Below are 72,089 nucleotides of genomic sequence, written 5' to 3'. Positions count from 1 at the left end.
CTGGTCGAATTGTTGGGATCCTCAAACAAGTGCAATTGGGAGATACTCGCATTTGAGAGTAGGGGGCGTGACCAGTTTTGTGGGCAGAGATTCATTCGGCCGGAAGGTTTGATGGACGGCATAAAAGAACCAGGAGACTTGGGCATACTGTGGTTATACACGTAACTCACTTGCCCCCAAAAATTCCGCAATCTTTTAAGCCGCGTAATTGGTTTGCGCCCAAGTTGTACAGGTGTCTCTGGGTGCGAATGCAGAGGAGCCTCCAGGTGTGGTCAAGGTTGGAGTTATACTGCCCGGTGTGAGAGCAGCCTCCTGGAAAGGAGTCTCTCATCTCATGGCTTCAGTGCGCTCACTGGTCTCCTAAGTTACATGGCTGCTTTCACATCAGATGCACTGGGCACTTACACAACCACTTTACATTGACATGAAAGTGGCACCCTAAGAAAGACTTTCATTTCTATAGCGCCGTTCACGACCTCAGGACGTCCCAAAGCGCTTTACAGCCAACAAAGTACTTTTGAAGTGTAGTCACTGTTGTGATATAGGAAACGCAGCAGCTAATTTGCGCAAAGCAAGCTCCCACAAACACCATAGTGATCATGACCAGATAATCTGTTTTTGTGATGTTGATTGAGGGATAAATATTGGCCAGGACACCGGGGATAACTCCCCTGCTCTTCTTCGAAATAGTGCTATGGGATCTTTCACGTCCACCTGAGAGGGCAGATGAGGCCTCGGTTTAACGTCTCATCCAAAAGACGGCGTCTCTGACAGTGCAGCGCTCCCTCAGCACTGCACTGGGAGTGTCAGCCTAGATTTTTCTGCTCAAGTAAGAGGTTACATTAGGAAATTAGCAGGGCCCACATGCAACATATCAAAATTATAACCCTCGCAAGCACTTCCAAACACAGCAATAGTGCAGTTTTGATTTAATATTTCAAACATTTGGAGGGCCTGAATATTTTCAGTGGGGCTGTTTGAACAGCACTTTCCCCCCTCCCCCCAAAAAAGTAAAACTATGAGAAAATCAACATCATGAGATAGCTGCAGTGGAATTGTTTTGCAATGCTCTGTAGCTGACTGGGTCGGGACTGTGCAGGATCCGGGTTGTCAGTGTGTGTGCAGGGACCTGGCCCTCCAGCTGCTTCCTGCCCCATTGCTCTCACTGTCACAATGTAACATCGGTTCACGCCTTGTGACTTCACCCAACCTGTGGGGGGGATGGGGTTGCACAAACTTTCTTACAAATGACATTAGCAATTGCAATAACTTAAACATTCATAGTTTAAAAAAATGTTTTTTTTTACCTTGTTCCTTGAAACGGTGTGATTGAAAGCGAATATATTCTGGACGTTGTTATTGACAACCACGAGATACACATCGTCGAATGCACCTTTCACTTGGATAATATCTTGGCCCGAAGCTCCCTTTCCATTATCCAAAGGCACGAAGGAGCCCAGGAGAAAGACATTCATTAAAAACGTCCAGTGTGACCAGATCCGCCGCACGGTCCTGCCTTCCGATGTCGAAGGCATTGCAAACAGAGCACTTGGATTTGTGTTGTGTTTGCTGCAGTTTCACCCCTCTCCCCAGTCTGCACGCAAGAGAGCGATTTCCTAACCTTCCGGGCTGTCATCAAACATCAGGAGTGGTAAAAATCCTGGGTTAAGTGAAACAAATTGCATTGATGTTGCCAGCGGGTGCCTTTGAAGTCTGCTACACCGGCTGAAGAATGTAACATTTTATCCTGCTCCAATCGCGGCCAGGCTCTGATCAGAGACAATGGTGCTCGCGTTCTAACCAGGAAGTGAATCAATCCTATTCAGTTTCATCTTTTGCCTTGTCAATTGCAGCCTTGCTCGCTTCTTTTCTTATCTCCCCCTCTCTCTCTCTCTCTCTCCTTCTCTCCTCACTGCAGCTTCTTCACTGGCGGTCTCTCTCCCTCTCTGTACAAATGGAGTCTTGTTGATCACAAGCCGGATCTCTGAGCTGCAGCAACAAGCGGCTCTCTGTAAATAAATACCGACTGGGATGGCTTGACGTCACCCCTCAGCCAGCCTGCCCTCCTTGCTCAGTTCCAACCATCAGTAGAAATGGGCCTTTCCCCCCTCCTTCTTCTCTTCATTGATTCATTTGCAGCAAGGCAACTTTTTTGCAGGAGTTTATGGGCAATTTTAATTTTTTGCACCCAGCTTACTCCCAGGGCAGACATTCAGGTGGGGTTTTATTTTTTGTGATAAAAGGAGGATGTTCCCCTGGAAAAATGTTCGAATTTTTACATCAGAAAAGTTGCTATATGGTTAATTTTACACACTTAGATTTTTAATCTAAAAAGAATTCTAGAATAATTATCAATTATGAAGTAAAAACAAAGTGGGATATGTGGGTTTCTCCATGTACAATAGATCAATCCCTTCCTCAAACCTATTTTAACATTCACTCGCCCCTTTTTACGAATGGGGATCGGGCGGGAAAGTGGAGTTGAGGTCGAAGATCAGCCATGATCTTATTGAATGGCGGAGCAGGCTCGAGGGGTCGTACGTCCTACTCCTGCTCCTAATTCTTATGTTCTTACGATTTGCAGTCTTTCAGAATATAAAGTCGACACTGGTGTTGCCAGTCATCTGTGGAAAGCAATAGCCACAGGATTGAATCACAGAGATTTAATTGACTATCTATGTGGGCCAGAGGGCAATTTTTCAAAACATTCTCTCAGGAGATTAAATAAGTGGGGTAGAGTCCATAATAGAGTAGATGTTACATGGTTATTCAGAGAATATTTTGCACCTTGGTATTGGAAACCTTTTGATCTCAATGGAGGCTGTAAGAAAGGCTTTAAAAATCAGAACACAGATACCAAGAGGCAGAGGAACAGCAGAAGGCCCGACTCCACCCCTGCCTCAGCTCATCTGCTGCTGAAACCCTCACCCATGCCTTTGTTACCTGTAGACTTGTCTGTCCCAACGCACTCCTGGCTGGCCGCCCATCTTCCACCCTCCATAAACTTGAGCCCATCCAAAACTCTGCTGTCCGTGTCCTAACTCGCACTGTCCCGTTCACCCATCACCCCTGTGCTCACTGACCTACATTGGCTCCCGGTTAAGCAACACCTCAATTTTAAAATTCTCAACCTTGTTTTCAAATCCCTCAATGGCTTTGCTGCTCCCTATCTCTCTAACCACCTCCAGCCCCTCAACCCTCCGAGATATCTGCACTCCTTTAATTCTGGCTTCTTGAGCATCCCCGATTTTAAACGCTCCACCAGTAGAGGCCGTGCCTTCAGCTGCCCGGGCCCTAAGCTCTGAAATTCCCTCCCTAAACCTCTCCGCCTCTCTCCCTCTCGGGCCCCACCACAAGCGGAGTTTGCAGCGGGGCACGAAGACAGTGGCTTCGGTCTTCCCAATACTTAATTGGAGAAAAATTCTGCTTATCCAGGACTGGATGTCGGACAAGCAGTGTGTCAACCTAGAGACCGTGGAGGGGTCGAGAGAAGGGGTGGTGAGGTAGAAACAACAGCAACTAGCATAAAACCTGTCAAACGAGTCATCCAGCTCAGCAGCGAAACAGTTACAGTGGGGAAGATAATTTTTTAACAGCAAATTTTTGACACAGCAAATGAGTTTTACGGTGTAATCCAGTGTAGTCCGATGCAGAAACGTAGTGGTGTAATCTGTAGTGTATGTACCTTTAAGAAAGAACTACTTTTACAGCTCCTGTATACTGTAGTACCGGCAGTGACCACACCTGTATATAAGCCTTGAGCATGCCTCTGTACCCCAGTCTTGAGACTACCCTACTCCAGTAAATACCTGTTGATTGTTAAGTTACAGCATCCGTGTGGTTATTGAAAAACATCATACTCTCAGAATCACGGATCTAACAGTGGCAACGAGTGTCGATTCGAATCTACCTGCAACTCTGCATTTCCCTTCGAGGATTCGCTCCGGGAGGGCGGTGGAAGATAGTCGAGACCAGAAACACAGGCGTCGACCACGAGCAACCGCCCAGTCGTCCGGCAGAGAGTGAACATCGCAGGGGAGGCTGTGGAGAGCCGGGCTTGGTTCCCCAGCCACGACGATCAGCAATAGACTGACGACAGGTACAGCGCAGACCCTTCCCAGACAGCGGCGGCTGGAGCCGACCGACGGCGGAGAGCAAGCCGAGCAGCGTTGATGGGGTAAGACAGAGGGTGAAGCGCACAGGGCGCAGCCGGGGGTTGAAAACTGAGCGGCGTCGAGGAAAAACAAAATGGAGAGAGAGAGGGTAAAGCAACAGCCGGGTTCAGGACCAAGCGGCGGAAACGGGAAAGGCGCACAAAAAAAAGAAGAACGCGCAGAGCACAGCCAGGGCTCAAGGGCTGAACAGTGTCCGCGGGGAGAAGAAGGGAGAGCGCGGGAGACGCCATTGAGCCGCGGAGAAGAAGGAAGAGCGCAGGAGACGCTATTTTTAGAAGCCGCAGCGGCGAAGAAGGGCGAGCGCGGGAAGGAAGGAAAGCGCGGGAGACGCCATTTTGTGCCGGGGAGAAGAAGGGGAAGCGCGGGAGACGCCATTTTTGACAGTTAAATCACACCCAGGGATGCCGAAGAGTGGCAGTATCTCTACGTTCGACAATGAAGTCGAAGATTGGGCGACATATGTGGAACGTATTGAGGTGTACTGCAGGGCGAATGAAGTGCCAGATGCTAGGAAAGCACTGGTTTTGTTAAATTCCATGGGTGCAAAAACTTATGGGTTACTGCGAAACCTAATAACCCCAGAGAAGCCTGTGAACAAGAATTTCGAAAGCATAGTAGAAATCCTTCAGGACCACTTAAACCCCACACCGCTGCTGATATCAGAACGATTTAAGTTCCATAAAAGGACCCAACACAAAGATGAAAGCAATGCTGAGTACCTAACGGAACTGCGTAAGCTATCAAAACACTGCCAGTTTGGAGCGGGACTGGCAGATATGTTAAGGGACAAGTTTGTGTGTGGGCTGCAAAGTGAAGGAACCCAGAAACGGCTTCTATCAGAAAAGGATCTTACGCTGGACAAGGCTTTCAGTATGGCAGTATCACACAAAGCAGCCGCAAGGGGCGCTGCAGAGATACAACGGAGACCGCAAGAATATGGCACCAATGAAATGTCCTATGGAACAGGGAAGTGCTATCGCTGCGGCAGAACAACACATGACCAGAAGGATTGTTGGTTCAAGGACCAAGTGTGCAGACAGTGTGGAAAAGCAGGACACATAGCAAGAGTCTGCAGGTCTGGGAAGAAAACCAACAGTAAGAAATCTCCACAGGAGAAGTACAAAAAGGTACACCAGGTGATGGACAGTAGTTCAGACGAACAGAAAAGTGACACAGACTCCGGAAGCAAGGAGCTGGGTTGTCTGAAACTACATAAGGTAACCAAAATGGAGGATCACCAGACTATCTGGGTTACACTCAAGATAGACGGAGTCCAAGTGAAAATGGAATTGGACACAGGATCAGCCCTAACAGTCATAAACCAAAGGGACTACAAGCGGCTATTTTCACACATACCCTTGAAAGCTACAGAGATTGTCTTGAAGACGTACGCGGGGCAAAAAGTCTACCCCAAAGGAAAAATAAGAGTGAAAGTGATATATGAAGGCCAGGAAATACCTAAAATGGATATATATGTATTGCCAGATGGAGGACCACCACTGCTAGGACGTGAATGGATCCGGAAGATACAATTAGATTGGCATTCCATACAGGCACTGAAGGTTGAGGCCAAAAAGGATGACGACGTCACACCTGGACGACTGTCAAAAATGCTAACTGACGCAAAAGAAGTGTTCCAGGAGGGACTCGGAACACTAAAAGGCATAACAGCAATGATTAAAAGAGAGGAAAAGGCAAGCCCAAAGTTTCTTACGGCCAGACCAGTGCCTTATGCGATCAGACCAGCTGTCGAAGCAGAGCTGGAAGGGTTGGAACGTTCAGGAGTACAGTCCAAAGTGGACTGGAGCGAGTGGGCTACACCCATCGTTCCTGTAATGAAGAGGTCATTGAGTAATATGCCTGGGGAACCAAAGAAGGTCCGCATCTGTGGGGATTTTAAGGTGACGGTGAACCCAGTCCTTCACATGGTACAATATCTGCTTCCACGAATTGAGGATATTTTCGCCTTGCTATCTGGAGGTAAACGCTTCACCAAAATTGATCTAGCCCAGGCGTACTTGCAAATGGAGGTAGAAGAAGCCTCGAAACAATACCTTACGATTAACACTCATAAAGGTCTTTATCAATACAACCGGCTGGTGTTCGGGGTAGCATCGGCTCCGGCTATTTGGCAAAGGGTGATGGATCAAGTCCTGCAAGGGATTCCAGGGACCCAGTGTTATTTGGACGACATCCTGGTCACAGGCAAAAATGACAGTGATCACCTCGCCAACTTGGAGAAGGTGCTCACCAGATTAAAGGAATATGGGCTACGAGCTAATCGCCACAAGTGCGAGTTTTTCCAGAAGCAGATCTCGTATTGTGGCCACGTCATCGATGAAGAGGGGTTACATAAGTCCCCTGAAAAGATTGAGGCAGTAGTCAAGGCTCCAGCACCGGAAAATGTGTCACAACTGAGGTCGTTCCTCGGGCTGGTAAACTACTACCATAAGTTCTTACCAAATTTGTCCACGGTATTACACCCACTGAACACCCTACTGCAAACAGGGGTACCATGGAAGTGGAATGACGAACGTAGACGAGCTTTCCAGAAGTGTAAAGAATTGATCACATCAAAAGAGGCGTTGGCCCATTTCAACCCAGCACTACCAATTCGTTTGGCATGTGATGCACCACCCTATGGTATTGGAGCGGTGCTGTCACACAAATTCCCAGACGGGTTGGAGAGGCCAGTAGCCTTTGCGTCTCGGTCACTAGCCTCAGCTGAGCGCAACTACGCCCAGATTGACAGGGAGGCCCTCAGCCTAGTATGGGGAGTAAAAAAATTCAACCACTATCTGCATGGGCAGAAGTTCACCTTGCTGACTGACCACCAACCACTTGTCTCCATCTTTAATCCTAAGAAGGGCGTTCCAGTGATGACGGCACAACGGTTACAAAGATGGTCCCTGTTTCTAGGGGCGAATCAATATGAAATAGAATATAAAGGCACGAAACAGCATGGAAACGCTGATGGGCTATCGCGCCTGCCACTGCCTACTGTGGAGGAAGCACCAGCAGTGGACCCTATCGAGATATTTGATTCGTCAATAATTGAACGATTGCCAGTAGCGAACGCGGATATAGAGAAGGAGACCCGCAATGATCCGACGCTGTCTCGGGTATATGATTTGACGGTGAGGGGATGGCCAACACATGGCGACTCACTGTTGCCAGCATTCTCATCCAGAAGAGAACAGCTGTCAGTATGCCAGGGGACAGTGATGTGTGGATCCAGAGTGGTGATTCCACCCAAGTTAAGGGAGAGAGTGCTAAATGAGCTTCATGAAGGTCATCTGGGGGGAGTGAAAATGAAAAGCCTTGCTAGGGCTTATGTGTGGTGGCCGGGAATCGATCAACAAATCGAAGACCTAACCAAGAGCTGCTCAGGATGCCAGAAGGTCCAAAATGCACCACCACATGCCCCTCTACACCCATGGGAGTGGCCCTCCTCTCCATGGCAACGGGTGCATATTGATTTCGCTGGTCCATTCATGGACTCCATGTTCTTAATAGCAGTGGATGCTCATTCGAAATGGCCTGAGGTAATAAAAATGTCCTCAACCACTACCGAGAAAATGATTGCAGTCCTACGGACCATATTTGCCAGGAACGGCTTGCCAGAGCAGATTTGCTCTGATAATGGACCACAGTTTGTGTCCAAAGAGTTTCGAAAATTTATGAGAAGGAATGGGGTAAGGCATTACACATCCGCCCCATATCATCCAGCCACAAATGGATTGGCTGAGAGGTTCGTACAAACCTTTAAGAAGGTGATAAAGGCCATGTGCGATGATGAAATTCCACTACAGCATAAGGTGGACAATTTCTTATTAGCCTACCGAAACGCGACACATGCAGTTACCATCCAGACCCCGGCCATGATGTTCTTTAACCGAAGGTTGAGATCTCGTTTGGACTTGCTCAGACCAAATGTGCGAAGAAATGTTGAGGATAAACAATTCCAGCACATCAACGAGAAGCCGACAAGGAGCTTCAACGTAGGACAACCAGTCTTGGCCCGTGACTACCGAACAGAGAAATGGCAACCCGGAACGATATGCACAAGGCAGGGGCCATTAATGTACACAGTGGATGTCGGGGGGAACATTGTGAGACGCCACGTCAATCAGATCTTAGCGTCACAGGAACGAGTCAACCCCATGTCTCGCGTACCTGGGGATGAACCCGACATACCGGTAGCATCTACCTCCGAACCAGTAGCAGTGGAAACCGATGAACTAACCGACGAAAAGGGGCCAGAATCGCCTCCGCACCAAGAACAAGAACCTCAGGAAAGGCGCTATCCTGAAAGGATCAGGAAGCCGCCCCAAAGACTGAATCTATAAATGGACTATTGTTGTTTAATGTACATGTTAAAGTGTTAATTGTTATTTGAATATGGGTACTACTAATCTAAAAGGGGAGGAATTGTAGTGTATGTACCTTTAAGAGAGAACTACTTTTACAGCTCCTGTATACTGTAGTACCGGCAGTGACCACACCTGTATATAAGCCTTGAGCATGCCTCTGTACCCCAGTCTTGAGACTACCCTACTCCAGTAAATACCTGTTGATTGTTAAGTTGCAGCATCTGTGTGGTTATTGAAAAACATCATACTCTCAGAATCACGGATCTAACATAATCCAGTGTAGTCCAATGCAGAAACGTAGTGGTGTAATCCAGTGTAGTCCGATGCAGAAATGTAGTGTTGATGTCCTGAGAAGTCCAGGAATTTGGAAACCAAATTTGAGCAGCAGAGAGCAGGGGTGGGGGATGGGTATTTGGCAGTTTTGCTGCTGAGCTGGGTATTTGGAGGTTTAAAGCAGATAACTTATAGTTAAACTTGTTGTTAGGGCTAAAATGCACCAACTGATGGAGCCAGGGGAACTAGAACAGTGGAAGCGAGGAGATTTGGGAAAGAAAGGGCAAAGGATGGCAGGAGATTGCCATGGATAGAAGTGACGAGCGCCAGAGCTCCTTATGAATCTGCCAGCCTAGCGGCAGCCATCATGCATTACAAAATGACCGTACCTCATGATTTTTAACATGTCAAGCACTTTTGAGATTGAGATGTGGTTAGGTGATGGCTAAATGGCCTCCTGATAATCCACATGGTTCCTTCTGGTTGAGTATGTATTGATGTGCTAAACCATGGAGCATAGCTTCTCAACTGCAAATCCTCACGCTAAGCTCCCAGTTTCAGATAGGCTGTCTACAGAGATGAAAGTTCCTTGATACATATTGTAGTCACTGTTGTAATGTAGGAAACGCGGCAGCCAATTTGCGCACAGCAAGCTCCCACAAACAGCAATGTTATAATAACCAGATAATCTGTTTTTGTGATGTTGGTTGAGGAATAAATATTGGCCCCAGGACACCGGGGATAAGTCCCCTGCTCTTCTTCGTGCCGGGGGATCTTTTACGTCCACCCGAGAGGGCAGACGGGGCCTCGGTTTAACGTCTCATCCGAAAGACGGCACCTCCGACAGTGCAGCACTCCCTCAGCACTGCACTGCATTTGCTTCATTTTGAAATGCTTATCATTTATGTAACCTGAATGTATGTCAGCTGTAATTTGGTGCAGTTTGGTGGCGTGACTCCGTGCCACAATTTTCTATCATTAAATGCTCCTGTACCTCAGCTCTCCCTGTCACATGATCTGCTGTTGTCAGAATGGCTGTGGTGGAAAGTCGCACTGTAACTACTTTGGAGTAGCAAAACAATCCAATTATATAAAGCAACAGCTGAGTTACAGGCTGTACTGCAATCTCATGTTTATACCGTCTGAATCCCTCAGGTGTTACAGCTCCAATTCAGCTCCTCAAATTTTCTTTACCATTAGGCATTAATGAATTCTAAACAGAAAATGCTGGAACTACTCAGCAGGCCAGGGCAGCATCTGTAGAGAGAGAGAAACAGAGTCAACGTTTCAGGCCGATAACCCTTCGTCAGAACTGGGTCACCGACCTGAAACCAGTTCTGGCGAAAGGTCATCGACCTGAAATGTTAACTCTGTTTCTCTCTCCACAGATGCTGCCTGACCTGTTGCGTATTTTCAGCGTTTTCTGTTTTTATTTCCGATTTCCAGCATCCGCAGTATTTTGCTTTTGTATTAATGAAATCTGTACTGGTTCCCATTCTGCAGTGTAAGCAGGAACAGCTAGTGTAGTGGTTATGTTACTGGACTAGTAATCCAGAGGCCTGGACTAATGATCTAGCAAGATGTGAGTTCAAATTCCACTACAGCAGCTTGAGAATTTAAATTCAGTTTAAACAAAAAACTGGTTTCAGTAAAAGTGACAATGAAGCTGTCGGATTGTTGTAAAACCCAACTGCATGAAAACCTGCAGTCCTTACCTGGACTGGCCTTTATGTGACTCTAGACCCACAGCAATATGGTTGATGCTTAATTGCCTTATGAAATGGTTTTGCAAGCTTCTAAGTTGTATTCGATTGCTACAATGTGCTATGTAGACGGCACTGGTTCACCACCTTCTCCGGGCAATGAATGCCGGCCTTGCCAACGATGCCCAGATCCGGAGAATGAATAAAAAAACACACACAAATGCTAGTGACAAAACTCAGTTTTCCAGTCCAAAGAAAGTGTATGCCGATCATTATGGGGAAACGAGCCAGGTGAATAGGATAAGAGTAGATAGCTCTGCTAGCAGCAACACAGAACAGGCACGATGCAAAGAATGTCCCTCGTCAGGGAATCTAGAATGAAGGGGCATAGCCTCAGAATAAGGGGTCGCCCATTTAAAACGGAGATGGGGAGGAATTTCTTCTCTCAGAGGGTCAGGAATCTTTGGAATTCTTTACCCGAGAGAGGTGTGGAGGCGGAGTCATTGAATATATTCAAGGCTGAGATAGACAGATTTTTGAGCAACAGGGGAGTCGAGGGTTATGGGGAGCAGGCAGGAAAGTGGAGTTGAGGCCAAAATCGGATCAGCCATGATCTTATTGAATGGCGGAGCAGGTGCGATGGACCGAATGGCCTGCTCCTGCTCCTATTCCTTATGTCCGTCTCCTGCGCTGAAAGGTCTACGATTAATTTTTTACCATTTACTCCTGTCTTCCCCAGAGGTTAGTAGCCCTCGGTGTAACTTGGCTGCCAGCTGCTCTCTGGTGCTGCACCAAACACCAAGACCTCAAGTGTGAGCGTGGGTGATCAGTGTGGACGTCTGTATAACCATGTACAGGAGCAATCACAACCAGGTCCCTTCCTATCCACGCGTGTATTCTTTCCCCTCAAGGTCACTGAATAGCGCCAGCATCAGGAACTCTGGCCCATTTTCCTCTGATCAACATCAAGGACACTGCGGCCATGTGTAGCATCTTTCTATCTTTACGTTGGCTGAGAGTAACTAACTCGGACTTGGGATCGTCCTGATCTTCATGCCTCAGTAGCACTCTGTGTCGTGCAGTCACTCATGAAGCCACGAAGAAGCCGCACTTTTGTTTTAAAAGTTTCATGCAATTAAGGCGTCTTTTTTTTAAAAGTATTTTGTAGCGATGGGCTGGGGGAAAAGTGTAAGTTTCATTTATTTTTAGTCCCTTGGCTATTCGCCAGGTTAAAATGTCCGGAGACCTGCTCCTAGTTCTCCACCTTTCATCACAGCTCAAATGTTCCTCGCCCCACAGATGCTGTCTGATCTACTGAGTGTTTCCAGCACTTCCTGTTTTTATTTCTAGTGAACAAGTTGCCTGTTATTCTGAGACTAGTCATGTGATACCAGGGAGGGATGGGGGAACCAGGGCAAGGGTTGGGGTTGTAGAATCATTGAATAGTAATGCACAGAAGGAGGCCATTCGGCCCATCGAGTCTGCGCTGGCTCTTTCGAAGAGCAATCCAGTCCGTCCCACTCCCCCGCTCTTTCCCCATATCCCTGCAATTTTTGCTCCTTCAAGTATTTATCCAATTCCCTTTTGAAGGCTACTATTGGATCTGTATTCACCACCCTAACGGGCAGCACATTCCCAATCCCGACAGCAGGACTGGGTACGACCTTTTCTAGTTCCATGTTGGAAAGGGTTTGGCCTCCACCCACCCCTTCCTCACAGCAGTGTGGCTAACATCAGCAACTGAGGCTGTGGAGCCTCATGAGACAGCACATTGACAGCATTACCAAAACTTTAGATTTCAGGGAACTTTAAAAAAAAAGTTGTTACACTTCATGCAAGGCTTTGGCCAATTTCCCTTTTTTTTTTACTCCAAACTTTTAACTCGAGTCTCCTGCTATTTGAACCCTTCATTCTGGCGAACAAAAGCGAATTTCTGCAGATACTGGAAATCTGAAATAAAAACAGAAAATGCTGTAAATGCTCAGCAGGTCAGGCAGCATCTGTGGAAAGAGGAGATAATGTTTCAGGTCGATGACCCTTATCAGAACACAAACGTTAACTCTGTTCCTCGCTCCACAGATGTTATCTGGCCTAATATAAAATAAAAGCAGAAAATGCTGGAGAAACTCAGCGGGTCAGGTCAGTTCTGACGAAAGGTCATCGACCTGAAATGTTAACTCGGTTTCTCTCGTCACAGATGCTGCCCGACCAGCTGAGTTTCTCCAGCATTTTGTTTTTATTTCAGATTTCCAGCATCTGTAGTATTTTATTTTTGTATTGTTGTCTGACCTGCTGTTTCCAGCATTTTCTGTTTTTATTTCTAGTGAACGAGCTGCCTGAATTAATTTTGTCAGTTCCCTTTATTACCTTGGAACACTTCAATTAGGTGACCTTAAAGTCTCAAAACAGAAGCTCCTTTAACAAGGCTCAGCACTTGCATACATTTTAACGGTGTATGTTAATGAAGCATTGTGGTTCTCCCGGCAATTGTACGGTATTGAACGTAGATGGTGTTGAGCTCAATACAACATTATTCAGCATCACTGCATAAATGCGGAGAAGGAAGAAAGTATCAGCTGTGGCTCAGTGAGTAGCACTCTCACTTCGGAGTCAGAAGGTTGTGAGTTCAAGTTCCACTCCTGAGACTTGAGTGCAAAAATCTAGGCTGACACTCCCAGTGGAGTGCTGAGGGAGTGCTGCAGTGTTGGAGGTGCCGTCTTTCGGATGAGATGTTAAACCGAGGCCCCGTCTGCTCTCTCAGGCGGCCATAAAAGATCCCATGGCACTAAAAAAGAGCAGGGGGGAGTTATCCCCAGTGTCCTGGCCACTATTTATCCCTCAATCAACATCACTAAAAACAGATTATCTGGTCATTATCACGTTGAGGTTTGTGGGAGCTTGCTCAAGTTGCGCAACTTGGCTGCCGCGTTTCCTACATTAAAACAGTGACTACACTGCAAAAGTACTTCATTGGTTGTAAAGCGCTTTGGGACGTCCTGAGGTCATGAAAGGCGCTATATAAATGCAAGTCTTTCTTTACTGCAAACTGAAGTTTTGTACCAAAAAAAATGCAAAGTTTTAACCTTTCTTATTTTTAATATTACAGTACATTAAAGCATAAATTACAGTACATTTAAGCACGACACACCACTGCTGTCAGTTGTCTGATAACAGTTACACAGTCTTGTTTTTTTTTAAATAGCATATATACTACCAATGAGTTATCGAAACAAGTAAATAGTACTGTATGCTTTCTTCAATCTTACATGTAACAGACAAGTGTTTGGCTACTGCACAGAGTTTTATCAAGCATTACTATACAATGTGTTTTTGGAAGCATAATCTTACACAGAGATCATACATGCCAATATCTGAATAGCAAAATACGAGAATGGAGGAAACATTTTCATAAAAGCCTTTTGGTGATTTCCCCCCCCGCCCCAGTACATGTAGTGTGTCTACAGTGAACACATCATGGTCCCATGTTCCAGAAACCCCTCTATAACCATATATATTTTTTTAAATGTATAAAATGAAACTTTGATAGGGGGAGGGGCAGGGAGGAGGATAACTTTTGGAATCCAGCACTGCTTAATGTAACGAGCAGAGTGGAAACTATTTACACAATAGTTTTAAAAAAAATGGAGAATCATATTTCTATCTGTATCTTGAACGGAGGGTTATAATTCCACATCATCTTAACCTGGCAGACATTTCACTCGCCCTATCTAGGGCACTGTTCCACTGTGCTAAATTGAAGACAGGCGGCTGAATCAGCCACGTGGGGCTTGAAGCACAGGTAATAATCTGATTGGAGAATTGAAATATCCAATAAGGTAGGTCCGAAAACAGAATTTCAGCTGTGACTGTAAAGTGAAGGTTTCCCATTGCTAGTTTAACCTGTTACAGGGCAAGCAAAGTGTATATTATATATATAATTTCAGGTACATTCAATGCAGAAGCAGATGTGCAGTACAGGAAACTTTTTTTTTATCCGTCACCGCCGGGGTGCCGGTTCATCAAAAATTCCAGATAACCGAAAGCTATAGTAAAAGATACGGAGAGCTGAGAGCTCCGTATAAGGCAACAAACCCTGTTGCTTAGCAACAGGTTCAGAACAATGGCCACAAGTTCCGAGCGTCTCTGTAGCTTAGCAACAGCTGCAGCCACACCCTTGCACAGCAACAGATCGATGAAGGCAAGTACAATATGAAGTAAAACTTACCTGAACCTACTCCTGAATTTTGCCGGTTAACCGAGATTTCCGGTTATTTAGGTGCCGGTAAATCGAAAGTTTCCTGTAATAAGATACAGGCAGCCACTGCATTAAACCCCTCCTGAATGCTCAACCTTCACACACACAAATTGATTCAATGCGTACATCAGTCCTTCAGAAAATCTGGGACCTCGCATCTATTAGCCATTCAGGAAAATAAATTTTAAGCGGGAACATAACTCCTTTCATTGAAATAACCCTCTCCTCGGTTCAGTTGGAATACTCTGAGCTTATTTATTTAGGTTAAGCAAGTTGCTGCAGAATTTATCTCCTTCGAATTCTGGGTAAATGTCACTGCAGACCACAATTCTTCTGTAAAGCTCTCTCCGCGACACCAGGCCTGCTCTTAAATAATAGAAGACAGGATTTTAAGTTGCAGTGCGTAGATTTTATACACCAAAGGAGAAAAAAAAGCTGACAATGACATAATTTACCAGAATAAAGTTAAAAGATGTCCCAGCAATTCAGGCCATCTAAACATGGAGCATAATTATTTAGCCCAAGGAATTCATAGGGCTTATTCCCAGTCACAGCAGAAGGGTCATTTACTGAAAGGAATTGTTTATTGAATGAGGTCTACTCTCCTGTTTTAAGTAGAGGACTAATTTCACCTCTCCGTTATGGAACTAGTGTTTTTTTTTTTTTTTAAATATAGGCTGTGCATCGGTCTGCGTGTAGGTCTCTTACCATACTTATCCCAACCCCAGAATCTGAATGTATTGTTCCCATCCAATCCCATTCTGTATAAATCCTGATCCACCCTAAAACACCTTGGGCAAATTGTGTTGGGTCTCGACTGGTGTGACGCAGATGTCCACTAGTTGTAAAGGAAACAGCACGGCCCTTTCGACCGTCCGCGGGCACGTGGCCCAGTCTGCACTTTAGCCAGCTACCAGCCTGTCATCGCTGCGTTGGGCTCAGTGCTGTACATTCTCCTTCTGCCAGTCTGTAAACATCTCTAGTGGTGTGGAACATAGGCGCAAGATTAACTCCACAGTGACGACCCACTGGCAGGTGATGGCACCCACCTGCTAATTGCACCACATTCATTATTGTAACTCGCACAATTACGCCAAACAAGCCAACCTGCGAACTGAAAAGGGGGCTGGAAATTCCAAAAATAAAGTATAAAGGCTCCGGTGCAATGCATCAGGTCCAGGTGGCAGGGTTAACAGATCACATCAGCATATCTCCACTGCAGGCATTTCAGAATGCAGACAGGTATCTATTTGCACAGCATTAATGGAGTAAACAGCCAGTGCCAATACTTGATGATGTGTACACTTCAAAATGGAATGATTTAGCTAGATCTCTGTTGAGTTGCGTCACTGCAGCACCATATAGAATCCTGCAATTCACTCCACGCAGCATACTGGGGTCAGGGTTCCTCAGTCCAGTTCAGAACAGCTGTTGTTTTTGTTGAAAGGATAAAATCCAAAATCGGGATTTAAATGGAGAATTCAAGATTTGTTTTTTTTAAATCTTGTTAAGCAACAAAGAAATAACTGGAGTGAAACTTTTTTTTTCAGCCAGCATGAAGGTCACTAGTCTGACGATGTATTTACACAGGGAAAGCTCCGCTACACTTTGCTGAATAGTTATCCCTCCCCCAACTTATGTTCTCTCAAAGACAGAGTTGCATTTGAGGCTCCCCGGGTGTCGATCCCAATTCTGGTGCCTTAATCATCCTGAATGTGGGTGTTGTTGTGTTTCGTTGTGCTTTGACAAGATATCTTCCAAGGGCAACCACTGAGCCAATACGGCTAGAGGGACTGGTCTAAATCACTCGTGAGCCAAGTAATTAAATGGTACCGAATTCATGTTTGCAGCTGATGGCAAACCGGTGGCTAATAGGTTAATGAAGGTGCCGCGCAGTGAACAGCCATAGACCAGCGACTTCAGAGCCTGCTGGGTTCGTATTTTACTTTTCAGCTATCTGTGAATGACACGATGTGGCTGTAAGTGTGTGTGTGTGCATGTATGTGTGTGTCCGGTCCAATGTTCACTAAAGGCACGATCGAGGGCACAAGGAGAGAGTTCAAACAGGAGAACGTCAGACGTACAGCGCGATGAAGTTCTTGCAAAGTAAAACTCGGGGCAAAGCGACAATCCTATGCGTTGAGGGCATCGCCATGGAAACCCCCCCCAACCAATGTTCCCTGTAATTTTGTCTGGCACTGCATCAGCCCCTTCAAAAATTTGCACTGAAACGCTGGCAAGCCAGCAGCGTGGGGTCCCTGGAGTGCTGTGCAGCCGCACAGCTTACAGGGAACATCGTCTCCAACCCAACTTTACTCTACTCAATTGCCGATCTGTGCAGGGACTCCTCTCTCTCTCTCTTAGTCCCTCCCGTCCCCTCTCCTACTGCCATTACTTGCCCTTTGGCCAATGCTTAAAAGTATGGCGCAGGTGGTGATCTGGGAACAAGGCACCCACTTTAATAGCTTGTTCCCTGGTGGGAGAGGCAATGGAGATAAATGGGGTTAAATTACAAATGAAAAAAACCTTCAAAATTGGTACAAATAAAAGATTAGGTGCTCCTGACAAGTAAGCTAGTGCTAGAAGCAGGTTTTACATATTTATTAAACCAGACTATAATGCAAAGTCCTCACACAGAATCTTCCCCTCAATGACTCCGAAACTTCCCTCAGTGGCGAAAGTTCCACAAATAATCCCACACATGCTGGGTGGTAATTGATATCCAGCAGGGTGTCACGTAAACTATGTCCCCCCCCCCTCCTCTTGTCACTGGCTTCACCGCGAACCTAATACAAAGCCAGCGAAGCCAGTCAGCCTGGGGCGGGCCCTATTCAGCATCAGGTGCCATGACACTCAGCCCAGGTTCAGGAGGACACAACACAAATGTTTCCGCTCTGAGCCGCCAGGGAACGCAAACTCCAATGGCCAAGTCCTGCCTTTCACTGCGCTACTCAAACCGCTTTCCCTTTTAATTACTGGGAATGTTTCTCATTTCTTTGGCGTAGTGCGCAGTCACTTATTTATCGAGTTGCCGTAACAACCACTTTACTACTCTGAAGGGTAGGTGGGTGTTATCAGGAACCTTTACACTGTGCAAAGCCTGGCTTCCATGATGTGGCAGTTAAAAAGTCACAGGAGGGGAGTGGCAAGTTTTACATAAGTAATGGGAGCCCCTTAACTGCATCACTGCACCCACAATTCTGGTTCTGTGGTCAATGACTTTGTGAAGGTTTAGCCATGTCACAAAGACTTCAAGACAAGGACAGCTCACTCACTCCAAACAGTACAAGTTCAGAGAAACAAAAACATAGAAAACAGTGGGAAGAGAGCAACTAAAACAATACTTAAAACTGAATAAAGATTCCCTTTGTGTTCCATTCTAGAAGCACTCGCTGAGCTGGGTTACTGACTCTTGTCAAAGAAAACTGTCACAAAACAGGATTTGCTGTTACATGGTGATGGGCAACCATGGAAACGTTTTTGTCTTTCCGGTTCAAATAGGACAAGCGATATTAAAAATTTTGAATCGAAATCATAAAGAAACCCAGCGTCATGTAACGTTATATGTTGTAGGCAACATCGTCAACCATATTCACCAGTGGTGAACCCAAAATAGTGAAAAGACACCACATCCTACACTCTCACTACCACTAGAGGTCTCCACAGCTCTCTAATGCCATATTTACAAAGTACTTTTATTAACACCTAGTGGTGGAAAACAAACTGTACATGGGTCATTTTTTTTGTAACAAGAATATCCGTACCATACAACTAGCAATACTCTAACTTCTGTGGCCGCTATATCTATGTTTAAAAGAGAGTTGGCTGGAAATAGGGATTCTATGCCCATTACTTCAAATCAGCTATAAAATCAATGGGAGCCGAGACCACTGGCTAATTACCGCAGACACACACTACTATGTTTAATATGAATGACCTTATTATGCCCAATGACAGCAAAAGAACAACGTATATGTTAGCCGCACTGTGTATTTCGGGTATTGCCTAATGCTCGGACTGCTTTGCTATGGAACATACAGGATCCACTTCATAGGTAACCCTGTACTTCAAATATTGAAACAAATCAAGGTGCCTTTACTCAAACTCTCCAGGCAGGAGTGTTGCAGGATTCTATACGTAGCGCTGGTCAGATCCCAGTTTAAAGAGGTGGCGATGAGATGTTAAGGAGTTGGATCCAATCACGCCAGGGTGGCTTGCTTCTCCTCGGGTGTTTCCTCCAGCAGCTGAATGAGCAGTTCGTAGACAGGCTTGCAGACTTTGGCGTAGCCGATTTGGGTGAGGTGCAAGTAATCGAACAGGTCATGGTGGGAGATTGTGCCATCAGAATGCACAAACTCGGCGTCGACATTCAGGAACTGCATGTTGGGGAACTTCAGGAGGGACCTCTTCAAGAGCAGGTTTACCTGCGCATTCTTCTCACGCAAAGGATTGGGCTTCTCGCCACGAGGCAGCAGGCCCTGAGAGAGAGAGAGAAGCATCACAAGTAAAGCACAAGATGATCAACAGGAATTTTCCCCCATTTTAAGAAACATAGAAGATCGGAGCAGGAGTAGGCCATTCGGCCCCTCGAGCCTGCTCCGCCATTTAATGAGATCATGGCTGATCATCCAAATTCAGTACCCTGTCCCTGCTTTCTCCCCATATCCCTTGATCCCTTTAGCCTTAAGAAATATATCCAACTCCTTCTTGAATATATTTAATGAATTGCACTCAACTGCCTTCTGTGGCAGAGAATTCCACAGGTTCACCACTCTCTGGGTGAAGAAATTCCTCCTCATCTCTGTCCTAAATGGCTTACCCCTTATCCTTAGACTGTGACCCCTGGTTCTGGACTCCCCCGCCATCGGGAACATCCTTCCTGCATCTAGTCTGTCTAGTCCTGTTAGAATTTTATAAGTTTCAATGAGATCCCCTCTCATTCTTCTAAACTCCAGCGAGTATACGCCCAATCGACCCAATCTCTCCTGATACGTCATTCTTGCCATCCCAGGTATCAGCCTGGTGAATCTTCACTGCACTCCCTCCATGGCAAGAACATCCTTCCTCAGACAAGGCGACCAAAACTGCACACAATACTCAAGATGTGGTCTCACCAAGGCCCTGTACAACTGCAGCAAGGCATCCTTGCTCCTGTACTCGAATCCTCGCTATGAAGGCCAACATACCATTTGCCTTCTTAACCGCCTGCTGCACCTGCATGCTTACCTTCAGCGACTGGTGCACAAGGTCACCCAGGTCTCGTTGCACTTCCCCTTCTCCCAATCTATTGCCATTCAGATAATAATCCAGACAGACAATAAGACCAAGGCTCCCTCCTATATTTTTTACAAATTTTGTGCTGATCGAGGGTTGGGACGTTCATGCTAGGGAATGGCCCACCGAGTGCTGCCAGGTCAGAATTAGAGTAAAGCTCAGTCAATTCTACCTACGAGGAGGCTGAATTAATTCCCTGCTATGGGTTCATGGCTGCTAGGAACGGGATGGAGACGGCCCTCATTTTAGTGGTTTAAATCTCCGGTTTCTCTTTTTTGGATCTCTGTGTGCCACACAGCATCTCAGTCAAGAGAGCAGGCAACAAATTGCTCTCGGGCCTCAGCTGATGCTGTTCTGGAGCCAGCATGGCCCAGCCAAGATCGCATAAATGACTGTGGAGGACCCATACCCTTCAAGAGGCAATACACCGGCAGTCCTACAACATGTCACCACCCCATGTTTCTTATTTGATTCTCTGGACACTACAAGCCATTACCAAGCAGAGAGAACCGAAGATTAAACAGCTCCCGAGACACCTGCTCTATAACCAGCTGCCAGGAGATATATGACACTGATCCAAGGTGACTTACCTGCCTAGTTTCTCCAAGGCAGAAGTAGTCACTTTTTGCTCAGTGCCGTCCCCAGGTGATCAGGGAATTCACTTAATGAGGAAATACTATAGACACAAACTCAAGTCCTACCATTCTATTGGTTGGTTAACCAACAATTGTCCTGCCACCCTGTGGAGCAACCCCTTGATGGACCAACCCACTGTGGACCAACCCACTGTCCCATCACCCTGTGGAGCAACCCACTGATGGCCCAACCCCATGATGGACCAACCCACTGTCCCATCACCCTGTGGAGCAACCCCATGATGGACCAACCCACTGTCCCATCACCCTCTGGAGCAACCCCTTGATGGACCAACCCACTGTCCCATCACCCTGTGGACCAACCCATTGATGGACCAACCCACTGTCCCATCACCCTGTGGACCAACCCATTGATGGACCAACCCACTGTCCTATCACCCTGTGGACCAACCCATTGATGGACCAACCCACTGTCCCATCACCCTGTGGACCAACCCATTGATGGACCAACCCACTGTCCCATCACCCTGTGGACCAACCCATTGATGGACCAACCCACTGTCCCATCACCCTGTGGACCAACCCCTTGATGGACCAACCCACTGTCCTACCACCTTATGGAGCAAGACGGTATTATACCATCCCACTCTCGGAGAGGAAACTAGAAAATAAAAGACCGAGTTATTTACAGAAACAAAATAAGTAATGCACTCTTACCAGAACCACCACTTTGGCCTGAGGCTGTCGTGTGTTCACGAGCTGTACAATGGCCTCGATCCCACCGACTACTTCCTCAGCCGTGTGTTCATGATTATTGGTCCCCACCCAGAGAACAATTACCTGAAAGCAGTTTGGAATTTTACTAAATCCTCACATTCAATTTTGTTATTTTTAATGTATATTAAAATAATCTCACTAACCAAAAAGTCAAAGTTAATATCTATTAATTATTTCAATCTGATAGTTTAGCAGAGGAACAGCTCGAGTAATATAATTTGCATGGATAAATACATCTCAAAGGGATCTAAACTCGTCAATACAATTCCATGGCCATGTAGATGGTTTTGAATTGGTAGGAACCATTTCTCTCCCTCTACCTTGGGTTTGATGTTTTCCAGTTCTCCATTCTCGAGCCTCCATAAGACATGTCTTGTGGTATCTCCTCCAATCCCAAAGTTAAGTGCATGCAGTGGTGAGAACAGGTCCCTCCAGATCTGTCCAAACAAACAAACGAGATCGCACAGTTACTCTGCTAGCCTTCTGATCAACCCAGATCTACATCAGATTACACAAGATCACTCCAGAATAGGATTAAGCTCGACTTGATATGGTCTTCTATGAAATGAATGGGGTTGGATAGTTACAGATAAAAATAGGTGTTCAATGTTAAAATGATACCGATAGTAATCATTAGGGGTCTCCTTTGCTCATTGGACGAGAGGAAAGTAAGTTACTCCCAATGTTTTAACTTTGATGCTACATGTACATGCAAATGGAAATTTTGGAGTTAGTTTGGGAAAGGGTAAAATATACAAATACCCCACTGCCAGATCATTCTTCAGTAACTATGGAGAGAAATATTTCCTCTTGTTTAAAAATATAGCTTAATTCTCCCCCGTCCCCTGGTTCCACTTCACTCAGATCATGGTCACCATTTTCTACCAATCTCCATCTGTTGGATGGTGCATGAGAGAGTGGCCCAATGGAGGGATGTCAATGCAGAGAGAAGGAAACACTTTTTTTTTTGTACCTGGCATCAGCAGCAAACAATGCTGTTCAGGCACACCACAGGCAAAGAAAGATCCCTCTGCACCATCCAATAACTAAAGAACTTCTGGAAGTCTTAACCGCAAGGCCAGAACATCACTCCTGCTGCACCCATGTGGCACTTTATTTCTCATTCCTATGGTCTCTGAGCGAGTCTCTCAATCTAGTGGAAAAACTATTGGCAGCTCTGATCGGTGGTTAAGGAAATGGATTAAGATTGCCGAAACTCGAGGCACTTACAACTATCAAAGAAGATAGATTTTCATCCAATTAATTGGGGTTGGATTTCAGCCCAGGTCCCAGAAGTTAAAGAACAGTGTTCTAACCCTCTGAGTCACTCAGTCCCATAGGGATTTAAAAAAAAAATCTTTGGATTTGTGCCCAGCTGTTATGCCGGTCTAGTATATTAAGGATTAACATTTGCTTGAATGAGCAAACCTCTCCAGGCCCCTTTGAACAAGTACTCCTCCTTTTCGATAATTTCTAATGTATGGTCTAATCTATGGTCCGTTCCAATACAGTATATAGCCCCTTCTACTTACTTTGCTTAGACCTATCAAATTCGAAAAAGAAGCTTTTCCAAACAATATCATTTGTTTTTAGACTCATATCAAATTTCCAGCCTGAACATCTAGAATCCCTTGTCGAAGTAATGAGCATCTCCCCCCCCCAGATATCTGGCAATCTCTCTGATGAAATCACATTTCCAAGATAAAGTTACAACAACATGCCTGTGACACCGATGGACAGTAAGAAAGAGATGGAAGTGCACATCAACGCTGGCTTTGAACGCCGCATGGAATGGAGGTCACGATGGTCGTTGTGTGCAGCAGCACTTGTACAAGGGTTAGTCAGGAGCTCTATTCACATGTTGAGGACAGGCAAGTTCATCCTAGACCCTGATCATAACGGGAACGGTGGTGGTTATGTGGGGAGCAGCAAGGAGTGGTTATGTTACTGGACTAGTAATCCAGAGAACGCAAGTTCAATTCCCACCATGGTAGTTTGAGAATTTGAATTCAGTTTAAAAAAAATAAATAAATCTGGAAATAAAAAGCTGGCACCAGTAAAAATGCCCATGAATCTGTCGGATTGTTGTAAAAACCCAACTGGGTCACCAATGCCCTTTAGGAAATGTCCCGCCGCCGATACCCAGTCGTGACTCCAGTCCCACACCAAGGTGGTTGACTCTTAACTGCCCTCTGAAGTAGCCGAGCGAGGCACTCTATTGTACAACCCCCTTCTCAGGGGAACTCGGGATGGGCAACCAACGACGGCCTTGCCAGCGATGCCCACATCCCGAGAATTAAATGGAAGCAAAAAGACAGCGTCGCTGCCATTTGACCGGTAAAGGACATTGGAGAGCTCACTTACCTCATACTGCTGCAGAAGCTGCACCATGGAGTCCCCTACGAAAAGGACATCAGGCTCTTTGTCCTTGCAGTCCAAGACAAAGCGGCTGTGCTGCAAGTGTAAAAATCTCATTGAAACCTGTACTCTTCTGCTCAACATAGCATCAAAAAGATTTCGGATAAATGTACTGGACACTATAGGGCCACCTGCTTTTACTTCTTCAAAAATCGACAGTCATTCAACCTATCTGAGATCAGTTTTGGGAGATGTCATTTATATGGAGTGGGGTGGGGGTGGAAGGACACCTGCGCGCTCCAGAGAATCACTGGCTTTTGGAGAAAGGTATATTTTTTCCCTGTGTGTTGATTATTGACAAAAAAACCTCCTGGGCTTGGTCGAATCAATGCAGACATCACAAGATAGGTTAAGATGAAGAAGTCCCTTTATCCTGTCTGACCTCATCCTTCATATTACAACATCCAGCTGTTTCGTAAATTGATCGTGCTTCATTGAAACACATAAGTTTCTGAGGGGGATTGACAGGGTAGATGCCGAGAGGTTGTTTTCCCTGGCTGGGGAGTCCAGAACTAGAGGTCATCATCTCAGGATAAGGGGTCGGCCATTTATGACTGAGAGGAGGAGAAATTTCTTCACTCAAAGGGTTGGGAATCTTTGTAATTCTCTACCCCAATGGGCTGTGGATGCGGAGTCGTCGAGTATATTCAAGGCAGAGAGCGATAGATTTTTGGAATCTAGGGGAACCAAGGGATATGGGGATCGGGCAGGAAAGTGGAGTGGAGGTCGAAGATCAGCCATGTCCGCACCTTGAATAAAAATCATTTTATAGATTTATTAAAAAGCACCAAAGAGCGGCTCCTTGAACTTTAACCATGGAAAATCTTAAAAAGAAAACACCCCTTTTAGGATAGACGAGGATCAGTGGTGAAATAAATGGCCACAACAGGATGCAAAGGATTAGGGAGAGAACAGAGAAGGAATAATTGGTGGGACAGATAATTACAGATGTTACAAGTAAGCGAACATTATTTTGCATTTCAACACCATGAAGTTATGCATCTCAGATTATTCAAGGAGAGGAATTTTTCGTACCGTTAAAGTCTATGGTTTCAGACTAGCTTCTCAAACTCCCACACACTATGTCTTTATAAATCTCTGGATTACGGTTGGCGTTGAGGACATTTTTACCCTACATTTGTGTCCAAAGAAAACTGAATCAAGGCGAGCCACATTCATCTCACCTTAAACCCTCCGAGCTCAAGGGTGAAGGTATATTGTCCCGACTCACTGCAACACCCACTGCCAGGCAATGTTCCCGCTAAGCCCGGCCACGCAGTCACCTGCAGGGTCCCGTGCATTAGCCGCTCACCGGCTTTTCCATTGTAGATACCACGCACGTGCAAACATTTGAATGGGCCGCGCAGGAGGCAGCCTGGCTTACGGGGGACACTGATGTCAGGATAGAGGGTGGGTTTAAGCATCAACGCTCAATGGTGTCGGTGGTGCTGTGCCAAATCAGTAGAGTGCTATAATTTCTCACTTGGTGGGAAGGTTGGAGGGCGCAGCTTTGGCTTTTGCTCCTATATCTTTGGCTTTTCAACAAAAAAAAAATCTAAATTACTTTATTTTAAACATCTGCTGTGGTGTTCTGCTGCGTGTTGCTACTTGGGAGAGATTGACGAGGCTCAAAGTTCAAACCACCAGTGACGCACCTCCTGACCCCCCAAAGCCTTTCCACCATCTACAAGGCACAAGTCAGGAGTGTGATGGAATACTCTCCACTTGCCTGGATGAGTGCAGCTCCAACAACACTCAAGAAGCTCGACACCATCCAGGACAAAGCAGCCCGCTTGATTGACACCCCGTCCACCGCCTTAAACATTCACTCCCTCCACCACCGGCGCACCGTGGCTGCAGTGTGGACCATCTACAAGATGCACTGCAGCAACTCGCCGAGGCTTCTTCGACAGCACCTCCCAAATCCACAACCTCTTCCACCTAGAAGGACAAGGGGAGCAGGCGCATAGGAGCACCACCACCTCCAAGTCACACACCATCCTGACTTGGAAATATATCGCCGATCCTTCATCGTCGCTGGGTCAAAATCCTGTAACTCCCTCCCTAACAGCACTGTGGGAGCACCTTCACCACACGGACTGCAGCGGTTCAAAAAGGCGGCTCACCACCACCTTCTCGAGGGCAATAAATGCTGGCCTTAACGACGCCCACATCCCGCGAATGAACAAAAAAAAAAGCTTAGTTTGCAGATCTCAACTGTGCAAAGGTACTGAGCAGAGACTAGGCATGGTGGCATAGTGGTTAGCACTGTTGCCTCACAGCGCCAGGGACCCGGGTTCGAATCCGGCCTCGGGTGACTGTCTGTGTGGAGTTTGCACATTCTCCCCGTGTTTGCGTGGGTTTTCTCCGGGTGCTCCGGTTTCCTCCCACAGTCCAAAGATGTGCGGGTTAGGTTGATTGGCTGTGATAAATTGACCCTTAGTGTTAGGGGGGATTAAATACATGGGGTTACGGGGATCGGGTGGGATATGTGTCGGTGCAGGCTCGATGGGCCGAAATGGCCTCTATCTGCACTGTGGGGTTTCTGTGATCTCTCACCATAGGGAGGAGGGGGAAAAATGGAAGAGAGTCAAAACAGGCGACTGTTACTCACCTCCGAGTGGATGGAGGCCTGGAAACAGAACAGTTGCAAGCGGTGCCTTACCCAGTGTTTTTTAAATTAGTCACGGTTTCTGTTTTGGATGCTGGGGGGGCGGGGATGAATTTAATACTACCAGAAATCCGGCAGTCCGAAGCATCTGAAAGGCTTCTTACTACTCATGCGTGGTGGGCAGTCCTGGCTTTGTCCAGGTACCAGCTGGTCATTCTTACCTGTGATTTCCAGCGATTGTCTCCCTGGACATCCTCTGCGCAGAGTGGGACCGCGGCGGAGTTGAAGTCCTCTTGGCTCATCGTTTCCCCCAGAGGTGGTTTCCAAAGATGAACGCCGGGAATAAAGTCGGGAGCAGCGGCTTGGGCCTGGAACCAGCACTCGAAGCCGGCCTGGTCTGCGATCCTCGGGTTAAAAACAGGTCTTGAAAAGGGACAAGAAATAAAATGACAAAAAAGCAACTTCCCGGCTTCAACATCGAATTCAACAACTTCAGATTGTAACCACCGCTCTCATTTTTCTCGGACAGCAGCCACTGGCAATGGTTCGGCTGTTGCCATTTATATAGAAACATAGAAGATAGGAGCAGGAGTAGGCCATTCAGCCCCTCGAGCCTGCTCCGCCATTCAATGCGATCATGGCTGATCATCCAAATTCAGTACCCTGTCCCTGCTTTCTCCCCATACCCCTTGATCCCTTTAGCCTTAAGAAATATATCCAACTCCTTCTTGAATATATTTAATGAATACTGCCTTCTGTGGTAGAGAATTCCACAGGTTCACCACACTCGGTGAAGAAATTCCTCCTCATTTCTGTCCTAAATGGCTTACCCCTTATCCTTAGACTGTGACCCCTGGTTCTGTCAAATTACACCTCCTCTGGACCATAGAAACATAGAAATATGGGAGCAGGCCCTTCGAGCCTGCTCCGCCATTCAATATGATCATGGCTGATCCTCTATCTCAATACCATATTCCCGCTCTCTCCCCATACCCCTTGATGCCTTTTGTGTCTAGAAATCTATCTATCTCCTTCTTAAATATATTCAGTGACTTGGCCTCCACAGCCTTCTGTGGTAGAGAATTCCACAGGTTCACCACCCTCTGAGTGAAGAGATTTCTCCTCATCTCAGTCCTAAATGTCCTACCCCGTATCCCGAGACCAATCTTTAGTTTCTTTGGTGTCTCATTACCATTCCCCCCCCCTTTTGTCTCGCACCATCATCCCTTTTGTCATTTAATCCCACCTGCCCTCCACCCTATCACAGATCTTCTCCCTTTGTTCTTTCATTCCCCCCCTCCCCTTTTTCCTGCCTCTGTACTTGCTTATAAACTGTTAAATCTCTAACTTCTTCCAGTTCTGACGAAAGCTCATCGACCTGAAACGTTAACTCAGTTTTTCTCTCTCAACGGATGCTGCCTGACCTGCTGAGTATTTCCAGCATTTTCTGTTTTCATTTCAGATTCCCAGCATCCGCAGTATTTTGATTTTGTATGTGCCATCTTGTTAAACGCTTGGGATCATCAGCAAATTCCAAAATTGTGCTTTACCGAAGTGCAGGTCATTTATATATACACCGGAGAGGAAAAGCACTGACCCCCTGGGCTGCGACACTTCCAGCCCTTCAGTCAGAGCAGTGCCCGTTTGCCCTAACTCTTGGTCAACTAACTTTCTAACCACCCTGCTACACTTCCGCTAGATACCACATTCCAGAAATGTTCTAACAAGCCTTTTGTGAAAGACCTCATCAATTGCCTTCTAAAAATCATTAAAAAATAAAATCACATTTCCAAAAGGCCATCATTAGAGAAGTTCAACTTAGCAGGGAGATCCTCTCTGGTACCTTGCAGTTGACACCTGCAACACGGCTACCAATTATCACGCCTCCTTGTACTTTTATTGAACAGCATCGGACACTAGGACCCCGGGGAAGCTCCGGCAGATTTACTGTCATTGGCAGTCGGCCTCAGTCAAAGCCTCAGATTTTCCTGCCGGAACGAGCAATAAATTCCGGCCAGAAGTCAAGGTGCAGCAAAGAGGGAAAAATGAAAACGAGGGATACAGGAGGTGGAGGATATTTGGGGGGGGGGGGGGGGGGGGGGGAGAAATGACAAAGAATAATTGAAGAGAATATATGGAGTGGTGGGAGGAGAAAAAAAAACCCAAAAAAGGTGAAACCAGTCAAAAGAAAGGCACTCACAGTCCCTCCTCCACCCCTCCACCATGATGCACATTATTTGTGCGTTATTTGTACACACTGGTTGACCTGACTGATCAGTCAAATTCAGGTACTCTCTGCCAGCCTAATGCACTGCCTGGAAAAGCCAGAACTCCAGCACTGGGGAAAAACAGCGGCCATAAATCACCGAGGTGGGTGTGCGCTCGCTGCTGCACTGCAGTGCTGAAAGGTGTCAAGAGGCAGAGCACAAAAATACAACCAGCCGCCGAGCTGTTTAAGTGTCTCGGTCAGCGGGTCAGGGTGGCAGCATTTGCACAAGTGCGCTGGCACATCTCCGAGGGACAGACAACCGATGAGAGACAGCGGGGCAGGTCAAACCGCGGCTTGGAGAGACACACCAATGACTGCGAACATCACAACACGACGGCCGCATCCTTCAGCAAGCCTGCTGTCGAGACTTTAAAGCAGGAATTCTTACGCTTCCCCTGTCCGTCAACAAATCAGTCCTTAAGTTTTTTTTAAAAATCCTTGTTAAACAGCTAGCTGCCATTTTGCACATTCCTCAATTTTAACAAATCTAAATACTGTTTGAGAGAAGCAGCACACAAACCGCGACCAAAAATATATATTATGCCATGTTAAATCCTGCACTCGAAACAAGGATTAGAGGGGAGTTGAGGAGAACTGCTTTCACCCAGAGGGTGGTGGGGGTCTGGAACTCACTGCCTGAAAGGGTGTTAGAGGCAGAAACCCTCATCGCATTTAAAAAGTACTTGGATGTGCACTTGAAGTGCCGTAACCTACAGGGCTACGGACCAAGAGCTAGAAAGTGGGATTAGGCTGGAGAGCTCTTTTTCGGCCGGCACAGACACGATGGGCCGAATGGCCTCCTTCTGTGCCGTAAATTTCTATGAAATGTCTGCCTTCATTACAGATTGTAACTTCTATTGCAGCGATTGACAAGCCGCCACAATGTTCTGTGTTGACACTAAGCTTATTTAAAGTTTTGGTACCAATTGACTATTCGCACTTACGCTAATGAACTTTAATAATGATGATGTTGGTGCGAATGTTGTTGCTGGGAAATAAGATACGCCCATTTTAGGTACCTGGGGGGGGGGGGGGGGGGGGGGGTGTCAGCGTCATAGATTCCCTGGTCAGCTACATGAATAAACACGGAGTAAAATTCTACTCTGCCCCAACAATGTGTCCGGCTCAGCACAGAGCTTACTGCACCCGGGGTTGTGACCTCTGGAGTGAGATTGCCAAATTAGGGGCGGTTTTGTTCTGTGGGCTCGTGGTCACCAGAACTGGCCGCCTGAAAAAGAAAAAGAGAGAGGCTTGCATTTCTGTAGCGCCTTTCATGACCACTGGATGTCCCAAAGCGCTTTACAGCCAATGAAGTACTTTTAAAATGTAGTCACTGTTGTAATGTAGGAAAGGCAGCAGCCAATTTGCGCACAGCAAGCTCCCACAAACAGCAATGTGAATGACCAGATAATCTGTTTTAGTGACGTTCCTTCAGGGATAAATATTGGCCCCAGGACACCGGGGAGAACTCCCCTGCTTTTCTTTGACTAGTGCCACGGGATCTTTTACGTTCACCCGAGAGGGCAGACGGGACCTCGGTTTAACGTCTCATCCGAAAGACGGCACCTCCGACAGGGCAGCGCTCCCTCAGCACTGACTCAGAGGCGAGAGTGCTACCCACTGAGCCACGGCTGGACAGCCATGAGACTGCCTAAACCCATTTCACACGGGGCCCTTACAGCCAGAAGGCGAAGGGAACCTCCATCCCACCAGTCCCGGCTAGATTGGACCCCAGATCGCCGCTAGATTGGAACCCAGATCGCTGCTAGATTGGAACCCAGATCGCCGAGGTGAAAGACCAGCGCCAGACCCATTGCAGCATAGAGACCAGTCTGTTTCTTGTGCGCTACCCTGAATTCATCGCCTGAAATTGCTCTTCCCACCACTAGGGACAGTGCTGCAGCCACCAGTATTTCACCCACACCTCAAAATGCCCAAGTTTAGAAAGACAAAAATCTGTCTTGTTGTGTTCATCACAAGTTCAAGTGGACAATTTCACACATCCACCAATGTGTTTTTAGCAAAGTCCTAGTGCCAACTGTGCAGCTGATGCCTTATCAACACACTGAAAGCTGCATTGAAGCACCCCACGAAGAAGGTAGTTTATGGCTGAACGACATTCTGCACTGAATTTAAAGCTCTCCTAATAAAAGCTTCATTTTATACAGATATCAGCAGGGTGCTCAGTCTTGTAACCGCATCTTGCTTTCGTCTGACAATTGACATACTGTTGAAACAATACACTCATTCTTGGGCTACTTAACCCACAGGAATGACTGAAACATTACACCAGACAGGCGGGCGAATTGCAACAGAGCGATAGGACGAGGGAAGCAAGTCAGCACAAGTAGCTCCCTCAGTGAGTTTACACCGTGGCACAGCTACCTGGAGACGTCACCTCCTTACAAACAGAAGAGGAAAAAAAGAGATTAAAAGAAAAGGGAGGCGCATGGCTCTCGGACACCTCCTAGTGGGCAGTTCCAGCACAGCATGCGTCTCCCCCACCACCCGCCCCAACCCATGGCTTCCCTGGCAGCAACATGAAAAATTGGGAACTGGACGACAGCGGGTGACACAGACTGTACTACTGCACGAGAGAAAACGGGGAAAAATAGTTACATTAAAAAAGACTCAGGTTAGGGGGTCGTGAACGAGCTGCTAGGAGGTGCTGTGAGGGGTGACTCCACACAATGTTGTAAGTGCCACACATACTCACACGCTCAGCACCTCCCTCCTGGTGGCATCTCCATAGCTTCCAATCCATTATAGAGGAAATCAGGAGCTTGAATCTCATCTTCTCTCAGCCCAAGTACTTTATAAGATGCTGATTACATACTTTATAAATGTATAATAATCATTGGAAGATTCTCCGCATCCCCACAAATGTTTCACTAAACATTTCACTAAAATTGGGCCATGGTAATGACAACAGGCTCTGGTTGGTGCCTTTTACAGAGCATGGAGTCTCAATCTTCAAGAGCTAGAAGACATTGAGAGGGGCAATTTATTGCAAGGGGGTTGGAATATAAGAGTAAGGAAGTCACAGAATCACTGAAATTTACAGCACAGGAGGCCGCCATTCGGCCCATCTTGTCCGTGCTGGCTGATAGAGCTATCTAGCCTAATCCCACTTTCCAGCTCTTGTTCCGTAGCCCTGCAGGTTACGGCACTTCAAGTGCATATCCAAGTACTTTTTAAATGTGATAAGGGTTTCTGCCTCTACCACCCTTTCAGGCAGTGAGTTCCAGACCCCCACCACCCTCTGGGTGAAAAGAATTCTCTTCAAATCCCCGCTCAACCTCTGACCAATTACTTTAAATCGATGCCCCCTGGTTATTGACCTCTCTGCTCAGGGAAATAGGTCCTTCCTATCCACTTTATCTAGGCCCCTCATAATTTTATACACCTCAATTAAGTCTCCCCTCAGCCTTCTCTGGTCCAAAGAAAACAACCCCAGCCTATCCAATCTTTCCTCATAGCTAAAATTCCTCAGCCCAGGCAACATCCTCGTAAATCTCCTCTGCATCCCCTCTAGTGCAAGCACATCCTTCCTGTAATGTGGTGACCAGAACTGTACGCAGTATTCTAGCTGTGGCCTAACTAGTGTTTTATACATTTCGAGCATAACCGCCCTGCTCTTATATTCTATGCCTCGGCTAATAAAGGCAAGCATTCCGTATGCCTTCTCAACCACCTTATCTCCCTGTCCTGCTACCTTCAGGGATCTGTGGATGTGCACTCCAAGGTCCCTCTGATCATCTACACTACTCAGTGTCCTACCATTTAATGTGTATTCCCTTTCCTTGTTAGCCCTCCCCAAATGCATTACCTCACACTTCTCCAGATTGAATTCCATTTGCCACTGTTCTGCCCACCTGACCAGTCCATTGATATCTTCCTGCAGTCTGCAGCTTTCTTCTTCATGATCAACCACACATGGCCAATTTTTGTATCATCTGCAAACTTCTTAATCATACTTCCTACATTCAAGTCCAAATCATTGATATATACCACAAAAAGCAAAGGACCCAGTACTGAGCCCTGCTGAACCCCACTGGAAACAGCCTTCCAATCACAAAAACACCCTTCGATGATTACCCTTTGTTTCCTGCCTTTGAGCCAATTTTGGATCTAACTTGCCACTTTGCCTTGGATCCCATGGGCTTTTACTTTCATGACCAGTCTGCCATGCCGGACCTTATCAAAAGATTTGCTAAAATCCGTATAGACTACATCAAACACACTACCCTCAGTCTTACTATAATTGCACAGGGCTTTGGTGAGACCACACCTGGAGTACTGTGCATAGTATTGATCTCCTTATTTGAGGAAGGACATACATGTCTTAGAGGCGGTGCAACGAAGGTTCACTAGATTGATCCTTGGGATGAGAGGGTTGTCCTACGAGGGGAGCTCGAGTAGAATGGGCCTATACTCTCTGGGAGTTTAGAAGAATTAAGAGGTGATCTCATTGAAACATACACGATTCTGAGGAGGATTGGCAGGTTGTTTCCCCTGGCTGGAGAGTCTAGAACCAGGGGGTCACAATCTCAGGATAAGGGGTCGGCCATTTAGGACTGAGATGAGGAGGAATTTCTTCACTAAGAGGGTTGTGAAACTTTGACATTCTCTACCCCAAAGGGCTGTGGATGCTGAGTTGTTGAGTATATTCAAGGCTGAGATCGATATATTTTTAGACTCTAGGGGAATCAAGGGATATGGGGATTGGGCGTGAAAGTGGAGTCGAGGTCGAAGAGCAGCCGTGATCTTACTGAATGGCGAAGCAGGCTCGAAGGGGCGTATAAGAACATAAGAAATAGAAGCAGGAGTAGGTCATTTGGCCCTTCGAGCCAGTTCCGCCATTCAATAATATTCATGGCTGGCCTCATCTCCACTTTCCCACACTATCCCCATAATATTCAAAAATCTATCGATCTCTGTCTTGAATATACGACTGAGCCTCCACAGTCTTCTGGGGTAGAGAATTCCAAAGATTCATCAACGTCTGAGTGAAGAAATTTCTCCTCATCTCAGCCCTAAATGGCCGACCCCTTATTCTGAGACTGTGACCCCTAGTTCTAGACTCTCCAGCCAGGGGAAACATCCTCCCTGCATCTACCCTGTCAAGCTCCAAGAATTTTGAATGTTTCAATGAGATCCCCTCTCATTCTTCTAAAACCTAGAGAATATAGGCCTAGTCTACTCAATCTCCCCTCATAGGACAATCCCCCCATCCCAGGAATCAGTCTGGTGAACCTTCGCTGCACTCCCTCTATGGCAAGTATATCCTTCCTTAGGTAAGGAGACCAAAACTGTACACAGTACTCCAGGTGTGGTCTCACCAGGGCCCTATATAATTGCAGTAAGACGTCTTTACTCTTATACTCAAATCCTCTTGCAATAAAGGCCACCATACCATTTGCTTTCCTCTTGCTTGCTGTACCTGCATGTTAACATTCAGTGATTCTTGTACAAGGACACCCAGGTCCCTCTGAACACCAACATTTCCCAATCTCTCACCATTTAAAAAATACTCTGCTTGGCTATTTTTCTTACCAAAATGGATAACTTCACATTTCTCCACATTATATTCCATGTGCCATGTTCTTGCCCACTCACTTAGCTTGTCTATATCCCCTTGAAGCCTCCTTGCATCCTCCTCACAACTTATATTCCCACCCAGCTTTGTATCATCAGCAAATGTGGATATATTACATTTGGTCCCCTCATCCAAATCATTGATGTAAATTGTGAATAGTTGAGGCCCAAGCACTGATCCTTGCGGTACCCCACTAGTTTCAGCCTGCCAACCCGAAAATGACCCGTTTATTCCAACTCTCTGTTTTCTGTCTGTTTACCAATCCTCAATCCATGCTAGTATATTACCCCCAATCCCATGAGCACTAATTTGTTTAATAACCTCTTGTGTGGCACCTTATCGAATGCCTTCTGAAAATCCAAATACACCACATCCCCTAGTTCCCCCTTATCTATTCTGCTAGTTACAACCTCAAAAACCTCTAACAGATTAATTCAACACGATTTCCCTTTCATAAATCCATGTTGAATCTGCCCAATCCTATTATTATTTTCTAAGTGCCCTGTTACCACATCCTTAATAATAGATTCTAGCATTTTCCCCACTACTGATGTCAGGCTAACTGGTCTGTAGTTCCCCGTTTTCTCTCTCCCTCCTTTTTTAAATAGTGGGGTTACATTTGCTACCTTCTGATCTGCAGGAACCGTTCTAGAATCAATGGAATTTTGGAAAATGACAACCAATGCATCCACTATCTCTATAGCCACCTCTTTCAAAACCCTAGGATGCAGGCCATTATGTCAAGGAGATTTATCGGCTTTCAGTCCCATTAATTTCTTCAGTATAATTTTTTTACTAATACTAATTTCTTTCAGTTCCTCATTCTTGCTAGAGCTTTGGTTCTCCACTATTTCCGGCAAGTTTTTTGTGTCTTCCATGAAGACAGACACAAAGTTTTTGTTTAATTTCTCAGCCATTTCCTTATTCCCCATTATCATTTCTCCTGTCTCAGCCTATGAGGGACCCACATTTAGTTTTGCTAATCTTTTCCTTTTTACATACCTATTAGAAGCTTTTACAGCCTGTTTTTATGTTTCTCGCTAGTTTACTCTCTAGTTTCAGATTTAACTAAATCACTTTCAAACTCAATATAAAATTCTATCATATTATGGTCACTCTTCCCTAAAGGCACCTTTACTATAGGGTTATTAATTAACCCTTTCTCATTGCACAATACTAGATCTAAAATAGCCTGTTCCCTAGTTGGTCCCTCAACATACTGATCTAGAAAACTATCTTGCAAACATTCCATGAATTTGTCCTCCACACTATTACTGCAAATTTGGTTTGCCCAGTCTAGATGTAGATTAAAGTTCCCCATGATTACTGTATTACCCTTGTTACATGTGCCTCTAATTTCCTGATTTATACTCTGCCCTACATTACACTACTGTTTGGGGGCCTATAAACCACTCCCACCAATATTTTCTGCCCCTTGCTGCTTCTTAGCTCCACCCAAACTGATTCTACTTCTTGATTTTCGGAGCTAAGATCCTTTCTCGCTCATGTCTTTATCCCATCCTTTACTATCAGGGCTACCCCTCCTCCTTTTCCATTTTGCCTATCTCTTCTAAAAAAAAGTTAACTATCCGGGAATATTTAGTCCCCAACTGTGGCCACTTTGCAACCACGTCTCTGTTATGGCTATTAGATGAAACCTGTTAATTTCTATCTGCACTATTAATTCATCTATTTTGTCGCAAATGCTTTGCGCATTCAGATATAGTGCCTTTAGTTTTGACATATCTATTTTTACCCTGTCACCTTAGTCACTGATGCCCTATTACCTTTGTTGCTCTCTCTGTCTCTTCCTGACCCACTCTGCTTATTTTTACCCAAAACTCTGCTCTAGAGCCTTGACATTTCTCTCACAGCCCTTATGCCCTGTTCTTTTTTAGTTTTTATAACCTCTTTGTTTATCGATAGCATTCTTAAACATGAAGTAGCTTACCTTTTGTAATGCTATTTCTATATACATTCTGCAACTTTGCAACTCCTTTTAAAAAATATCCCATTGGTTTCAGCCTTGTTCAATAGTGGCGCCCTTGCCTCTGAGTCAGAAGATCACGAGCTCACTAGAGGACACGAGCACATAATCTAGGCTGACACTCCAGTGCAGTACTGAGGGAGTGCTGCACTGTCGGCGGTGCCGTCTTTTAAATGAGACGTTATACTGAGGCCCCGTCTGCCCTCTCAGATGGCCATAAAAGATCCCACGGCCACTATTCAAAGACGAGCAGAGGAGTTATCCCCAGTGTCCTCGCCAACATTTTTCCCTCAACCAACACTTCTAAGAATAGATTATCTGATCATTCATCTCAGTTGCTGTTTGCGGGACCTTGCTGTGCGCAAACTGGCTGCTGCTTTTCCCTACACTTCAAGAGTAATCCATTGGCTGTAAAGCACTTTGGGACGTCCTGAGGATGTGAAAGGTGCTATGAAAATGCAAGTTCCTGCTTCTTTCTTTCTTTCTTTCTTTCTTTCTATCTCCCTCCTTTGTAGCATCACAAAGGAAAGGTAAAGGAACCTGGGCCCTGTAAATAGAGGCAGAGTACAAAAGCAAGGAAATTATGCTAAACCTTTTAAATCACTGGTTAGGCCTCAGCTGGAGCATTGTGTTCAATTTTGGGCACCACATTTTAGGAAGGATGTCAAGGCCTTAGAGAGGGTGTGGAGGAGATTTACGAGAGTGGTACCAGGGATGAGGGACTTCAGTTATGTGGAGACTGGAGAAGCTGGTGTTGTTCCCCTTAGAGCAGAGAATGTTATGGGGAGATGTAATGGGATGTTCAAAATTATGAAGGGAGATAGGTACCCAGAATTCTACTCTGCTCTCGAGCCTCGACATTTCTCTCGCTGCTTTTAAATTTACTCTTTCCTGAATCCTCCCACCGCCACCCCCCCCCCTTCATTAGTTTAAAGCCCTGTCAACTGCCCTAGTTATTCGGTTCACAAGGACACTGGTCCCAGCCCGGTTTAAGTGGAGCCCGTCCCAACGGAACAGCTCCCTCTTTCCCCAGTACTGGTGCCAGTGCCCCATGAACTGAAACCCCTTCCTCCCACACCACTCTTTCAGCCACGCATTTAAACCTCTAATCTGTTTGTCCCTATGTCAATAACCCAGAGATTATTTGAGGTTTTGCTTTTTAATTTGGATCCTAGCTCCTCAAACTCCCTCAGCAGAACCTCATTCCTAGTTCTACCTGTGTCGTTGGTACCTACGTGGACCACGACAACTGGATCCACGCTAGACTGCATCATCTCGCAAACCCTCCCTCGCTGCAGCACCTGCACTGATGCACGTCTCGATACTGCTACCAAGGAATTAAAATTAAAATGCTTTACTGAAAAAAGTTACCATCTGTCCACTTGCATTAACAAACAAATTCATGCACGCTTATGCTTGCACAGTCTTGAACAAGAAGTGAGATGTGTGTTGCTGTGATTCTTACAATTCACTTTCAGGAAAAATATTAAATACGCTGGACATACCAACATCACACTTGGGAGCACTTGGCACAGTTCTGGTCTCCAAAAAAAGATAGAGAGGCACTGGAGGAGGTGCAAAAAAGATTGACAAGGATGATACCAGAACTGAGCGGTTACAACCAATGTTCCCTTTAAGCGGCGCGGCAGCACGGCGCTCCAGGGAATCCACGCGGCGCTCCAGGGAATCCACGCGGCCAGCGTTTTGATGCAAAAACTGCGCTTGCGTGGTATTTTTAATGGGCTGTGCGGCACCAAAAAAAATTACAGGGAACATTGGTTACCACTATCGGGAAAGACATAACAGGCCTCTCTGGAAAAGAGAAGGCAGAGGGGTGACCTAATCTTTAAAATTATGAAGGGGTTTGATAGGACAGATGTAGAGAAGATGCTTCCACTTGTTTGGGGGGGGGGGGGGGGGGAAAAGAGAGAGTCCAAAACTAGGGGTCATAAATACAAGATAGGCACTAATAAATCCAATAAGGAATTCAGGAGAAACTTCTTTACCCAGAGAGGGATTAGAATGTGGAACTCACCACCACAGGGAGTAATTGAGGCGAATAGTACAGATGTACTTATCAGGAAGCTAGATAAACACATGAGGGAGGCAGGAGTAGAAGGTTATGTTGATGGGGTGAGATGAAGAGGGGTGGGAGGAGGCTCATGTGGAGCATAAACACCGGCACGGACCAGTTGGGCCGAATGGCCTGTTTCTGTGCTGTAAATTATACTAAACACCCGATTTTTCCCAATTCAGTCAGTCACTCACACACCTAAGAATAGAAATTATTAAGAGATATAGGGGGTCATTTTCAGCTCCATCGTTTAGGGGGTCGACTGGCAGAGTTGACTGCTATCACGTATACAACCTGCCCAATTCTCAGTTCCGTTGAAAGTGACAATAGGTCGTGTTCTATAAAGGGCGGACGATCCACACCATCGGTTTACTGCACAGAGAGTGAAGCTGAAAACTACTCGGGTGATCTCCATCCTCACTGCGTTGAAATGAAGACGCCTCAGACAGCCTCTTCCTCCAACGCCTTCTCTCTCTCTCAGGACCTCAAACCCATGGACTACCCTGCCTCCCTCAGTCCTTCCACATACAGTCTTCAGGACTTCTCAAAACCAAGGTTGGCATCATCCAATCGCCACTCCCTGATTCATTTGGGTTTTCTCTCGGACTCTCTCTCTCTCTTCGACCTTGGTGCGGCCCTGCACTGTGGGTCGTGGGCCTTCTCGTGGGCTCTCAATTAAAAACTAAACCAGATGACGGAGAGTTGTCAGCATCCCTGCACAAGCGTGATAGACAATCTGAATGTCCTAGTCTCTAGCGGGACATTCAGTTTATTCTACAGGAATTAATCATCCCTAGAATCAAACCAAGGCCTTTACAAGAAGGACCTCTCTTTTATCTTTACCCCATTCAAGAATTAAGTTAGAAAGAACTGCTACTCCTATATTTTTTTCAGCCCATTATTCTTGATTTTTATGAAAATTTTACTTATACAATTAATGTTCCTGATCTCTAGAGAACTGCCTTAGGGAAGTTGCTGTGCCTGCCAATGCATAGAAGCTGAGTCGAGTTGAAATGACACAGATTGCTGAATTACCCCAGGGTTAATGATGATCTGTGTTGATGTTAATCCAGCTCTGTCACTCTTATCGGGCTCACCAGGCCCCTCCTGATGATGCCACTGTTTAAATAAAATACAGAAAGAGAATAAAAATTACAGTCACTAGGAAAGAGTTTCATATTTAATTGGAGTCTTAATGGTGAAACAAATGGTTTAAATTTCACGAGCACCCATCCACATTAACAGTACCAGCGAGCACATTATCCAGTCTTACATTAAATTTCACCAGACCGTGAAACAGGTAGCTTAAATATAAACTATTCACAAATAACAAAAAGTAATAATACAGAAACATAAAAACTTACATCATTTTGAACTTTCACAGTGACCTATAAAATTAATCTTTTTTTATTTAAAATTCTCATCCTGGTTTTCAAATCCCTCCATGGCCTTGCTCCTCCCTCTCTCTGTAATCTCCCGCGAGATATCTGCGCTCCTCCAATTCTGGCCTCTTGAGCATCCCCGATTTTAATCGCTCCACCATTGGCGGCCGTGCCTTCAGCTGCCTGGGCCCTAAGCTCTGGAATTCCCTCCCTAAACCTCTTTCCTCATTTAAGACGCTCCTTAAAACCTACCTCTCCAAGCTTTTGGTCATCTGCCCTAATATCTCCTGGTGTGGCGCGGTGTCACATTTTGTTTTACAACACTCCTGCGAAGCGCCTTGGGATGTTTTACTACATTAAAAGGCGCTACATAAATACAAGTCGGCCTCATAAACATAAAGAATGTTAGCGCTAGGGAATGTAACCAGTTAGAATCAATATCAAGCAAGCTCTGATCAGGTACAGCACAGATAAGTGCTAAGTAAAGTTCCCTCTACTCTGGCCCAACAATATGCCCAAGATCCAACCTCATGACTGAACCAGTGTGGCATTTTCCAATTTCCCACATTTACCATGCAGTGGCCACTCTTGAACAAGGTAGATTATTTTCCAAATATATATACACACACACATTTCCAGCAATCTCCATTTCAGAATTAAAAACTAAGGCTTTCTCCCCACAGCAAATAATAAGAACCCCAAACACAAAACGTGCTATTACGGTGGCTGCTCCTTTGCTGGCTGTACCTGCAGACATGTTGCAATGCATTCTTTTCATCCAGAAATCACATTTTTATTTCTGAAATGGCTTGGCTCAGAAACCAGCCACAGATCACTGTCTGCACTAAAAGCAGGGAGGCTGCTGCAGAAATGTCGGCAGGTTTGCACAGTTGTTCTTTTTTTGAATTTTTTTTTAAAACCCTCTTACAATGCCACAAGAATTGGAATGTGCATCCTGTATTTACAGGCCATCAGCAGCAGGTATTGCAAAGACACATTTAGGAAAGGTGGTGGGAGGAGAAAAAGCCCTGCAGAATCACAGATGCATGGATAGATACCTGCACTGGGGGAGTTGCAAAGGCTGGTCCCCTCTGTGTCCACTCCAATCTCCTATTTTCCTGGGTTTTTTCCTGCTCTTGCAACCAATCTCCCTGCAACTACAGCATTCCACCAACTTCCGCCTGCTCCTGCCAATCAACCAGCAGAAGTCCCACCCCCTTCCCTCTCTCCCTATTGGCTGCACGCTCCCCCCAAACCACACATTCACCAATCAGCTCGCCAGTTGCATTGCATTCTAATGCCTGGTTGGCCCAGGGAGCTGTCAATCACAGCAGGACCAGTCAATATCATCAGCAACTGGACACTTTTTTTTTGTCTTGTTTCAGGAAAGCAGAGGGTTTATTTTTTTTTGCAACCGGCTTTTACTGGCTGCTGTGTTCAGCTGTGATGTGCATCATGTGAATTGTAAATTTGGAAGTTATATCTAAATAAGAGCTTACTTTGTGAAAGTTCCCCCTCCTCTCCCCTTTGCTCAGTGGTATTGCCCAAGACCTTTGCACATGTCCTTGTGCCCTCTGGCGGTGGTCCTGTGCATTGAGTCCATTCCTCAGTGACAGTGACTAGTGCTTGGGGAAGGGCAATGAGCCAACACCACTGGTTGCAACCAGAGCCTTTAAAAATCTCCGTCATTTTTGTTTAAAAATGCATTTTTTGCAAATAAAATGCAGATTTACCTGCTTCATAGAAGATAGGAGCAGGAGTAGGCCATTCGGCCCCTCGAGCCTGCTCCACCATTCAATGAGATCATGGCTGATCATCCAAATTCAGTACCCGGTCCCTGCTTTCTCCCCATACCCCTTCATCCCTTTAGCCTTAAGAAATATATCCAACTCCTTCTTGAATATATTTAATGAATTGGCCTCTACTGCCTTCTGTGGTAGAGAATTCCACAGGTTCACCACTCTCTGAGTGAAGAAATTCCTCCTCATCTCAGTCCTAAATGGTTTACCCCTTATCCTTAGACTGTGACCCCTGGTTCTGGACTCCCCCGCCATCGGGAACATCCTTCCTGCAACTGTCCGGTGGTCGTGAAAGATGCTATAGAAATGCAGGTCTTTTTCTTTTTCTAATGGAAAAAGACAAAGTAACATTGTGAGCGATTTTAATTGCTCTGTCATTGGCGGCCGTGCCTTCTGCTGCCTAAGCTCTGGAATTCCCTCCCTAAACCTCTTGGCCTCTTCTTTAAAACACTCATTAAAACCAATCTCTTTGCCCAAGCTTTTGGTCACCTGTCCTAATAGCTACTTATGTGGCTCGGTGTCAAATTTTGTTTGATAATTGGGATGGTTTACTACATTAAAGGCGCTATATAAATACAAGGTGTTGTTGTAGGACCTTTCATCAGAATCCAGAGTTCTCATGAAGCCAAATGACCCCAACATGTTCGTTCAATTCCTTCCGCCCCTCCTAACCACCCCCCCCTCCTGTCGCTGCACCTGCTTAATATCTGTTACACCTCCAGCTTTTTCCAGTTCTGATGAAGGGTCCCAGACCTGAAACGTTAACTCTGTTTCTCTTTCCACGGATGCTGCCTGGCCTGCTGAGTATTTCCAGCATTTTCTGTTGTTATTTCAGATTTCCAGCATCCGCAGTATTTTGCTATTATACCAACATTTCCGTTTGTTTAAATGGGTTTCTCATGCTTTGTGATCATACATAATCCTGCATTTCTTCAATCTTGACCAGCCTGTTGTAGGACGTCTCTCTAGTCTCAGCAGAAGTGATGGTGACTTAACCTGGTTTCAAAAGAAGTGATACACCTCAATCGATCTATAATGCATATATATTGTCCTAAGCTCTGGAATTCCCTCGCTAAACCTCTCCGCCTCTCTCCCTCTCTTTCCTCCTTTAAGACACTCCTTAAAACCTAACTCTTTAACCAAGCTGCCCTAATTTCTCCTTATGTGGCTCAGTGTCAAACTTTGATTTATAACACTTCTATGGAGCGCCTTGGGACGTTTTATTACATTAAAGGGGCTATATATAAAAACATAAGTTGTTGTTGTTGTTGTTGTATGCGGCGAACTCCTCACCATTCTGTCATGCCTCTAGGTGGAACCTTGATAGAATTTTCCCATTATAAAACTACCTGTTGTGCAACCACACCTGCAGCCGCACACCGCTACCTCGAGATGAAGCTTCATCAGCACCAGAAGCTGAATATTCCTCCACCCGCACTGATGCCTTCCGAGGGAAATTCACTCTGTCCTAACTTTCCATGGACAATGTCACAGGAGATCCATTAGTTTGGAGAAAATAATTACAGCTCCATATGTTTAAATGGTTCTTCAGTCTCCTTTTGATCATAAATCTCCCGCTAGTGTTCCACTTCTATTGACAGTTCTAATACTGGACAGATCAGATTTTGCTGTGAATGTTGCCCACTCTAGAGACTTGAGCACATCATATAGGCCGACACTTCAGTGAAGTACTGAGGGAGTGTGGTACCAGCTTTTGAATGAGACAGTAAACCAAGACCCTGTCTTCCCTCTCAGATGGATGTAAAAGATCCCACGGCACTTATTTGAAGAAGGGAGTTTGCCCGGAGTCCTGGCCGATATTTACCTCTCAGCCAACATTGCTGAAACAGATTATCCAGTCATGTATCTCATTACTGTTGTGGGACCTTGCTGTGTGCAAATTGATTTCTACATTTCCCTATTTTATAACCGTGACTACACTTGGAAAAGTACTTCAGTGGCTGCGAAGCACTTTGGGACATCCTGAGGTCATGAAAGATGCTATATAAATGCAAGTTCGTTCTTTTTTAAATTTAAAAATGTGACCCACTTTGGTGTACGTCACCCTGTTTAAATAGGTTGGCAATCTGTGCTACTTTTGCTATTCATCACGGTCACTTTTAATATTTTCTCCCTTTTGCCAATTCTGCATAAGGAACCTCGATTAGCAATCACTTCGGTCCCTTACAACAGCTCGTGGACCATGAGCTCCCAGTATTCAGCCCATGACGCTCTGGGTCAGTTACTTTATATTTCCGTTCTTCTCCAATAAGTCTCCTCCTTTTGATTGCAGAATTTGTAACTTTACCGGTCTGGAGGACTGGCCCATTCATTGGTAGATTTAGAATCATAGAGTCATAGAAAGTTACAGCACGGGAAGGAGGCCATTTCGGCCCATCGTGTCCGCGCCGGCCAACAAAGAGCTATCCAGCCTAATCCCACTTCCCAGCTCTTGGTCCGTAGCCCTGCAGGTTACAGCATCCCAAATGCACATCCAAGTACTTTTTAAATGTGGTGAGGGTTCCTGCCTCTACCACCCTTTCAGGCAGTGAATTCCAGACCCCCACAACCCTCTGGGTGAAGAAATTTCCCCTCAAATCCTCTCTAAACCTTCCACCAATTACTTTAAATCTGTGCCCCCTGGTTTTTGACCCCTCTGCTAAGGGAAATAGGTCCTTTTCCACTTTATCTAGGCCCCTCATAATTTTATACACCTCAATAAGGTCTCCCCTCAGACTCCTCTGTTCCAAGGAAAACAGACCCAGCCTATCCAGTCTTTCCTCATAGCTAAGATTCTCTACTCCTGGCAACATCCTTGTAAATCTCCTCTGTACCCTCTCTAGTGCAATCACATCTTTCCTGTAATGTGGTGACCAGAACTGCACGCAGTGCTCTAGCTGAGGCCTAACTAGTGTTTTATACAGTTGAAGCATAACCCTCCCCGCTCTTGTATTCTATACCACGGCTAATAAAGGCAAGCGTTCCGTATGCCTTCTTAACCACCTTATCTACCTGGCCTGCTACCTTCAGGGATCTGTGGACATGCACTCCAAGGTCCCTTTGTTCCTCTACACTACTCAGTGTCCTACCATTTAATGTGTATTCCCTTTCCTTGTTAGCCCTCCCCAAATGCATTACCTCACACTTCTCCGGATTGAATTCCATTTGCCACTGTTCTGCCCACCTGACCAATTTATTGATATCTTCCTGCAGTCTACAGCTTCCTTCTTCAGTATCAACCACACAGCTGATTTTAGTATCATCTGCAAACTTCTTAATCATACCCCCTATATTCAAGTCTAGATCATTGATATATACCACAAAAAGCAAGGGACCTAGTACTGAGCCCTGCGGAACCCCACTGGAAACAGCCTTCCAGTCACAAAAAACACCCATCAACCATTACCCTCTGCTTCCTGCCTCTGAGCCAGTTTTGAATCCAACTTGACACTTTGCCCTGGATCCCATGGGCTTTTAACTTCGTGACCAGTCTGCCATGTGTAACCTTATCAAAAGTCCATATACACTACATCAAACGCACTACCCTCATCTACCCTCCTTGTTACCTCCTCAAAAAATTCAATCAAGTTTGTCAGACACGACCTTCCCTTAATAAATCCGTGCTGACTATCCTTGATTAATCCGTGTCTTTCTAAATGAAGATTTATCCTGTCCTTCAGAATTCTTTCCAATAATTTTCCCACCACCGAGGTTAGGCTGACTGGCCTGTAATTACTCGGTCTATCCTTTTCTCCCTTTTTAAACAAGGGTACCACATTAGCAGTCCTCCAGTCCTCCGGCACCACACCTGAAGCCAGAGAGGATTGGATAATGATGGTCAGGGCCTCTGCTATTTCCACTTTTGCTTCGCTTAACAGCCTGGGATACATTTCATCCGGGCCTGGGATTTATCCACTTTTAAAGCTGCTAAACCCCTTAATACTTCCTCTCTCACTATGTTTATTTCATCTAATATTTCACACCCCTCCTCCCTGATAGCAATGTCTGCTTCGCCCCTCTCCTTTGTGAAAACAGACGCAAAGTATTCATTAAGAACCCTACCGACGTCTCCCGCCTCCCCACACAGATTACCCTCATGATCTCTAATAGGCCCTACCCTTTCTTTAGTTATTCTCTTACTCTTAATATATTTGTAAAACATCTTTGGGTTATCCTTGATTTTACTTGCCAAGAATTTTTCATGCTCTCTCTTTGCTTTCCTAATATCCTTTTTAATTGCACCCATGCACTTTCTGTACTCCTCTAAAGATTCTGGAGTATTTAGCCCTCGGTATCTGTCATACGCCTCCCTTTTTTTCTTTATCCTACCCTGTATGTCCCTAGACATCCAGGGGACTCTAGATTTGTTAGCCCCGCTTTTTTTCTTTAAGGGCACATATTTGGTCTGAACCCTCCGGATCTCCTCCTTGAATGCCTCCCACTGCTCTGACACTGATTTGCCTTCAAGTAGCTGTTTCCAGTCCACTATGGCTAAATCCCCTCTGAGCTTAGCAAAATTTGCTTTTCCCCAATTTAGAATTTTTATTCCTGGTCTATCCTTGTCCTTTTCCATAACTACCTTAAAACTAACTGAATTATGGTCACCAGCACCAAAATGCTCCCCCACCAATGAGGAAGTAGCTTTTTTTCACAAATCAAGGAGAGGTTAATGGGGTTCGCTAAAGTAGAGTGGGAGGAGGCTGGTGTGGAGCATAAACACCGACACGGACCTGTTGGGCCGAATGGCCTGGTTCGGTGCTGTAAATATTTTAACCAATTCTCCGCATGTTCAAAACGCTGCAATCAATAGGAGAAGAAACAGCGATATCGGAGCACAGGAGACGGAGAGGAACGAGGAGGCAGCCGCATCGAGTGCAGCAGACTAGTCCACGAAGTGAGCGAGCACCAACCCGCCAATTTTAGTTTATGGGGATCTGAGTTTGAATCATCGAATTTTACATACCAGAAGGGGGCCATTCGGCCCACCATGCCTGTGCCAGCTTTGACAGAGCTATCCACTTAGTCCCATTCCCCTGCCCTCTCCCGATACCCTTTTCAAATTTTCTCTTTCAAATACCACATCCAATTCCCCGTTAAAGGCTATTGTGGATTCTCCATCCACCACTGGTATGGGCAGGGCATTTCATGTCCTTAATATCCGCTGTGTAAAAAAATATAAATCTGAATTGTTCTTTGGTGACGATCTTAAATTTATAGGCGTTGGGATTTTAACTTGAGCAGTCTGCCAACACTCACTGTTCAAGCTCACACATTTAGATTGGGCGCTGGGGTGAGACACAACACGTATACATCCTAGCTACAGCCGTGACTCAGTGGGCCAGCACTCTCGCCTCTGAGTTAGAAGGTTGTGGGTTCAAGTTTCCACTCCAGAGACTTGAGCACAAAAATTCTAGGCTGACATTCCAGGGGAGTGCTGCACTGTCAGAGGTGCCATCTTTTGGATGAGCCATTACACTGAGCCCCCACCTGCTCTCTCAGGTGGATGTGAAAGATCCCATGGCACTATTTTGAAGAAGAGCAGGCTAGTTCTGTGCTCAAGTCTTGGGCAATATTTATCCCTCAAACAACGTCACTAAAAACAGATTACAGTATCTGGTCATTATGTAATTGCAGTGCACAAATTGACAGCCACGTTTCCTACATTACGACAGTGGACTACTAAACGCAACAACTACGATTTATAGAGCCCCTTTAGCATAACAAACACCCTTCACAGAGGGAAGATGGACCAAGTGTGAACAGGAGAGGGGTTCAATTTCTATAAACCAGCAAATATTACCTGGCAGTTTAGTTTGCAAATCCGTCGAGAGCCCATTATTGGGTTTAATTTGCTCTTGGTAACTCACTGATTAACAAGCTTGTGTGAAATTCCTTTGGGGGCCTTCTAAAAGCAGCCAGTAACCTGTTTAAAGCAGTGCTCAAGAGAGTTTTGTGTGAATTGGTTAACTCGACAGAAATTAAACCCTTTTTCTCTTCCGCTGAAGTGGAATCTTTCCTTGCCCGCCTATTAGTTGCTGCTGGGCTAAATGTTGGGGGAACGACAATGGAACTGGAACATTAGCCAAGTCAATTCTAAACTAAGTCTTGGGATGTATGTTCCCAATGTGGAATTATTTAAAATTCACAGAACGATATTTTTTTCTCTGTTTAAATCAAACATCCAACCAATTGCTTATACTGTATCAGTTCAAATCACATACCATCCTTTGGGGGCCAGGGAGTTTCCAAGTTTCTGAATTTCATGTTCGTTTGTGTGTTGAAGTTGTTAAAAGTATTTATACAGGATATCCTACTAGTGCATGAAAGTATATTTCGGGTGGGTTCCCAGGGTAGCTTGCAGATTTCTCACTGTCGTGACATTGTGCAATGAGGCCAAGTGGATTAAACACAACTAGTGGCCGTGGGATCTTTTATGGCCATCTGAGAGGGCAGACGGGGCCTCAATTTAACATCTCATATAATAGACGGCACTGCCGACAGTACAGCACTCCCTCAGTACTGCACTGGAGTGTCAGCCTAGATTATGTGCTCGTGTCCTCTAGTGAACTCGATCTTCTGACTCAGAGGCAAGGGCACCACTATTGAACAAGGCTGAAGCCAATGGGATATTTTTTTAAAGGAGTTGCAAAGTTGCAGAATATATATAGAAATAGCATTACAAAAAGTAAGCTACTTCATGTTTAAGAATGCTATCGATAAACAAAGAGGTTATAAAAAACTAAAATAGAAGAACAGGGCATAAGGGCTGTGAGAGAAATGTCAAGGCTCTAGAGCAGAGTTTTGGGTAAAAATAAGCAGAGAGTTACAAAGGTAATAAGGCATCAGTGACGAAGGTGACATCAGGGAAAAAGAGAAATAAGTCAAAGCTAAAAACACTATGGCCTAGAAATTGAGTTTGCGCTGCGCCGGGGCTTAACGCCGGAAATTTAGCGCCGGTGCTAAGTCGCGCTGTGCGCGCCAAAAATTCAGTAGCGCCGCGCCCAAACGGCTGCCGGCGCTACTGAAGGCTGTTTGCGCCTGAAAACTGGCGCTACGCGCCGCATTGCGGCGCTATTCCGGCGCTGCGGCGCCCGATGTGGTGCGGCAGGCTCGGGAAGTGCAGGCCTCCTCCTTCAGTTAAGGAGGAGCTGCCTGCACCCGCCCGCTGGCCGGTTAAATCGCCACAAAAATGAGCCCGGCACCTCGGGGAAGTGCCGGGCTCGCAGCCGAGAAGCATCTGTTCCGCGGGTGGGGGGGGGGTGGGGGAGTCCGGGGAGGGAGGTGCGGGCAGGCGGCCGGCAGGAAAGCGGCCGGCCGCCGCTCCACCTTTATGCGCCGGCGCAAAGTCGTGCAAGACTCTGTTGCCAGAGTCTTAGTTGCGGCTGCCACGGGCGAGGCGGCCGCAACTGAATTTCGGCGCTGGGGCCCGTCACCACGGCAACCGGGACGCTGCGCACACCGATGACGTCATCGGTGCCGGCGCAGCGCTACCGGTGTAACGCCGATGTTGGGCCCTAGTCAATTTCAAAACCGGCTGTAAGTCCAGCGCAATGCCCTCTAGCGCCGCAAAATGGGCGCTAAGCCCACTCAATTTCTAGGCCTATATCTGAATGCACGAAGCATTCACAACAAAATAGATGAATTAATAGCGCAGATAGAAATTAATAGGTTTGATCTAATAGTCATTACGGAGAAGTGGTTGCAATGTGGCCAAGGTTGGGAACTAAATATTCCAGGATACTTAACTTTTAGAAGAGATAGGCAAAATGGAAAAGGAGGAGGGGCAGCCCTGATAATAAAAGATGGGATAAAGACAGTAGAGAGAAAGGATCTTAGCTCCGAAAATCAAAAAGTAGAATCAGTTTGGGTGGAGCTAAGAAACAGCAAGGGGCAGAAAACATTGGTGGGAGTTGTTTATAGGCCCCCAAACAGTAGTTGTAATGTAGGGCAGAGTATAAATCAGGAAATTAGAGGCGCATGTAACAAGGGTAATACAGTGATCATGGGGAACTTTAATCTACATATAGACTGGGCAAACCAAATTTGCAGTAATAGTGTGGAGGACGAATTCATGGAATGTATACAAGATAGTTTTCTAGATCAGTATGTTAAGGAAACAACTAGGGAACAGGCTATTTTAGATCAGGTATTGTGCAATGAGAAAGGGTTAATTAATAACCTTGTAGTAAAGGGGCCTTTAGGGAAGAGTGACCATAATATAATACAATTTTATATTGAGCTTGAAACTGATGTAATTAAATCCAAAACTAGGGCCTTAAATCTAAGCAAAGCAAACTACGTAGGTATGAGGGGCAAGTTGGCTAAGGTAGATTGGGAAACTACATTAAAAGGTATGATAGTAGACGAGCAATGGCTAGCATTTAAAGAATTAATATATAACTTACAAAAAATATACATTCCTTTAAGGCTCAAAAACCCCACAGGAAAAGTGATCCAAACGTGGTAAACAAGAGAAGATAAAGATAGTATTTGACCACAGGAAGAGGCTTATAATGCTGTCAAAAAGAGTAGTAAACCTGAGGATTGGAAGGATTTTAGAATTCAGCAAAGGAGGACCAAGAAATTGATAAAGAAAGGGAAAATAGAATATGAGAGTAAACTAGCGAGAGACATAAAAACAGACTGTAAAAGCTTCTATAGGTATGTAAAAAGGAAAAGATTAGTGAAAGTAAATGTGGGTCCCTTACAGGCTGAGACAGGAGAAATTATAATGGGGAATAAGGAAATGGCAGAGAAATTAAACAAATACTTTGTGTCTGTCTTCACGGAAGAAGACGCAAAAAACTTCCTGGAAATAGTGGACAACCAAGGGTCTAGCGAGGATGAGGAACTGAAAGATATTAGTATTAGTAAAAAAGTAGTACTGGAGAAATTAATGGGACTGAAAGCTGATAAATCCCCAGGACCCGATGGCCTACATCCTAGGGTTTTGAGAGAGGTGGCTATAGAGATAGTGGATGCATTGGTTGTCATTTTCCAAAATTTCATAGATTCTAGAAAGGTTCCTGCGGATTGGAAGGTGGCAAATGTAACCCCACTATTTAAGAAAGGAGGGAGAGAGAAAACGGAGAGCTACAGACCAATTAGCCTGACATCAGTAGTGGGGAAAATGCTGGAATCTATTATTAAGGACGTGGTAACAGGGCAATTAGAAAATAATAATAGGATTGGGCAGATTCAACACGGATTTATGAAAGGGAAATCGTGTTTGACAAATTTGTTGGAGTTTTTTGAGGTTATAACTAGCAGAATAGATAAGGGGGAACCAGTGGATGTGTACATTTGGATTTTCAGAAGGCATTCGAAAAGGTGCCACACAAGAGGTTATTAAACAGAATTAGGCTCATGGGATTTTGGGTAATAGACTAGCATGGATTGAGGATTGGTTAACGGACAGAAAACAGAGAGTAGGAATAAACGGGTCATTTTCAGGTTGGCAGTCTGTAACTAGTGGGGCACCGCAAGGATCAGGGCTTGGGCCTCAGCTATTCACAATCTATATCAATGATTTGGATGAGGGGACCAAATGTAATATATCCAAGTTTGCTGATGATACAAAGCTGGGTGGGAATGTAAGTTGTGAGGAGGATGCAAGGAAGCTTCAAGGGGATATAGACAGGCTAAGTGAGTGGGCAAGAACATGGCAAATGGAATATAATGTGGAGAAATGTGAAGTTATCCACTTTAGTAGGAAAAATAGAAAAGCAGAGTATTTTTTAAATGGTGAGAGATTGTGAAACGTTGGTGTTCAGAGGGACCTGGGTGTCTTTGTACACAAATCACTGAAAGTTAACATGCAGGTACAGCAAGCAATTAAGAAAGCAAATGGTATGTTGGCCTTTATTACAAGAGGATTTGAGTATAAGAGTAAAGACGTCTTACTGCAATTATATGGGGCCCTGCTGAGACCACACCTGGAGTATTGTGTACAGTTTTGGTCTCCTTACCTAAGGAAGGACATACTTGCCATAGAGGGAGTGCAACGAAAGTTCACCAGACTGGTTCCTGGGATGGGGGGATTGTCCTATGAGGAGAGAGTGAGTAGACTAGGCCTATAATCTCTAGAGTTTAGGAGAATGAGAGGTGATCTCATTGCAATATACAAAATTCTTACATGATTTGACAGGGTAGATGCAGGGAGGATGTTTCCCCTGGCTGGGGAGTCTAGAACCAGGGGTCACTGTCTCAGAATAAGGGGTCGGCCATTTAGGACTGAGATAAGGAGAAATTTTTTCACTCAGAGGGTGGTGAATCTTTGGAATTCTCTACCCCAGAGGGCTGTGGAGGCTCAGTCGTTGAGTGTATTCAAGACAGAGATCGATAGACTTTTGAATATTAAGGGAATCAAGGGATATGGGGATAATGCAGGGAAGTGGAGATGAGGTAGAAGATCAGCCATGATCTTATTGAATGGCGGAGCAGGCTCGAAGGGCCAAATGGTCTACTCCTGCTCCTATTTCTTATGTTCTTATGTATGATTATGATAAAAAAAGTAAGTGAGCACATGAGAAAATAAGAAAAGAAGTTAGGAGAGGGATAAGGAAAGCAAGGTGGGAGTATGAAGAGAAAATGTTATTAAATATTATAAAGAACAGTAAGTATTATACAAATATACCAGAAAAAAGGGAAGTCAAATATGAGGTAAGACCCTTGAGTGGAGAAGATTGGAAGATAATTAGATATTGGCAGGGATACGTAACAAGGACTGTAGGGGGTGGCGTGTGGTGGTGTTTGGCGCGTACGCCCAGTCAGTTATGCCTCTGACTGTGAGCGGTTCGAATCGCTCCCACACCCCTGGGTTCTTAGGTACAAGGCGGCGGTACAGAGAAGACTCGAATAGACAGGTGGTTGGATGTAAACGAAACCAAGATTTTATTGAAGAGGAAAAACTTGATACAATCTTATGGAAAAATTACTAGTGTACACTTCTACAGGCAAAAAAAAATACAAAAGGATAATAATAACTATACTTATACAGGGAATGGGGAACACATGGCACATCGAGGGAAAACAACTACCTTAACAATCCCCTTATCCTTATCCCACCCCCTATACCTAACTAGGTTAAGCTATGAGGGGTCAGAACTTCATGCTCACCAATCAAAGGGGTTTGTTAGACTCAAAACAGCGGTTAGGTTCGGGGTTCGCTCTTGGTGCTCTCTGGAGCCTGCCGTCGTCACGTGGTCTCCGGGCGCTGCAAGGGCATTGTCCAGGTTCGCGTACCCCAAAGTTAAAGTCTCTGTTTGGGTACTTTACCTTGCAGGGATGATTCTTCGTCGACAGCCGCCAATTTGAGTTAGTGTGCAGATATTCGAAGGTCGGCCGAGGCTGAAGGCCCGATAATTCGAAGCCTCCCCTCAGTTCATCTCCTCAGTTGGTCTTCTTCAGCCGGTCTTCCTCAGGTGGCCTTCCCTCTGGTGGTCTTCCCTCCTCCCCTCGTTGTGTCCTGCCTTGCCTGGCCTGAATTGTCCGTGTCCGCCTGACCCGGTGCCGGGGCGAGTCCAGATGGAGTGGGAAAAAGGCACGGGCAAAGGCCAGGGGGTAAGCGCGGGACGGGGAAAGAGCGGTAGCCACGAGGGCGAGGGGCCGGAGAGCGGAGAGAGAAGAGAGCAGCACACTGTGAGGGTGCCGGTTAGTTCTCCTAGTAACCCCTAGGTGGCACCTTCATGAGTGGTTACCCCCCCCCTCTTTGTGTTTAAACCATAAAAAATACATTAAACAAATAAACTGTAACAAAAAGTCCAATAAACCCCTAAACAAAACTTGACAAATCAAATTAAAATTTGGTTACTTAAACCCATGAGTGGTTACCCCTGTTAAATCCCTAATTGACTGTTATTGGGCTTATGAGTTTCACCTGTGATTTGTAGTATATTAGTTCTGTTTTTCCCCTTCTCTGTGCTCAGTCTTGACAAGCCTTTGTGCCAAGTGGTTGCTTGTCAGAGCTCCTAAAGTGTAATTGTATCTTTGTGTTTATTAAGTAAAGTACTTTGTTTGAACTTTATACCTGCCTCAAGCCTCGTCTCTGCACTTGGGTCCAGATCCAGCCTCGCCCTGACAGCAAGACTGAGCCAGTATGGACCCAGCAGTGATGGAGGAATTTCGTTCTATTCTCTCCCTTCAGGGTGCTTTCCTCGGCCGCCTTGAGCAACTTCTCCAAGGCATTTTGGACAAGGTAGATACGTGGACTCAGACCATTCAACACCTAGCTGCTGTGGCTTCTGCTCGGGACGTTCCTCTTCGGTCAGTCCCTTTGGGTGCTACCCCACCGGTCGCCGATTGCCAAACTTACCGAGAGCCTTGCCTACCGGCGCTGGAGCGCTATGATGGTGATCCAGGCAAGTGTCGTGGCTTCCTGACCCAGTGTTTCCTGGTTTTTGAACTTCAACCTTCCATGTTCCATTCATCTCGCTCTAAGGTAGCATTCATTATTTCACTACTTTCGGGAAAAGCTCTCGCCTGGGCTACCGCTATCTGGGAGCAGCAATCTTCGGTCTGCTTCGATGTTGTCGATTTCACTGCTGAGATGGGCAAGGTCTTTGACCATCCTGTGAGTGGACGGGAGGCAGCTAAGAGACTTTTGAATCTCCGCCAGGGCGGCTGCAGCGTAGCCGACTTTGCCATTGAGTTCTGCACACTCGCTGCGGAGAGTCGCTGGAACACCGAGGCCCTTCTTTCCATGTTTTTTTACGGCCTTTCCGGAACTATCAAGGATGGACTAACGTCCAGAGAGATCCCGGAGGACCTTGACACGCTCATCTCCCTTGCTGTCAGAGTGGATAACCGCCTCCGGGAGCATGCTAGAGAGAGGAGATTCACTACTTCCACAAGGGTGAGATCGTCTGGTGTTCCGGATTTGACCAGGAGTTTCCAAGTACCCCCGAGTCCACCTGTTAGCACGGAGGAGACACCTATGCAACTCGGCAGAACTCGGCTCTCCCAGGTTGAGAGACAGAGGAGATTGAGAGAGGGGTGTTGTCTTTACTGTGGCCTGTCTGGTCATTTCAGAGCCATATGCCCAGAGCTCCAGGAACAAGCCAGGAGGATTGGGAAGATACGGATTGATCAAACCCCTTCTTCTACCCCTTCTGTCTTCCAAACCCTGATTCCTGCTCGTCTCTCTTGGGAGGGAAAGCAGTTTAATCTACAGGCGTTCATTGACTCCGGGGCCGTGGGTTGTTTTATTGACCGTACCCTGGTGCACAGACTGAAAATTCCTTTCTCCTGCCTGGATAAGCCTTTACAAGTCATGGCCCTCGATGGCAGGCCCCTTGGTTCTGGGCTCATTCATCATATCACTGGAGTGTTACATGTCCAAGTGGGGGAGAGACATCAAGAGTTGCTGCAGTTTCACCTGATAGATTCCCCTGAGCTTCCTCTCGTTCTTGGACACCTGTGGCTCTTTCTCCACAACCCTCATATTGATTGGACTACTGGGATGGTGCTGGAGTGGGGCCCTTCATGTTCAGCTAACTGTCTCAAGGTCTTCCCTAGTCTGCCTCGTCCTTCCTCTCCCGAGCCAGCCGATCAGCTGGATCTTGCTCGTGTGCCTCCTGAGTATTCGGACCTCCATGCGGTATTTAGTAAGGGGCGGTCCTCTACACTCTTTCCCCCCCCCCCCCCCCCCACCACACCGGCCCTACGACTGTGCGATTGATCTCCTGCCTGGCACTAGCCCTCCTCGGGGTCGGCTCTACTCTCTCTCTCTGGTCCTGAGAATGTTTCGATGGAGGAATATATCAAAGAAGCCCTCGCCACAGGTTTCATTCGTCCTTCCACCTCCCCAGCGAGTGCAGGTTTCTTTTTTGTAAAGAAGAAGGATGGCGGTCTCAGACCTTGTATAGACTATCGGGGGCTCAACAAAATTACGATTAAGAACCGCTATCCTCTCCCTTTGATGTTCTCAGCGTTTGAGCAGCTACAGGGAGCTACCATCTTCTCCAAACTTGACCTCCGCAATGCATATAACCTGGTCCGCATTAGGGAGGGGGATGAATGGAAAACTGCCTTTATCACCCCGAGCGGTCACTGGGAATATCTTGTCATGCCCTTTGGTCTCACTAATGCTCCTGCTGTCTTCCAGGCTCTGGTCAATGATGTGCTCCGGGACCTGCTGAATCAGTTCGTGTTTGTTTATTTGGATGACATTCTCATCTTCTCGAAGTCCCCCCAGCAGCATGTCCAACACGTCAGGCGGGTGTTGCAGAGGCTCTTGGAGAGCCGTCTCTTCGTCAAACCCGAGAAGTGTGAATTCCACGTCACTAAGGTCACCTTCCTGGGCTACGTTATCTCTGGTGGAAGCGTCCAGATGGATCCGAGTAAGGTTCAAGCCGTTCTGAACTGGCCGAGTCCCACGTCGGTTAAGCAGATTCAGCGGTTCCTGGGATTCGCCAACTTTTACAGACGCTTCATCCGCAACTTCAGCTCCCTTGCCGCGCCCCTCTCCGCATTGACCAAGGGCTCTCCTGTACGGTTTAGCTGGTGTTCTGAAGCAGAACGGGCATTCCAGGAGCTCAAACAACGCTTCACCTCCGCCCCCATTCTGATACATCCCGATCCCGCCTTGCCCTTCATCGTAGAGGTGGATGCCTCGGATATTGGAGTTGGGGCTGTCCTGTCCCAGCGCTCCCCCAAGGACCAAAAACTTCATCCCTGTGCCTTCTTCTCCTGTCGCCTGACGCCAGCTGAGTGTAACTATGATGTCGGCAACAGGGAGCTTTTGGCAGTTAAGTTGGCCTTGGAGGAGTGGAGACACTGGTTGGAGGGAGCGGAACATCCTTTTGTCGTCTGGACCGACCATAAGAACCTGATATATATTCAGGACGCTAAGCGCCTCAACCCCCGGCAGGCCAGGTGGGCACTCTTCTTTAACCGGTTCAACTTTCTCCTGTCGTACCGCCCAGGGTCTAAGAACCTCAAACCGGATGCCCTTTCTCGCCAGTTTGACCCCTCGGAAAAGGACCGGATTCCGGAACCTATCGTCCCTAGTTCCTGCATCGTGGCTCCCGTCGTATGGGAGATTGAGACTGTGGTGCGAAGGGCCCAACGTCAGGAGGCCGATCCCGGAGGAGGCCCTCCTAAAACTTTATGTTCCCAGTCGAGTGCGCGCCTAGGTCCTTCAATGGGGCCATTCTTCTCGATTGACGGGTCATCCTGGGATCCGTCGGACTCTCGAGTTTCTTAAAAGGAGGTTCTGGTGGCCCGCTATGGAAGCCGACACCCGGACCTTTGTCTCCGCTTGTCCCGTCTGCGCCCAGAACAAGACATCCCAACAACCTCCGCTTGGTCTCCTGCATCCCTTGCCTATTCCCAGCCGTCCCTGGTCTCATATCGCCCTGGATTTCATCACCGGGCTACCCCTATCTGAAGGATTCACCACCATCCTAGTTGTGGTTGATCGCTTTTCAAAGGCTGCTCACTTCGTTCCTCTTGTCAAGCTTCCCTCGGCCAGGGAGACCGCCCAGCTGGTTGTCCAACACGTCTTCCGCCTCCATGGCTTGCCCCTGGATGTTGTCTCTGACCGTGGTCCTCAGTTTTCATCTAGGTTTTGGAAGTCCTTTTGTTCCCTCCTGGGGGCTTCCGTCAGTCTCTCTTCAGGGTTCCACCCTCAATCTAACGGCCAGACTGAGAGAACTAATCAGGATCTGGAGAGGGTGCTACGAAGCTTTGTGTCCTCCAATCCTTCCTCCTGGAGCAAGTACCTGGTCTGGGCAGAGTATGCACATAATACCCTTCAGAGCTCCTCCACTGGTCTTTCGCCTTTTGAGTGCCAATATGGCTTCCAACTGCCACTCTTCCCGGAACAGGAGAAGGAGGTAGGAGTGCCGGCTGCCCAGGGGTTAATCCAACGCTGCCGTCGTACCTGGAGGAGGGTCCGATCCGCCTTGCAGCTTGCCTCATCTCGGCAGAAGGTACAGGCCGACCGTCACCGTCGCCCAGCTCCTCGGTTCCGGACCGGACAGAAGGTCTGGCTGTCTACCAAGAATCTTCCGCTCCATGTAGAGTCCCGCAAGTTGGCTCCCCGGTTCATAGGACCTTTTAGGATTTTGGAGCAAGTAAACCCGGTGGCCTACCGGCTCCTCCTTCCTCGATCGATGAGGATACATCCCACATTTCATGTCTCTCACCTCAAGCCGGTACTTACTAGTCCCTTGGTTCCTGCAGCTAGACCTCCACCCCCGCCCCGTATGATCGACGGCCAGCAAGTCTTCACGGTCCGTCGTCTCCTTGATTGTCGCCGGGTCAGCAGGAGCATCCAATACCTAGTTGACTGGGAGGGTTTCGGTCCTGAGGAGCGTTCCTGGGTTCCGGCCCGGGACATTTTGGATCCGGAACTCGAGGGATTTTCGCCGTCGTCACCCTGCTCGTCCAGGAGGAACGTCAGGAGCCGTTCCTAGGGGAGGGGGTCCTGTGAGGGTGCCGGTTAGTTCTCCTAGTAACCCCTAGGTGGCACCTTCATGAGTGGTTACCTCTGTTAAATCCCTAATTGACTGTTATTGGGCTTATGAGTTTCACCTGTGATTTGTAGTATATTAGTTCTGTTTTTCCCCTTCTCTGTGCTCAGTCTTGACAAGCCTTTGTGCCAAGTGGTTGCTTGTCAGAGCTCCTAAAGTGTAATTGTATCTTTGTGTTTATTAAGTAAAGTACTTTGTTTGAACTTTATACTTGCCTCAAGCCTCGTCTCTGCACTTGGGTCCAGATCCAGCCTCGCCCTCACAGCACAGAGAGCAATTGCTACCCGGGGGCCTTCTATTATACCTTTTTCGAAAGCCCTTATCTGCACTATTTTGGCGGGCTAGTTTAAATAATGGTAGCAATCCATACTAACTGTTTTTAGATGGCCGGTAATCACATCTACCGGCCCGATAATTGACTTGTTATTGTCATGTAAGTTCCTTGATGGGCCTGTCCAGCCTCAATGGCTGTGTTAATCTGTTTCTGATAATATATGTAGACTGTTTGATGGCCTTAACTATAGGCCTAAACTGAATTTAGATTTGTCTCCAATTTGGTCTAATGCATAATTCAGAGTCCTGTCTGGTTGCAAAATACAAAGTCTCTCTTCACAGAAAACCTGCAGCTTTGGTTTCGATTTCTCCAAGCTGCTTGCGTTGCAGAGTCCATTTTAAAATCCCACAGGCTTTCTGCCACGAGGCACGGACGCCATCTTGGGTACCCTTTTTGATTTACAATGTCCACGCAGGGTCCTGTTTATTAATAACAGCCTTTGGGGAAATGCAGAAATTTTGCGAATCTTACAGGACCTCACTTTAGTGTTTACAAAAGAGAAGGATTTTGGGGAGAAAATAAATCCTGAATTGGTTGAAAACAAGATGAGATATTACAGTAAATAAAAGGAGAGTATTAGAGATGTTAATTAAGCTAAAGAAGGACAAAATGTCAATACCTAACAGGATACATCCCATGATCCTGAGGAAAATGGGGGAAGAAGTTGGAGGCCCTGGGAATTACATTCCAGGGTTCTATTGTGAGTGAATGTGTGTCAGAGGACTGGGGAATGGCTAATGTAATACCTACTTTCAAAAAGGCCAGCAGAACTAATCCAGATAATTACAGCTCAGTTGGTTTGACACCTGTGGTAGGGATAATTTTGGAATCACTCATTAAAGATGAAATGACTAAATATCTAGTTGAAGAGCAAGTAATTAGAAGCAGCCGACATGGATTTCAGAAAGAAAGACTGTACTTCAGAAACCTGATAGAGTTCTTTGAAGAAGTGGCAGATACGATGGATGGGGGAAATGTAGCGGATGAGGTTTACATGGACTTCCAGAAAGCCTTTGACAAAGTACCACATGGAAGACAATTGGAGAAGATTATGGAGTATGGCTTTAGGGGGAAGGTAGCAAATTAGATTAGATTGAAGGGATGAAACAGAGTAGGAAATAAGAGTGGTTGGCAGTGGATAGTTGTGTCCCACAAGGTTTCGTTTTATCAGGATAACATTGTAGGCAAAATTTGTGAAGCTGTTTCATTGACTCACATTGGGTCATATCACCCAACAATTGTCGAAGAAACATAGAAAATTTGTCGCGTTGAAAGTTGTGCCTCTAAGTATTTAAGTCACGGGATCATCTCAACCTCAAGGACAGCTTGTTTATCAGTGGATCGTAGGAACTGGGATGAATTTTCAACCCTGTGCATCAATATAAAGTACGCACACAACAAAAAGTGTTATTAAATCTATTGCCAAATCTGGCACATCTATGTCAATAGGGTGATATTTACAGCCTCCAGTGTGGAATAGGAATCGTGAGTTTTATTTCTGGACAGTGTTTCATGATAAATTTAATCTTTTTTTTGTATGTGCGTGTGTTAACATTGAGTCACACAACTAATGATTAATAGTGGCTTCGTGACTCACTGCAGAAACAGATCAAAACTGTGAATGAGACAATCCCATCTATTATAGCTGGCCAAATAGGAGCAGGTGGACTAGTTACAGACTGCCGGACCAGTAAACCATTTCAGGCCCCTTGCCAGCTGAACAAGAGTACATCTGGGCCACGATACAGTTGTTAGTTTTCAGGTATAATCCATCCATAATCTTACATCTCTACAAAAAAATAAAGTCAGACATCCTCAAGAATGGGGGAATATGAAGTCAGAGCCTCCCTTAACCATCTCCCAGTTGAATCTTCTTTTATAGACTTTATAATAATGTGGGACAAGCAGCAGGCCTTGCAGTCCTAGGTTACACCAGTAGGTGGCGGGTGAGTTCACAAACCGTGTGCAAAGTCACCCATCGGTTTCAGTGCGAAGCTGGAAAGCAATGTTTGGTTTTATATTATTAGTGGCAGGCTATATTATTTTTAAAGAAAAGAAAGACGTGCATTTCTACAGCGCCTTTCACGACCTCAGGATGTCCCAAAGCGCTTTACAGCCAATTACTTTTGAATGCTATTTAGCCTATTGTAGCTCATCCTTCCAGAAAGAATCTACAGTTTCCTCACCACAGGATCCGGCTGTCTTTTTTAATAATTGCATCGGTTTTGCCTCCGTTCCATTGTGTTGTTCCCTCTTTGTGTGAACAAGTATTTCCTGACATCGGTCTTAAATTTACCTTTTGCTAGTTTGAACCAGTTTCATTTGAAATAATCCAGATTTCCTTTCCTCCCCCCTCCCCCCCTTCCCATGCCTGTGGAACAGTACCCCAGCATCAGCCCGCACTCAGGGGAGACTTGATTGAGGTGTATAAAATTATCAATGGCCTAGATAGAGTGGATGGGAAGGACCTATTTCCCTTGGCAGAGAGGTCAATAACCAGGGGGCATAGATTTAACGTAATTGGTGGAAGGATTAGAGGGGAGTTGAGGAGAACTTTTTTCACCCAGAGGGTGGTGGGGGTCTGGAACTCACTGCCTGAAAGGGTGGTCGAGGCAGAAACCCTCATTGCATTTAAAAAGTACTTGGATATGCACTTGAAGTGCCGTAACCCACAGGACTACGGACCAAGAGCTGGAAAGTGGGATTAGGCTGGATGGCTCTTTTTCGGCCGGCACAGACACGATGGGCCAAATGGTCTCCTTCTATGCCGTAAACTTCTATGATTCTATGAACACCTCCCAGGTAATCAATGCTAATTTTACTGTATTGAGGCGAATCCTCTTTGTTAAGTTGCCATCATACATAAAGAAGAAAGTTAGAACTTGCATTTATATCACGCCTTTCACAACCCCAGGATGTCCCAAAGTGCTTTACACCCAGTGAAGTACTTTTGAAGTGTAGTCACTGTTGTAATGTAGGAAACTTGGCCGTCAATTTGCGCACAGCAATGACATAATGACCTGATAATCTGTTTTTTTAGTGATGTTGGTTGAGGGATAAATATTGACTAGGACTTGAGCATAGAACTAGCCTACTCTTATTCAAAATAGTGCCTTGGGATCTTTTACATCCATCTGAGAAGGCAGACAAGGCCTCGGTTTAACGTTTCATCCGAAAGACGGCACCTCCGACAGTGCAGCACTCCCTCAGCACTGCACTGGGAGTGTCAGCCTAGGTTTTTGTGCTCAAGTCTCTGGAGCGGGGACTTGAACCCACGACCTTCAGGGGTGCTCCCACTGAGCCAAGGCTGGGCACTCCAAGGACAGGAGTCACTTCTGCTGTGCTGCTGGTGCTCTGGGAGAACAATGCCTGAGGGGACCTGTATACTCCAGGTGCTGCTCCAGGTAATTCCTGGCCCCTCTGTACCTCCAGCCCCCACAAGATGGGCAATCAAAAGAGGGGCTTGTTTCCATGCCTTTAAATTCCCTCTTTCGACAGACAAAAAATGAGGTCACAGGCGCTGTTGGGGACGGGGAGTTCACCTCCACTAGCTGAAGCCGGAATAGCATAGTCTTACTGTAGGTGGCACTATCAATGTTAAAGTGCCGATGGAGCGTAGTGACAAGCTGTCATCTACACTGCTCGCACAAGCATTGACCATAAAAGTGGAAGAAAGGCAGACATCATAAATGACAACAGATGCAAGACAACAATCTAACCTGAAGGGGTACAATGACAGTTATAAACCACGGAACTTTATTTCTTGAGGTTTATTACATCACTGGAACTCCTTGGTTAGATTATTGACTTGTAATCACCACAGCTTCTACGTAATTTTAGTTCACTGTATTTTTCGTTGGGAATTTTTGTTCCCATTCAGGTGAAGGATGTTGGTGCTGGGATCATTGTCTCATTTTGGGCCTCAAGGATCCATAATTCCTGCTTTTGCTGACTTTAGCACAGTATGTGGTGGGAGCAGCACTGATGGGCTGTCCCTCCATGTTGGCCTTTATATCTAGAGGACCAGAATACAAAGGGGTAGAAGTTCTGCTGCAGCTGTACAAAACCCTGGTTAGACCACACCTGGAGCACTGTGAGCAGTTCTGGGCACCGCACCTTAGGAAGGATATATTGGCCTTGGAGGGAGTGCAGCGTAGGTTTACCAGAATGATACCCGGACTGCAAGGGTTAAGTTATGAGGAAAGATTACACAAATTAGGATTGTATCCCTAGAATTTAGAAGGCTAAGGGGTGATCTGATCGAAGTTTTCAGGATATTAAGGGGAACAGATAGGGTAGATAGAGAGAAACTATTTCTGCTGTTTGAGGATTCTAGGACTAGGGGCCACAGTCTAAAAATTAGAGCCAGACCTTTCAGGAGTGAAATTAGGAAACACTTCTACACACAAAGGGTGGTAGAAGTTTGGAACTCTCTTCCGCAAAAGGCAGTTGATGCTAGATCAATTGTTAATTTTAAATCGGAGATTGATAGCATTTTGTTAACCAAAGGTATTAAGGGATCTGGGCCAAAGGCAGGGTATATGGAGTTAGGTCGCAGATCAGCCATGATCTCATTGAATGGCGGAACAGGCTCGAGGGGCTGAATGGCCTCCTCCTGTTCCTATGTTCCTATGTTTAGTTCAGGGACCGTTCCTGTCCCTCCAAAATCAGTGACGAGTGAGCAATCTCAAGTTATGTAATTCCAGGAGCGATTATCAAACAAAATTTGACACCGAGCCACATAAGGAGATATTAGGACAGATGACCAAAAGCTCGGCCAAAGAGGAAGGTTTAAAGGAGCATCTTAAAGGAGAGGGATAGCGAGGCGGAGAGGTTTAGGGGTATAAAATCCTATCATTAAATGGAACTGGGTGCTGCTTTCTCCCCCCAACCCCCAATTTATTTTCTCCCCTCCGCCTCCTCTCCTGAAGACATTGAATCCTTGTTGGGATACCATTCCATCCAAGTGGCCGCGGTTCACGTCTCAGCCTAGACGCCAAAGGGTGGATTTTCAACCGGCTGCCCAGACATAAAGCCGGCTTTGCAGATCTGTCGGCCACTACAGAAACTGCCCAATTTTCATTTCCAGGGCAGGTGGCAAGTTGAAAATCTGCCCGCAAGTGTCAGCAGGGAAGATTCATAGCTGAGCAATGATCTCGCCCAAGATCCAATTCTAACAGGGGGTCACCATGTAACGATCAGGAATTGGGGCTGACGTAAGGAAACTACTAGGCACTTGGTCTAAGCGTTAAACAAAGCTTTAATCAACTGTTTTACAACATGGAGGTCTAGTTGTGTCCTTCACTAGTTCCTGTAAAAGAATGTTCTGAGCAAGCTGGGCCCGTGCCCGAGTATTTATACTCCCCCTGGACAGCGCCACCCGTAGGCCGCTCAGTATTATTTCATAAGTCTTTCTTTCATGAATGACTGATTCATGTCATTCTTCCCGCCTGAAGGATTGGTAGTCCGGCGACTTCCTTCTATCGGATTAATCGGACTACGAAGGAAGTCGCCGGACTACCAATCCTTCAGGCGGGAAGAATGACATGAATCAGTCATTCATGAAAGAAAGACTTATGAAATAATACTGAGCGGCCTGCCGGTGGCGCTGTCCAGGGAGAGTATAAATACTTGGGCACGGGCCCACACGTAGGCCGCCCAGTATTATTTCATAAGTCTTTCTTTCATGAATGACTGATTCATGTCAGGGGCCATGAGTGATTTTTTTCCCCCTCCTGACCAATTATCAGCTAACTCAGCACAGACCTGTAATCACACCTGGGACCCTCTGCTCTGTGTAGGTTCCTGCTACACTGGCACACCTCCTGGGCCAAGGGTTCTTCAGTGGGTGATGGGGTTGCAGTGCAATCTCGTTGGAATCGGGGAAAGTGACAATCCATATTGTCACCGGCAGAGGCCATGGATCAAACCTGGGACCTCGCTTGTCTATAAACCCTCAACCGCTCAAACCAGCTGGGCCAGCGGAGGCATCGGGGAATCTTTGATTTGTGTCTTTAGTACGCTAGAGCTTAGATAGTAGCGCAGTGTGTTGTAGTGTCAACATGTTGGAGCGTAGACTAGGGAGGGTGGCTGGTTCAAATTGCCCTCTCTACTGTGTCCCCAGTCAACAACACCAACACTGGAGGGAGGCACCGTGGGGAGACCGAGCCACTATCCACAGGAGAAAGGAAACCAGGAGAGACAGCTCTTCTCGTACCCCTCCGAGTGCCTGCTACGGTTCAAGACCACAGGACGCACATGGTTCGTGGAAACCAAAAGAAAAGGGAAAGTAACGAAAAATCAACATTTTAAAAATCGATATTTTATGAGTAAATAAAATTGTGGGGGCTTCACAGCTTTTAAAAAATTGGTGTTAAATGTCTGGGTGATCAGAATGCAGCGTTCAATGTGTTTGGGAACTGGGCTACAACCCACGGTGAGTACCCAGCTTGATCATTCAGTTTGCACGAAGTGGTGTGATTCAGAGAGGTTCCCATAAGCTAAGAATAATAACTACTTTAAAGGTGGGCGTCTGTTTCTGATTGTTGCCCAGAAACTGGTTGAGTTCTCAGTCCTGCCTGTGAGCTAATAACCACTGTGAAAACTCACTTCCTCTTTCTTTACTGGTTTATTGCACTGGTGCCATTGCTGGGAAAACCATCCATTCTGAAGCTTTTTTAAACTGCCCATACTTAAGATTTAAGAGAATTTTCTCTTGTGGTTGAAATGGTTGATACCATTTTTGTTCTGATGAAAGTGAAATGCATTTTTTTCCCTCCTCTTCCCCCTTTCTTGGGCCTTTCCGTGTCCACTGCCAAGAAGCTCATATCGTAGAATCATGGAAATTTATGGCGCAGAAGGAGGCCATTCGGCCCATCGTATCTGCGCCATCTGCCTGATGCTGCCCTGAAGCCATTTTCTGGGGGAAGGCAATGGCAACCCAGGTAACTCTAATATGGGGGGGGGGGGGGCGGAAACTGAGGCTCTACACTTTGGTGTCATTGGCACAAGCCGGCGCTCTTTTAGGACTGAGATGAGGAGAAATTTCTTCACACAGAGGGTGGTGAATCTTTGGAATTCTCTACCCCAGAGGGCTGTGGAGGCTCAGTCGTTGAGTATATTCAAGACAGAGATTGATAGATTTTTGAATATTAAGGGACTCTAGGGATATGGGGATAGTGCAGGAAAGTGGAGATGAGGTAGAAGATCAGCCACGATCTTATTGAATGGCGGAGCAGGCTCGAAGGGCCAAATGGCCTACTCCTGCTCCTATTTCTTATGTTCTTATGTTCTCTGTTATGCAACCCATTGGACAGTCATTGTGCAGCATCACTGTGCCATCATTAAACGGCAGATGTAAGAAATGTTGTCAGTTCCAGAGGCCCTTGTGTTGCATGTCCCAATTCCATATATGCTCAATGATTGGCTGTGAATGAAGCACAGAGCAGAACTTCCCTCCAATTCCCCCCGACCCCTCTGGGTTAAGTGTTCATTAGCTCCCCCTAATGGCCAGGTCATATTCTGGACCCCTTCCCTCCCCACCGCCCCCCATGGTGAGGGGGAGGTGTGGAGGGGTTGGTGCTGGTGGGGGACTTACGCTCCAATATAATATACTTTCTTAAGGATAAATTTTGTGAGGCTCCATTCCTAGCACGGAGTCTCACCAAAGGTGTCGGCCATGGCTCAGTGGGTAGCACTCTCACCTCTGAGTCAGGTAGTCGTGAGTTCAAGTCCCCACTCCAGAGACTTGATCGCTAAATCTAGGCTGATACTCCAGTGCAGTGCTGAGGGAGTGCTGCACTATCGGAGGTGCCGTCTTTCAGATAAGATATAAAACCGAGACCCTCTCAGGAAGATGTAAAAAAATCCCATGGCACTAGTTGTAGAAGAGCTGAGGTGTTCTCCCTGGTGACCTGGCCAATATTCATCCCTCAACCAACACCTAAAACAGATTATTTGGTCATTTTAACATTGCTGTTTGTGGGAGCTTGCTGTGTGCAAATTGACTACTGACATTTCCTACATTACAACAGTGACTATACTTCATTGGCTATAAAGTGCTTTGGGATGTCCTGAGGTTGTAAATGCACTATATAAATGCAAGTTTGTCTTTCAAATGTACCCTTATACCCACTAAGTGCTATACTAGGGCATGAATTCCCCGCCACCCCCCCCCCCCCTCTCCAAACCCCCTGCAATCATGGTGTTTCCTTACTGGAAAATGAGGAACATCATGAATCAGGTACACCAACCTTTGATCTTGTCAAGCCATCCATGGCAAAGCTTACCCTGTAATTTACAATGCACGGCTAAAACAAATCATACTTACGAGACACTAGGGAACTGAAACAATCAGAGTATATCCTGTCAATGGACCTAAATCAAAAGTATGAGCTGGGAGAATACAGGTTCTGATTCCTCTGTTTAAAATGGGACCATCAATGCAATGTTTTTTTTAGCAAACATCCAATTGTAGAAATGCATCATCTTTGTGTGACATCATCATGATCAAATTAACACGGGGTCTTAAGGCCCCTATAATAATCTGGTTACTTGCATTTATACACCGACCTATCAGCTCAAAACACTTCACAAAATGAATTACTGTAACAGTTCAGTGACTTCTGTTATATAACAATAATAACTGGGGAAGACCGGGGGACCTGCATTTAAACTACACAGAAGCAGGAATAGGCTGGATATTGGGCGGTTCTTCTTTTCCCAGGGAGTAGTGAGTCTCTGGAATACGTTGCCGACTGGTGCGGTGGGTGCGGACTCTCTGCCTTCAAGAGGAAGCTGGACGGGTTCTAGACTGGGGCAGAGATGGCATCCTGTAGAAGGAAAGTGGATTAGCAGATAACGAACGCATGGTCAATGTGATCTCCTGGACTGGTTTTGATCGTCTGAGGCAGTCGGAGGGGAATTTTCCAGATTCTTTTTCCCTTATTGGCCCGGGACTTTTTTTCCCTGTTTTTTTCCTTGCCTCTCCCAGTAGATAAGCCTGTGGGGCAGTAGGAAGTGTTTAGTCACAGTGCTCCAGCCATCGCGGTGTGGGGTAGACTTGATGAACCAGCTGGTCATTTCCTGCCCGTCATTTTCGTACGTACGTAAATGTAAGAGAGCTTGGACAGGCCTCACTCTAAAGCTGCACTAAGACCTCGCTGGTGGGCCCTGATTCCTGACACCTGGGTCTCGTACAGCTAATTGCAACCCAGAAGTAACTGGGCGGGGAGTGGGAGGGGGGGGGGGGGGTTGGGAGGCCCAGGCCCGGGGGCACCGGGAGGGGCCTGGGGGGGGGGTGGGGTGAGGGCCAGGGGGCCGGGGAGTTCTCGGTAAAAATGGGTCATCCCAGTTGCTGGTCTTGGTGAACTTCAACAAGTTTAATCTTGGGCTGAGCCCATCTTGTGCAACATAGAAACTACTTATTGGGAGATCAGCGACTAACACAGCAGGATTTACTAAGGCGACAATGTGAAATCCATTCACTTATCAGTAAGTGAGTTTTGTCACAAGAAATGAATGAGGCAAACATTGGGTTTCCAAAATTAATCTTTATTTTATTTTTATTCCTGTTTTGAGATTACCCAGGCTTCAAGTTGTCATGGTTGGAGAGCCTTCGCTGACTATAATGGAGCGGCAGTCAGCACTGGGGAAGGGGACATGTTACAGTGAGAGGTTTATAATGACACAGGCCCTGAAATCGTGCTGTGGGACACTAACATACGAACATGCGGGATTCATCCCTCTTGCTGTTGTAATGCCGGTGCTAGCACAAGATCTATGCCGTGCGAGATCTGGGCTTCAGGAATCTGCAGTGCAAACATCCACTTACACCAATCTGAAAGGAGCTTGAGGAGCAGTGAGCTAGGTCAACATTGGCACTTTCAGTTGAGACGTTAAACCGAGGCCCCGTCTGCTCTCTCAGGTGGACATAAAAGGCCCCTTGGCCACTATTTTGAAGAAGAGCAGGGGAGTTCTCCCCGGTGTCCTGGGGCCAATATTTATCCCTCAATCAACATCACTAAAACAGATTATCTGGTCATTATCACATTGCTATTTGTGGGAGCTTGCTGTGTGCAAATTGGCTGCTGCGTTTCCTACATTACAACAGTGACTGCACTTCAAAAAAAGTACTTCATTGGCTGTAAAGCGCATTGGGAAGGTCCTGAGGATGAGAAAGGCGCTATAGAAATGCGAGTTATTTCTTTTTCTTTATTGAGAGTTGGTTTTATCACCCCTCCCTCGTCCAAGGGCAAGGAGAGCAGTTGGCAGCAACTCACACTGCCCCCCCCTGCTCCCCCCCCACCCCCGGCCCGAGATCAGCTAACCCAGCACAGACTAGAAACACTCTCAGTCTGCGGTGCTCAGCGCCACAGCTCTCTGCGCATTTATCCATCGAACTGCCAGTGGAGTCCATGTGTGCTTTGCTTAAATGTAAATGTAGGTTTGTGCTGATGAAAGGTTTGAGGTCACTGAGGTTTACACTGTTTCTCCTGAAGTCATTAGTCACCGTACGCCTTTCCTAGGTAATTTTAACCTGCACACCATGTATTTGAATTTTGTATTCATAGAGGTCTATAATACTTTAAATGCATCCAAAAGGCTACCTCGATGAGCATCCTGGGGCCTCGGTTTTTACGGGGGGCGGGAAGGAGGACGCGGAAACGGTGCAACGATCTCAGCAGCGTGCGGCGCACCAAAGAGTTTGGGCTATTGGAGGCCCTGCCAATACTAATGGCAGGGCCTCATTTAATTTAAAAGTTCTCGGAGCCCCGCCCGACACCCAGATAGATTCACTACCTGGTGGGCGGGCGGGAGTAGGAATTTGGCAGCAGGAGGCCGCAACCGGGACCCGTTAATATTATGACAGCCGGGAACGCGCGGGTTGGAGGCGGGATCGTGGTTTTCACAGAATCACAGAAACCCCACAGTGCAGATAGAGGCCATTTCGGCCCAATGAGCCTGCACCGACACATATCCCACCCGATCCCCGTAACCCCGACACCAACACATATCCCCGTAACCCCACGTATTTAATCCCCCTAACACTAAGGGTCAATTTATCATAGCCAATCAACCTAACCCGCACATCTTTGGACTGTGGGAGGAAACCGGAGCACCCGGAGGAAACCCACGCAAACACGGGGAGAATGTGCAAACTCCACACAGACAGTCACCCGAGGCCGGATTCGAACCCGGGTCCCTGGCGCTGTGAGGCAACAGTGCTAACCACTATGCCACCGTGCTGCCCTTGAAGGCTTTAACCCCCCCCCCCCACCTCACTCGGCCCTTAATAACGGTCAAAGGGGATTAAAATTGAGGTCAAATCTCTCTAATACTTTACTATTGAAATAGATAAAGGGATAGGAAGAGGCTGGGATGAGATTATGGGAACTGTTAAGCAAATTGCATTCTGTTTAACATGTGTCCAAGTCCTACTGACTTCATGGGCTTCTCGTTGAATTATACAGTTGATTTAAAGAGCAAGAAAGAAAGACTTGCATTTATATAACGCCTTTCACCACCACTGGACGTCCCAAAATGCTTTACAGCCAATGAAGCACTTTTGAAATGTAGTCACTGTTGTAATGTAGGAAACACGGCAGCCAATGTGCACAGCAAGATCCCACAAACAGCAAGGTGTTAATGACCAGATCATCTGTGTTAGTGATGTTGATTGAGGGATAAATATTGGCCAGGACACCGGGGAGAGCTCGCCTGCTCTTCTTCGAAATAGTGCCATAGGTTCTTCTGCGTCCACCTGAGAGGGTAGACGGGGCTTCGGTTTAACCTCTCATCTGAAAGACAGCACCTCCGACAGTGCCGCACTCCCTCAGCACTGCACTGGAAGCGTCAGCCTAGATTTTTGTGCTCAAGTCACTGGAGTGGGTCTATGAGCACACAACCTTCTGACTCAGAAGTAAGGTTGACACCCTAATCACAAGTTGAAGAGCATATAAGATATATTTAGAAAGAAAAATGGAAGTGCTTAACGTGGGCAGGAATCCATGATTTTAACATAAATTTCCCTGTGGGGACAGGGGTCACAGTGAGTTAAAATACTGGCCATTTATCTCGTAACTCCAGCCCAAGGTAATGGAATGAAAGCCTCATCTCTAGGAAGACTGTAATGAACCCAGGTACAATTGAGCTGGGAGGCCCCAACTAATTCCATAATGGGTGCTTGCCCACAGCCATAAGGCTGCATATAATGGGGAGCAAATCTGTAACCAAACTCGGAGAGAGCCTATAAGGATGGCTGGTGTGCGAAATAGAAAAACTCACACAAGTGCAGCAGGCAGAACTTTTCCAAAATTATTGGGGCCAAGTAGAGGGAGCTTTACTCTGTGCCTGATTGGAGTGAAGCTTGTCGGGACGTGCACTGAATACCCCAAAATCAATTTTTAAAATGCTTTATTTCCAAAGACTGACGTGACTCACCTAGATGAGCATAATAGTCATTAAAAAATATATATAAACTAAAAAAACAAACATCAAGAGGTTCCAAATCAACTTCAAAATAAACCTCTGATTGGATAAGAGGAAAGATACAGCTGGACTGAAGCGCTGGCCCCATCGCTGAACTGGAATCTGAAATAAAATGGAACTGATCAAGCCCATTCTAAATCCCAGTTTATAAAGTGTCAATCAGCGCACCAACATTATCAGAGGCCTCTCGAATCCAGCACTTACAAAACTTGTGCTTCTTCCTGGAAATCAAAAAAGGCTTTTGGTTTAGTGGCGGAGGGAAGGTTACTCATCATTTGTGTTAATGCTGCAACCTCCTAACCTCTTGACCTCAGCTGACATGCTCACTCTCACTCACGCTCTTCACACTGATGAGCATCAACAGACATTTGGGAAGGAACCTGTGATTTCAAACTGTGGGGACAGGGTCATTGGCGAGTAAAATTGATCACCATTAAATGATGGTCTTTTTCATGTAAGTAGCCCATAATAATACTATCCAATGTTTTTTTAAATAATTAAAACAATCTTGGTATCATGACTAAAAAGTAAACTGAGCTTTACAAAAGCAGAACCCTTCCTTTATCTTCGAAGTTCCCTTTAATGCAAGAGAGTAATTCAGCTCCAAATGATTTTGGTACTTGGGTGCTCTCGTCGCTCCTGTTCTTCGCATGTAAAGTATTGAAGACAACTGGCAACGTCTCCCTGTTTCATTAATGGGAAGGGTTTGTGTCAAAGGTATACCTGCCCTGTCCCAGTTCCTATACTGTCTCTTCCAGTATGAATGCTGCCACTTCAAACTCTAAGTAGATTGATTTCTCACTTTATATGGCACGGAGAGCAGTCTTGTTTCAGATGAGGTATCTGCAGCTACCGAGGAGTTATGTGAATGATGCTGAAACATCTAAAGATGAATGAGGTTGATACACTATCAATTCCTCATAAAAGACAGAGAGTTAATTAACAGGCTTTTATTAGCAAAGAACAGAGCATGCCTCTCGTGGTTGCCTGGTATCCAAAAGGGCAGGGGGCTGCAGAGCAGTCACCTTTATACCCGGGCATGTGGGTGGAGCCAGAGGCGGAGTCAGCTGAGGCATGCATAGGCACAACAGTGTGCAACAACAACAACAACAACAACAATAACAAACAGTGGTTTACCACAGAGGTCAACAAAGCAAATACTGTAGAATGCTAAACTACGTGGCCAAAACAGTAGAGTACAAGTCAAAGGAAGTTATGCTCAAACT

At 46.2% G+C, this 72,089-nt stretch overlaps 2 protein-coding genes across 7 annotated transcripts in view; both read right to left on the bottom strand.

The window, feature by feature from the left end:
* The window catches only part of sidt2 (SID1 transmembrane family, member 2), a 108,914-nt gene extending 106,767 nt beyond the window's left edge, over positions 1-2,147 (bottom strand). For 3 of the 4 annotated variants that reach the window (XM_085967862.1, XM_085967864.1, XM_085967863.1), the window contains exon 1: positions 1,308-2,139. In XM_085967862.1, the coding sequence (XP_085823988.1) occupies positions 1,308-1,535 (228 nt within the window). In that variant the 5' untranslated portion in view covers positions 1,536-2,139. Of the gene's footprint in view, positions 1-1,307 lie in introns of all 4 variants that reach the window. The other variant, XM_085967861.1, reaches the window with a different exon arrangement.
* Positions 2,148-13,600: 11,453 nt separating this feature from the next.
* Positions 13,601-40,977, bottom strand: LOC147100307 (platelet-activating factor acetylhydrolase IB subunit alpha2-like). Of its 3 annotated transcripts, none has more exons than XM_085967858.1 (7): positions 40,825-40,977; positions 39,420-39,503; positions 26,677-26,878; positions 23,791-23,880; positions 21,747-21,863; positions 21,367-21,489; positions 13,601-19,257 (listed from the first exon to the last, which is right to left on the bottom strand). In XM_085967858.1, exons 3-7 carry the CDS (start codon positions 26,755-26,757, stop codon positions 18,979-18,981), a joined length of 690 nt encoding a protein of 229 aa, XP_085823984.1. In that variant the 5' UTR covers positions 26,758-26,878; positions 39,420-39,503; positions 40,825-40,977; the 3' UTR covers positions 13,601-18,978. The 3 variants fall into 3 exon arrangements, with proteins under 3 accessions (XP_085823984.1, XP_085823985.1, XP_085823986.1); XM_085967859.1 differs by lacking the exon at positions 40,825-40,977 and adding an exon at positions 40,514-40,754; XM_085967860.1 differs by lacking the exon at positions 39,420-39,503.
* Between the last annotated feature and the right edge of the window lie 31,112 nt (positions 40,978-72,089).

The sequence above is a fragment of the Somniosus microcephalus genome, chromosome 26 (assembly GCF_052327205.1).
Source record: "Somniosus microcephalus isolate GS21.2 chromosome 26, FLI_Smic_1.0, whole genome shotgun sequence".
Lineage (NCBI taxonomy): Eukaryota > Metazoa > Chordata > Chondrichthyes > Squaliformes > Somniosidae > Somniosus > Somniosus microcephalus.
The sequence above is the reverse complement of the archived record's forward strand: the minus strand, read 5'-3'. Positions and strand labels throughout refer to the sequence as shown.

Coding starts and splice junctions, on each gene's coding strand:
- LOC147100307 (XM_085967858.1), bottom strand. CDS start 26,757: ATGAGCCAAGAGGACTTCAACTCCGCCGCGGTCCCACTCTGCGCAGAG. Junction 21,864..23,790: donor AGCTTCTGCAGCAGTATGAG/GTAAGTGAGCTC, acceptor TTGTTTGGACAG/ATCTGGAGGGACCTGTTCTC. Junction 21,490..21,746: donor TGGAAAACATCAAACCCAAG/GTAGAGGGAGAG, acceptor AACTGCTTTCAG/GTAATTGTTCTCTGGGTGGG.